The sequence below is a fragment of the Nicotiana sylvestris genome, chromosome 2, assembly GCF_000393655.2.
Source record: "Nicotiana sylvestris chromosome 2, ASM39365v2, whole genome shotgun sequence".
In the NCBI taxonomy this organism is placed as follows: domain Eukaryota; kingdom Viridiplantae; phylum Streptophyta; class Magnoliopsida; order Solanales; family Solanaceae; genus Nicotiana; species Nicotiana sylvestris.
Window position 1 is genome coordinate 150,287,600 of NC_091058.1, and position 72,089 is coordinate 150,359,688.

At 36.4% G+C, this 72,089-nt stretch overlaps 4 protein-coding genes and 1 non-coding gene across 7 annotated transcripts; 3 read left to right on the plus strand and 2 right to left on the minus strand.

Annotated features, from left to right (window-relative positions):
* Nucleotides 1-15,776: 15,776 nt before the first annotated feature.
* LOC104239241 (ATP-dependent DNA helicase DDM1) lies at nt 15,777-26,513 on the plus strand. Of its 2 annotated transcripts, none has more exons than XM_009793824.2 (16): nt 15,777-15,997; nt 16,187-16,284; nt 17,335-17,598; nt 17,694-17,780; nt 18,177-18,523; nt 18,664-18,853; nt 18,997-19,172; nt 19,735-19,804; nt 19,887-20,076; nt 20,552-20,644; nt 20,729-20,823; nt 20,914-21,033; nt 23,931-24,050; nt 25,406-25,504; nt 25,584-25,691; nt 26,053-26,513. In XM_009793824.2, exons 2-16 carry the CDS (start codon nt 16,210-16,212, stop codon nt 26,290-26,292), a joined length of 2,274 nt encoding a protein of 757 aa, XP_009792126.1. In that variant the 5' UTR covers nt 15,777-15,997; nt 16,187-16,209; the 3' UTR covers nt 26,293-26,513. The 2 variants fall into 2 exon arrangements, with proteins under 2 accessions (XP_009792126.1, XP_009792124.1); XM_009793822.2 differs by having other exon boundaries at nt 15,855-15,997; nt 17,691-17,780.
* Nucleotides 26,514-26,964: 451 nt separating this feature from the next.
* Nucleotides 26,965-27,036, minus strand: TRNAE-UUC (transfer RNA glutamic acid (anticodon UUC)). Its single transcript has one exon. It is a non-coding gene; the product is annotated as a tRNA-Glu (tRNA).
* Nucleotides 27,037-27,476: 440 nt separating this feature from the next.
* On the plus strand, nt 27,477-29,075 carry LOC104239242 (uncharacterized). Of its 2 annotated transcripts, none has more exons than XM_009793826.2 (3): nt 27,477-27,834; nt 28,594-28,697; nt 28,795-29,075. In XM_009793826.2, the coding sequence occupies exons 1-3, from the start codon at nt 27,638-27,640 to the stop codon at nt 28,863-28,865; spliced, it is 372 nt and encodes a 123-aa protein (XP_009792128.1). In that variant the 5' UTR covers nt 27,477-27,637; the 3' UTR covers nt 28,866-29,075. The 2 variants fall into 2 exon arrangements, with proteins under 2 accessions (XP_009792128.1, XP_009792127.1); XM_009793825.2 differs by having other exon boundaries at nt 27,480-27,834; nt 28,576-28,697.
* Nucleotides 29,076-30,812: 1,737 nt separating this feature from the next.
* On the plus strand, nt 30,813-31,577 carry LOC104239243 (uncharacterized). Its single transcript, XM_009793827.1, has one exon. The coding sequence runs from the start codon at nt 30,813-30,815 to the stop codon at nt 31,575-31,577; it is 765 nt and encodes a 254-aa protein (XP_009792129.1).
* A 31,807-nt stretch (nt 31,578-63,384) lies between these two features.
* Nucleotides 63,385-66,034, minus strand: LOC104249650 (uncharacterized). Its single transcript, XM_070166761.1, has 5 exons — nt 65,436-66,034; nt 64,752-65,302; nt 64,644-64,646; nt 63,919-64,529; nt 63,385-63,816 (listed from the first exon to the last, which is right to left on the minus strand). Exons 1-5 carry the CDS (start codon nt 66,032-66,034, stop codon nt 63,385-63,387), a joined length of 2,196 nt encoding a protein of 731 aa, XP_070022862.1.
* Between the last annotated feature and the right edge of the window lie 6,055 nt (nt 66,035-72,089).

The window sequence follows — 72,089 nt, forward strand, 5'->3', positions numbered from 1 at the left end:
ATCAAGCTCAACAAGATATTCGTTAAAATGCAATGATGATAGGTGTGGGTGGTGTGTGTGTGCTTTCAGATTTAAAGATTCAACAATGTTCAAGATAGTAAAGATTGAGAAAAATCATGACTGCTCAGTTAACACTATAAAAGCTGATCAAAGACATGCAAATTCAAAGTTGATTAGTGGTTACATTATTGACAATCTTCGAGGCCCAAGATTTGAAGTTGCACCAACTTTTGTCATGGTAGAAATGCAAAAATTGCGTGGACTAGACATTGGGTATCACAAGGCGTGGCGTGCTATTCAACGTGCTTCAGCTTTAATAAGAGGAACTCCTGAAGATAATTATGAATTATTATCTTCATACTTGTATATGATGAAAAGTAAAAACCCGGGAACATATACTAACATAAAGATAGACAACAACAACTAGTAAACAATCAAAAAAGAGATTATTAATCTATTTTATAAATTTTAGGACATGTTGTCCTTAACCAGTGAAAAAGTTAAGGACGTGTTGTCCTTAACTTTGATGTGCAGTCAAAAAGTTAAGGACACTTGGTCCTTAACTTAGAGTTGCAAGTTAAAAATTAAGGATTGTCTGTCCTTAACTTTTGAGCTTGTAAGTCTAAGTTCAGTACTCCATGTCCTTAACTTTTGAGCTTGTAACTCTAAGTTAAGGACTGCATGTCCTTAACTTTTAAACTTGTAATTCTAAGTTAAGGACCAAGTGTCCTTAACTTTTGAGCTTGTTAGTCTAACTTTAGGACTACATGCCCTAAACTTTTGGGCTTGTAACCTGAAGTTCAGGACTACTTGTCCTTAAGTTTTGACCTTGTTAGTCGAAGTTAAGGACTACATGTCCTTAACTTCTGTTAACCTTGTATTATACTGTATTTTCAGGTTTCTTTATATGTTTTATGCATATGGATCATCAATAACTGGTTGGAATCATTGTAGACTAGTGATTTCTGTTGATGCAACTTTTTTGAAGTCAAAATTTTGTGGTGTTTTAATGATTTCAGATTCAAAGGATACAAATAACCAAATTTTCCTACTAGCCTTTGAAATGGCAGAATCTGAAAATAACAATTCCTGTGAGTGGTACTTTAGTGAGCTTCGCAATGTAGTTGGGAGCCGTGAAAATTTAATTTTTTTTATCATACAAGCATCAAACTATTGTATATGGCATTACAAAGGTATATCTTGAAAGCCACCATGGGATTTGTATCTATCATTTGGAGCAGAACCTAAAGCGAAGGAAAGTGAAAAGTGAGGTCATGAAACTTTTTCAAAGTATTGTAAGAGTATACATGCGCAAAGAATTTTATCTATACATGTCAGATATAGCAAAAATAGATAAGAAGCCTTATGACTACTTGATGGAAGAACCACCGAAAAGGTGGGCACGTTCTTGTAGTCCACGACGAAGATATGACATGCTCACAACAAACATAGTTGAGTCAATGAATTTTGTTCTATTAGAAGCAAGGGAGCTGCCTATATTAAGAATGATGGGTTTCATCCAAGTGAAGCTACAACGTTGGTTTTATGAAAGAAGAAATGAAGCAGAAGGGCCTTTTATGACGTTTCTTGTTGGGTAGAAGAGAAATTGAAGAAAAAGATAGATTTAGCATTTACTTTGAATGTAAGTATTATGTTCTTTGTTTAGCTTATTATTTTAATGGTAATTTAACATAATATACTAATTTATAATTTTTCAACATTGAAGGTCTCCCTATTGATTCATGGCGTTCTAGAGTTGAGGAAGAAGGAATTACTTTCTTGGTGGACTTAAACAAAAGAACATGTGATTGTTTTCAGTTTCAATTTGATGAATTACCATACATACATGCAATTGCAGCTATCGAGAAGAGAAACATCAAGAAGTCCAACTTTTGCTCACACTGGTACTTAAAAGAATCTTAGCTGAAAATATATGAAAGACAAATACATCCTGTAGGACATACTGATTCTTGGATTGTACCAGAGAGTGTTAAGTCACAAATTATTAAACCTCCAGATTTCAAAGTGCCACCAGGTAGAAGGCAGAAGAAAAGGCATATTCCAGCTACCGAGTCATCAAAAATAACATTCAAATGTGGTCGTTGCAGAAGAATTGGTCATAATAGAACAACTTGTATATATTCTCCGGTAGTCCATCCATTTTCAAGGAATCATAGAGAATAGTATATATATACACCTATGTTTATCTACTCTTTTAAGTTTTTGCTATAAATTAGATTCATTTAGATTGTTTTTATTTGGGCAGATGTCCTGAATTTTCAAAGTTTCTTTGCGTTGACGTGATTTTTGTTTCTTTTGAGTTCCAAGTTCAAAAGTTAAGGACACTTTGTCCTGAAGTCTGAATTCCAAGTTAAAAATTTAAGGACACTTGGTCCTGAAGTTTGAGTTCCAAGTTCAAAAGTTAAGGACACTTGGTCCTTAATTTTGAGTTCCAAGTTCAAAAGATAAAGACACTTGGTCCTGAACTTAGATTTCCGAGTTAAAAAGTTAAGGACATTTGGTCCTTAACTTTGAATTCCAAGTTTAAAAGTTAAGGACACTTGGTCCTTAACTTTGAGTTCCAAGTTCAAAAGTTAAGGACAATTGGTCCTGAACTTCAAGTTTCAAGTTCAAAAGTTAAGGACACTTGGTCCTGAACTTCAAGTTTCAAGTTCAAAAGTTAAGGACATTTGGTCCTGAACTTCGATTTCCAAGTTCAAAAGTTAAGGACACTTAGTGTCACGACCCAAAAATCCCTCTGAAGGAGTCGTGATGGCACCTAGTCTCTAAACTAGGTAAGCCTAACATTAACTGAGATAATATTTATATTTGCTAACTTTAATTTAAATAACTCTTAACAATTTACAATTCCCAAAACCGGTGGTACACGTCACAAGCGTTTCTAAGAGTAGTTACACAAAATAAATACATCACTACTCTGAAACAAAAGGAACAAATGGAAATAAGTACAAATGAAGGTGACTCTGAGGCGTGCGAACGTTGTAGCGGGTTTACCTTGAGTCTCCACCGCAATGACCCGCACAACTACTACCAATCAAATACCTAGATTTGTACACAAAAATATACAAAAGTGTAGTATGAACACACCACGGCGGTGCCTAGTAAGTATCAAGACTAACCTCGGTGGGGTAGTGACGAGGAGCAGTCCAGACACCTACTGGTCAAATAAATTGAATAGGATTTGATAATAAACTATCAACCTAAAAATGACATAGTAATATTAACAACAGGGAAAGAACAAACTACAATCAGTAGAAATAATAAAGAGAAACACGGGTGGAAACGAAAGATATCCAACTAAATTAACACCAACATAGCTATAACACAGACTAGTAAAAATGTACTCAAACAAGGAAGGCGATGTCAGCTCAATAAATCATATCATTCTCGATGCACAATTTCTCGCCATTTCAAACTCGATGTCTCATATCATAACTTTAATTACCAAACTTTTAGCACAACCCGGCACCTTGTGCCCACATATTTATATCTCACTTTACACAACAATGTTCTCATGTTACTCAGTTCATAGAGTTCATAACTAATGCAATTAAGATGTTCAAGGAGTCTGATTTACATAACATAAAGTAGAGTACAACTTCTAAACCAATTAGGAACTCAGCAAGAAAAGATGAAGATATTTTTAGAAATCATTTGAATAGAGAAAGTACCATTTTCAATTAAATTACAACATCGAATGAATTATTACCTTTAATAAGGAATTTAACAAATTAACTTAGTAGAAATTCTATTTTTAAGCAAAATACAACCTCGGACGATTTAAGGAAATTTAATTGAGCAACTAAATGAATTGAAGATAAAACAATTACTGAAATTTTAAAGTATTGAAAAATATGTATATAAATACGGCGAAGTATTGAAAACACGATGGGGTTCCTTCATAAAGGATCACAATGGTAAAGGAATCTGAACAGTTAAAACACTTGAATTGGTAACAACAAATTAGCATAGCAAACAGAAAGTGCACGACATCACCCTTCCGTGCTTTTACTCTCGTTCTCACCATAAGAATCAATATTCCCTTTTATTCTTTCTTGTTGCAGGCGTGCAACCCGATCGCATTTCAAATATTACCGTGGCGGCGTGCCACCCGATCCTATTTCATATATCTTGTTGCAAGTGTGCCACCCGATCCCATTTCATATATCTTGTTGCAGGCGTGCAACCCGCTCCCATTTCATATATCTTGTTGCAGGTGTGCAACCCACTCCCATTTCAAATATAACTGTGGCGGCGTGCCACCTGATCCCATTTACAAATCAACATCAATCAATAAAGAATCCCGGCAAGGGAACAAGAGTATAACAACAATATCCCGGCAAGGGAGACAAGATCATAAACAACAACATCCCGGTAAGGGAACAATAGTATAACAACAATATCCCGGCAAGGGAAACAATATCATAAGCAATAACATCCGGCAAGGGAATCAGCAAGTACATAATAAAGGTCACGGAAAAATCAAGAAGCACGATAACCTCAACAAAACAACAAATCATAATAAGCACGTGATAACTACACCAGTAACCACAATAATTGGACATGTAACATATTTGCACGAAGTCATAGAGGAACTCACAATCAAAAAGTATTAAAATAATAAGGAAGGCAATCACTTCAATTATGGCAATTAAGGGTCAACGTAACACGTAAGAATTAAAGGAAAGCTAGCAACGTCATATGGAGCATATAGAGGCAATTTAAGCAATTAGGAAACCTAATCATAACGGGATGCTTTCCACATAAGGACCTAAGAACCCTAGAGGCAAATTTCCCACAAATAAGTCTGAGCACACACTCGTCACCTCGCATGCATGGACTACAATTAGCATAGAAGAATCAATTCCTAAGGGGAAGTCCCCCACACAAGGTTAGGCAAGACACTTACCTCGAAGACGACAAATCGATACTCTAAAATGCACTTCTCGGGTGAAAAGACCAATGGATGGCTCATATCTAACCAAAAACGACTTGAATACATCTAATAATGCAAGAGAAAACAATTCCAATTAACAAAACTATGATTCTTGTACAATTTGCAAAAAGTCAACTCCCCGGGCCCGCACCTCGGATCCTGATAAAATTTACAAAAACCGAATACGTATTCCGATACGAGTCACCCATACAAAAATTATCTAATTCCGATACCATTTGGTCATTCAAATCATCACATTACATTTTTGAAAGATTTCACAATTTTCCCCAAGTTTTCCTTTAGATTCTCATGAATTTGATGTTAAATCTAAGATATAATCACAAAATATAGTTGGAAATTGATTAAAGACACTTACCCAATGATTTGGAGAAGTTTGGGTCTTTGAAAAATCGCCTATGGAGGTTTAGGGTTTGAGAAAATTAAAAAATGAGTGAAAATCCCATCAAAAACCTCACTTAACAGGCCTCAGATGTCGCATTTACGATCCAGGGTTCGCAATTGCGAACCCTTGCAAATTGCAAACAAAGCAGGGTTGACAGAAGTCGCAATTGCGACCAAAAGTTCGCATTTACGAACACACTAGAAACCAGCAATTTTCCCGACACAAAAATGAGCATAATTTCCTCATATGATGTCCAAATTCGATGATTCTTTTTCCTATGGATCTGTAATTTCGATACGGATCTAATGGTTTAAACAAAACTGAATTTGGATCTCATTTTCTCAATGTGGTATCATTTTAGATTGAAGAAACGACGATGAAGCATCCAAAAACAAGCGCAACATAGCCTAAACCTATCTGAAACTCACCCAAGCCCTCGGGGCTCCAAACCAAACATGCACACAAGTCTAAAAACATCGTAAGGACTTACTCATGCGATCAAATCATCAAAATAATATAAAAAACTATGAATCTAACCTCAAAACTCATGATTTTCTAACTTTCCAATCGGACGTCCAAATCACGTCAAATCAATTCCAATTCTTACCAAATTACACAGATAGGACTTAAATATCATAAACTTGTACCAGGCTCCGTAACCAAAATACGGACCCGATACCAACGAGTTCAAGCACTAATTCATTTATTTATTTCCTTTAAAAACCAGCACAACAATTTTCTTCAAAAATTATTTTCTAAGGCTAGGGACCTCGGAATTCAATTTCAGGCATACGTCCAAGTCCCATATTTTACTGTGGACCTCCTAGGATCGTAAAATATAGATCCGGGTATGTTTACCAAAAATATTGACCAAAGTCAACAAAAAACCAAATTTTAACACTAGAAATTACTATATTTTTCATATTTTCATATAAAAGCTTTCCGATTTTACGCCCGGACTGTGCCCGCAAGTCGATACACATAATATGAAGCTGCTCGTGACCTCAAACTGCCGAACCGGATGCAATTGCTCAAAACGATCCGTTGGGTCGTTACACTTAGTCCTTAACTAATACTTACAAGCTCAATACACTTAATTTAGGGATTGCAGATGGACAAATCAATACTTGACAGAAACAAAGAAATTAATAACATGATGCCTATTACTTCTGAAACTGTAATTTGGCATAGTTGTGACCAAAATTTATTCTATGCAAACAAAATAAAAGTGCCTTGTGAACAATTTACAAGACATTTCAGAATTTATATGGATTCTTTATAACAATTTTATATAAAAAGATCAACTACAACTAACTTTCTTTACAACTAAACTGCAACTCCTTTGGGCAAGAAGTTTCATTTTCACTATCATAGTCGTCGCCGACATTTTCTGGTGGTGTATCATAACCAGAATTTCTTTTCTACTCTCCATGTGCCCAAAGATTTGCTGCAAATTCTTTTCTAAAGTTTGTTATGTCTTCAGGTTAGAATTTCTCCACATCCTTTCCCATCATCAACAACTCCACATACTTGATTAGGAATGCACCACAATCAGTCCTAAGAAAAATGTAAGATATGGAGTCAATTAAACAATATCTTTAATAAAATAAATCTAAAGTACATATAAATTATATAGTAAATGACAACAGGTACGATATAGTTTGGTGTGGTGATCTTTGCCACTGATAATCAAATTTGTTGAATGCATTTCCAAAAGACTTGTGATTTTTCTCAAACTGTGAGAACTTTAGCAAATGGGGGATCATGCGTCCATACATTTCAATGTGATTCATTCCTGCCTTATACGGCTCACTATATATGGAATCGTACACATCAATCTTTTTCTCATTCAAGTCCAATACCCCCAAAAGAAAATGTGTCACAGCATCATCATCTTCTGAAGGAAGCCAACATGGAAAAAAGATTTTGTCAACCTCTGTCCAAGCAATTCCACATCTATGACTAACACCCCACACATATGATGTCAGAAACAATTGATTATCACCACACCAAAATTTATCTGTAGCATCTTCATTGAAATCCTTATATACAAGTAGCATATAATTATCAAAAAGTAAATCTGTAGTTGTGCAACGAAAAGGATGGGCGCGAGGGTAGTAGCATTCCTTCTTTCTCAAATAATACATGGCAATGTCAATATGCTTCATAAAAAACAAAAAAATAAAATAAAACAAATCCATCAGTCATAAATAATTAAAAAATAATAAATTAAGAATAAAAAAATAAATGTCTTGCGAATTATCAAACCTTATCATCAAGTACAAAGCTACTATCTGAAAGCTCAAGGAGGAACATTTTGCTACTGATTTTTTGATGGTACAATTTATATGGACACACTATTATCATCAGCATATATGTCAGTTTCTCTGCTGAAAATTTTGAAAATATCAAAGTTAGAAGTTAATCATCATTTCCTAATTAAGGACATCTAGTGTCACGACCCGGATTTTTCCACCCTCGGGAGTCGTGATGGTGCCTACTCGTGGAAGCTAGGCAAACCAAATATTGCAAATTCATCTCCCTTTTTATTAAGCATATTAAACAATGTAAAATACTAAGTGATTAAACAAAGGAATAAGATTAAACAATCGGAAATTCGGAAGTCGAAACTTAATATTCCAACCAAACACTACTACATAATTTGAAGTACAAAACTATCCAGAATTTGGTGTCACAAGTCACAGATTGTCTAAGAATACTACAAACAAGGTCTGAATGAAATACATAAGTCTGTCTCTGAATAAGTAAAAACAGAAATAGAAAAGATAGGAGGAGACGCCAAGGCCCGCAGACGTCTGCGGGACTACGTCGGGTTGTCTGTGTGGACTAAAGACAGCACCCTCACTGCGGTCCAAATGCTCCGGTATCAGTATCTGCACATAATGCAGAGTGTAGTATCAGCACAACCGACCCCATGTGCTGGTAAGTGCCTAGCTTAACCTCGGCGAAGTAGTGACGAGGCTAGGACCAGACTACCAAATAAACTTGTGCAGTTAAATCATATACAGCGGAAATAAAAACAGATAATTACAACTAAAGTTGGGCAGGGGAAACATGCTGCGAGGAGTAATAGATAACAACAGTACAACAGTAGGGAAATACAAGGAATGCCATAAATCAACTACCAACAAAGATAAGGAAATAAAAAAACAGGTACACATGTAATACCGTTACAGGCATGCAACCCGATCCCATTTTATATGATACCGTTGCAGGCATGCAACCCGATCCCATTTCATATGATACCGTTGCAGGCGTGCAACCCAATCCCATTTCATATGATACCGTTGCAGGCGTGCAACCCGCTCCCATTTCACATATCACCGTTGCAGGCGTGCAACCCGCTCCCATTTCACATATTACCGTTACAGGCGTGCAACCCGCTCCCATTTCACATATTACCGTTACAGGCATGCAACCCACTCCCATTTCATATATTACCGTTGCAGACGTGCAACCCGCTCCCATTTCACATATTACCGTTGCAGGCGTGCAACCCGCTCCAATTTCATATATTACTGTTGCAGGCATGCAACCCCGCTCCTATTTTATTTATCAACACCAATCATAAAAGAATCTCGACAAGGGAACAATAGCAATATAACAACATCCCGGCAAGGGAACAATAATATTACAACAACATCCCGGCAAGGGAACAATAATATCACAACACACATCCTAGCTAGGCAACAAAATATGACAATAACATCCCGGTAAGGGAACAATGATGATAATCCTCATATGAAGCACAATAAACCACAATGGAGTCATAATAATTACTATACAAAACTCATAGGCATGCTTGACACCGACGTATAGATACTCGTCACCATGCCTATACGCCGTACTCCACCATTAACACGTAGCAAATAAGACACGACTCATAATCCCCCAAGCTAAGGTTAGACCAAACACTTACCTCGATGACACGAACACAATTCAAGTCTCAGTTATCGCTTTACCTCTTAATTCCATCACCAATTCGCTCGTATCTAGCCACAAGTTACTTAATTACGTCAATAAATGCTAAATAAATCAATTTTAATGCATGAAAATAAGTTTTCCAAAGTTTTAAACAAAAAGTCAAAAATCGCCCCCAGACCCACATGGTCAAAACCCGAGGTTCAAACCAAAACCTGACTACCCATTCCCCCACGAACCCAAGTATATAATTTGTTTTGAAATCGGACCTCAAATCGAGGTCCAAATCCCCAATTTTGAAAAATCTAGGTTCTACCCAAAACACCCAATTTCCTCCATAAAAATCATTGATTTTGAGTTCAAATCATGTGAAAAGATGTTGAAGATTGAAGAAAACTAGTTAGAAACGACTTACGATTGATTTGGAGAATAAGTTTTCTTTGGAAAATCGCCCAAGAGAGTTTATGCTTTGAGAAGATGTGAAAAATGGTTGAAAATGCGTCTAAGTGTAAATTTACAGGTTGCAGGTATTGCAATTGCGACCAGGGTTCGCAATTGTGAACCTAGACTCTGTTGTTATCGCATTTGCGAAGTCGCTTTTGGGAATATTCTGTCGCATTTGCGACGACTGGCCAAAATGGGGAACATCGCATTTACGATGGAAAACTCACATTTGCGAGGAAGGTTGGCCTGGGCTAGTTCGCATTGCGACTCAGCCCTCGCATTCGCGAACTCGCATTTGTGAGCCAGGCTTCGCAAATGCAAAGCCTGCAGGTCTGCAATAGAACAATTGAAACTTGCAATTTTCCCAAGTCCAATTCTACTCCGTGGCATATCCAAAACTCATCCGATCCCTTGAGGCTCCAAACCAAACATGCACACCAACCTAAACACATCATACGGACTTGCTCGTGCATTCAAATCTCTCAAATAACATCAACAACTATGAATTTAGCATCAAAATCATGAAATTCTTAAGAACAACAAATTTTTCAATTTTCTCAAATAAGGTCTGATTCATATCATTTCATGTCCGTTTCTTACCAAATTTCATAGATTTGACTCAAATCATATATAAAACTTGTACCAGACTCTGAAACTAAAATACGGGCCCGATACCAATGGTTTCATACATAACTTCTCTTCTTTACTTCATAATTAATTCAACAAAATTATTTCTTTTAAAAAATTCATTTCTCAGGCTTGGGACCTCAGAATTCGATTTCGGGCATACGCCCAAGTCCCATATTTTCCTACGGACCCTCCGGGACCGTCAAATCATGGGTCCGGATCCGTTTACCTAAAATGTTGACCGAAGTCAACTTAAATTTATTTTAAAGTCAAAATTCATCATTTTTCACAGATTTTCACATATTGGCTTTCCGGCTACGTGCCCGGACTACGCACGTAAATTGAGGTGATGTAGAAAGAGGTATTTAAGGCCTTAGAACGTATAATTTTCTTTCAAAACAAGTGATGACACATCTAGTCCTGAACTTAGTCTAAGAAGTATAAAAGTTAAGGACAGTAGGTCCTGAACTTTGAGTTCCAAGTTCAAAAGTTAAGGACACTTGGTCCTGAACTTTGAGTTGCAAGTTCAAAAGTTAAGGACACTTGGTCTTGAACTTAGACTTATAAGTTCAAAAGTTAAGGACACTTGGTCTTGAACTTAAAGTTTCAAGTTCAAAACTTACGGACACATGGTCGTGAACTTAGACTTACAAGTTCAAAAGTTAAGGACACTTGGTCCTGAACTTAGACTTACAAGTTCAAAAGTTAAGGACACTTGATCCTGAACTTACATTTACAAGTTCAAAAGTTAAGGACACTTGGTCTTGAACTTAGACTTGCAATCTCAAAAGTTAAGGACACTTAACTTTAGGAATTTAAAATTACAAGTTCATGACATGAATTTAAGCAATTAACAAATAATGAAATACATTTAGGGACTTGCGTTTTTTTTTGCGACCTTTCCTTTTCTCCTTGCCCAACCATCCAATGAATTTCTTCAATAAGTTTGCATTATCTTTGGCATAATGAAAAATACATGTACGAGTATATTTTGATTTTACCCAGACCGCATTCTTAGGAGTATTTTCATTGTGCGCCATCGATGTTCCTCTTTTTCTTTCCTTTTCAAAAGGAGATTTCAATTGTCAACTAAGCTTCTTATTCATTTTCCCTCGATCAAGATCTTCTTCAACATTTCCTTCAACCTCCATAGACAAACCCGCATCAATGCTCATTTGTGTAGTTGAAGGAGTAGGAGTAAGAATAGAAAATGATGGACCATCAAAACCAATACTATCTCTCTTCCTTTTCCTAGTATATTGGTTAAAGGCTTCATTTTTGTTTTGCTCTACAGACAACACTACATATACATTAGTTTGCTGCAAGTCATCAGTTCTACAACGAATTGTCAAATGAAGAGACAAAAACTAAGGACATAATTTTTGAGATATACTAGCAATTTCAATTATGAATATAATATTTAGGACACAATCAATACATGTATTGTCCACGCTGCCTTATTGTACTTCTTCAATAGACAATCGAGCTGACATATTGGTTGCATTTTCTTTATCTTGCAACTGTTCTCCATGATCTTCGATTGCAAGTTCACAAGATTCTGCAAAATATTTATAAGAGCTAACACAATTAGTACTTGTTACTAATCTTTGATTAAAACAAACATGTATAAAATTAAAAAAAAACTCCGTCTAACCTTTTGCAACTGTCAAGATCATGCCAGTTAAATCATTATCTTCACTGACATTTTCTTGGCTTCCAATATTGTCAGTAAGAGAGCGAGGTGTAGAGAGATCATATGTTCCTTCTATACATTTGCAAATAATCTCACTTATGCTTGTTCCTTGGGTATTTTCTAGTCTTGAGATTGTCCTCCAACTTCTCTCTTGATAGTCCACTCCATCTACTTCCCTTGCAACGTCAAAAGATTATGTAATATTTACAATTAATACCCTTTACTAATAGCTTACTAAAACTAACATTCAACATATCATGAAAATTCCATCTAACCTTTATTGGCATCATTTTGATATCCAAATTTCTCTTTAAGTGAGAGAGGTGTAGAGAGATCATATATTCCTTCAACTCATTTGCATACAATCTCACTTACACTTGTTCCCAATGGATTTTCTAAATCCTGAGATTGCACTCCACATTTACAAATTATTTCTAATACTCCTGTCTCTTTTGGATTTTCTTGGTCTTGACATTCTACTACATCTTGAACTTCCACTCCATCAATAGATTCTACATATATTTGTATTCACAAAAAAGTTTATATATATTATGCTATTGAATATAAATTTCAATGACAACAAATTCAAAATCTATATCTAACCTTTCCCAATTTCAGTGTCAATATCAGTTTCATCTTCTAGATGTGCATCTCTGTAATCGCTTTCATAATGATCTTCTGCATGTACATTTGTATCATCACATTGATCATCACCTGCATCTTTGTTAATTGGAATAGTAGGTTCTATACCATCACAATGATCATCAACTGCATCTTTACTACTTGGAACAGTAGATTCTCTCTCTATGTTCCTTTGATCAGGTTTGACAAGAATCTTCAACAAAGTATCAATCTTTGATCCTAGGTCTTTCTTTAAATTCTGTGAAAGAAGCTAAGTTAAAAAGTTAAGGACAAGTGGTCATAAACTTCAAGTTACAAGTTAAAAAGTTAAGGTAGGCAGTCCTTAACTTTGAGTTCCAAGTTCAAAAGTTAAGGACACTTGGTCCTTAACTTTGAGTTGCAAGTTCAAAAGTTAGGGACACTTGGTCCTTAACTTTGAGTTCCAAGTTCAAAAGTTAAGGACACTTGGTCCTGATGTTTGAGTTACAAGTTCATAAGTTAAGGACACTTGGTCCTAAACTTAGACTAACAAGCTCAAAAGTTAACGACATGGTGTCCTTAACTTAAAGTTACAAGCACTGAAATAAATGATATTACCTTTATGTCATTTTGAATTTTTGTTTCTGATATAGCTATTTTATTTATTTATTCTAGTAACTTTTGTGTGCCTATCCTTTGTAAAGTTCTCCGATAATCTCTTAATCAAAAATCATAAAAACAAAAAAGTCTCTTAAGCAAAAATAATCAAATAAAAAACTAATGCTATTCAAAGACAGAAAACTTATTTTAACAATTTCCTTAAGCAAGGCTTCATCAAATTGCATGGAGGAAGGCATTGAACTTTGATCTTGAGACAATGGCTCATGCACACTAATAGGCTTCGCATCTTCTTCAACAAAAATAAATGGTACCACCTCGATCAACTTATACACCTATTATATAAGAAAATAATGTAAGTTTTCAGAACTAAAATACATAAAGAAAAACAATAACTAGTAATCAGATCAACTTACATTTTTATTATGGTAGTATTTTTTACACAGAGAATCATATTGTTGAGATTTCACATCTGAATAACATAACATCCGAGGATACCCACATTCTCTGAAGTTCACAAATTATTTTTCCTGGAAAATTGGGAATACTTCCATAGTCCAAACACAAAAAGCGAAAGAGAAGCCAAGTATAGTATACTTGTCCTTGTCTTTGTCTTTCTCTTTCTCTTTCTCTTTCTCTTTCTCATTCTCATTGGGCTTCAAACAACTCTTCAATAATTTTACTAACGTTTTATAACAAAGAGAGCCCCATTTGAAAGAAGAGCAGAGTTCATTGTCATCTACAATTTTCATTAGCTGCTCGGACATATTCCGATTCTTCTGTTTCCCCATCAAAACAGATTCAACAAAATAAATTGTTGCCAACTTCACCGCATCATCATCGCTACCTACAAATGATGCAGCTGTACTATCTGGGTGACTAGTAATAAAATTAAACAAATCGCCTAACTCAATTCTATCTTTTCCAAGGAAGTAGACTTTCGAAAGCCTATTCTCTTTTTCACGCAAAACTGTGAAGTCCACTGAAGAAGAATATTTTAAATCAGTAATTATATGAAACACTTCACGTGTAAACTTTACTTCATGGTCAAAAACTTTGAATGTCATTGAATTAGGGTCATGGCTTACAATTTCTGAAAGCAACACACAATGAATAAGTTTAAAATAAAACTTCACACTTTGTAATCGAAAAAAGTTTCCGAAAATACCATCCCTTAACTTCTTCCATTGCCTGTTCGACAAGAAACTTTTTATTGTTTCCTTATACTGTAAATCTCCTTTCCAATAGCTATTCGAATTACGCCAAACATCAAACTCGAAAACACAATCTCCTTCCATTAGCACACTATAAAGAAGGAAAAAGAACATAAAAATTAGGACTAAAATCCAGGATCTAAGTAAAATGCATCTTAAAGTTAAGGACTTACAAGTTCAAAAGTTAAGTACATTTGGTCCTGAATTTCAAGTTTCAAGTTCAAAAGTTAAGGACACTTGGTCCTGAACTTTGAGTTCCAAGTTCAAAAGTTAAGGACACTTGGTCCTGAAGTTTGAGTTTCAAGTTCAAAAGTTAAGGATACTTGGTCCTGAACTTCAAGTTTCAAGTTCAAAAGTTAAGGACGCTTGGTCATGAAGTATGAGTTCCAAATTCAAAAGTTAAGGACACTTGGTCCTTAAGTTTGAGTTCTAAATTCAAAAGTTAAGGGCACTTGGTCCTGAACTTTGACTTACAAGTTCAAAAGTTAAGGACACTTGGTCCTGAAGTTTGAGTTCCAAGTTCAAAATTTAAGGACACATGGTCATGAGCTTCAACTTCCAAGATCAAAAGTTAAGGACACTTGGTCCTTAACTTTTATAGAAGCAAAATTAACTAAAAATTCAAACACAGTTAGCTTATGAATTCGTACGACTATTTTATGAAATATCCTTACATAATCAAATATATTGATTGAACCACAAACGTATTTCAATACAAAAAAGTTCTTAATAACTTCCTAACAAAAATCCACTCCTTATTCCACACTGAATCAAGTTATAATCATTATTTTTGAAATTTCATACATACTTGATGCCAAACACAACATTGATCACCATTATAGTTATACAAAAAGAAAAATGCATAAAAGCAAAATAAAAAACATACCGGTTCGCTGGTTAGATGCAGAGAAGATGACAAAGGAGAAGAGATTAAGTACAACAAACTACACACAGAGAATCGCTGAGCAGGAACAAAATCGAACAATGATTTGCATGCACGGAACGATACTGATACTGATACTGAGGGAGCGAAATTTGCCTCTGAAATTTTGGCTCTCAAATTTTGCCTTTGAACGTATAAAATAAGGGTTTGAGAATATAAGAATAGAAGAAAGGGTAAAACTGTCTTTTCAAAATAATTTTAATAAAACAGTGACTATTTTTGCTCAGCATTAGAACATTTTTACCCTTAATTCAAAGTTCAAACGCAACGCTCAGCAACGGACGCCCTCTAATCCTAATTTCGATATTAAATCAAACTTCGCAGGGCAATTTCATAGCATTGATTTCCCGCCCATTTGGTCTCTCCTGTGACGGCATGGAAAGAATACATAAATATTAAACTCCACACCCACGCGCACACTCCCCAAATAAGAGTAGTATTCTGCTGCAAAATTCCCTACTCTACTCCATTTTCATTGCCGCCCATTCTCTTTGAATCTCTTCGTCTCTTCCATTCATTCCGATTTTCCTCTACGTTCATACTTGAAGTTGAATAGGTATATTCCTTCTTTTTTTTTCCATTTTTTTTCGTCGTTATGCGCTATTTTCTAATCTTTTTGTTAGATTTCAGTCTTCGTATTTTGATTCCTTTTATCCGAGAGATAGAAAAAGGGGTGTTTGCTCGAGTTGCTAAAGTATTTGTTTAATGAAACTTTTCGCTGATTTGGTAAAGAATTGTTTTTTAGGAGCTTAGGGTTTGGACAGTGAGATGGTTGCTGACGCAGATAACGGAGTGAAGGACGTAACTAAAACGGATTCTCCTGTTTCCGTCCTCGCAGATGAGGTATATTGCTTTTGTTCCAATTATAGAGGATTCATATAATTGGAACCCGATTAATTTGGGATTGAGGCTTAGTTTTAATTGTTGTTTCTTGCTGATGGTTTTCACCTTTAGGTAGTGCGACTAGTAGTTAAGTTTTTTAGGCTTTTGAAACTTATTACTCTTTGTTGTGTCTTCATCGTGTAATGTAGTCCCATTTGAGGGGGAAGTAGAAGTAAGATACTTGAATGAGGAAAAAAAACTATGTATGGTATTTAAGTGGAGAAGGGTAGATGGGCAGACCCATTATCCCTAAGTTTCAAAGGATGCAGTTGGTCCTAAAGGTTAGCCTGGGACAGGTTTCTCGGTCATAAAAAAAGATACTGAAATGAGAAAAAATAGCATTGTGTTGTTACTGTCGGTAAAAGCTGATAAAGTTTCTTTTGATTTTTGGGTGGGGGTGGTGAACAACCCGTTAAGCTAATTTTGAAGGAATCTAGTTTTATTTTCAGGGTGGGGGTTGGTGGGGTGGATAGGTGGGTCATAGAGTCATATGGCTGCAGTAGGGTACTAGAATGTGCAAATGTAAAGAAACAAGTTGTATGGTGTGATATTTTACTCTACTTGTTATTAGTACCAATGTCATGTGGTTTTGTTAACATGCTTTTATAAAAACTAGGTAATTGGATAAGATGAGAGTGACAACATATTGCTTCTTGAAAACTAATCAAAGCAAGACTTTGAGTTTATGTGTTTGAGTCACGTGCCGACTGCTTCGCGATTTACCAATTATTTCTTATTGGCGTACTTGATCCGTAATACACCTTGTTGATTAGGTTTTAAAGTTTGTACACGTTACAGTTTGTGGGTAAATGTGATTTGTTTGGTTGGAAATGGAATTGTATTTGGCCTTTAATTTTGCTGATTTCCAAGTTAGATGTCTTTTCTTAAATTTCTAACCAATAATTTCTTTGCTTCCTTGTCCGAATGCCAGTTGCTGGCTCGGAGGGATGTTTAGAAAAATTTCATTCAGATTTTACTTGTGCATTACATCTGTGTTTTCTCAACTTGAAGGATACATGCAAAGAGGAGGTATCTGTCAAATTAGAGGATGAAGTATTTCTTGATGCAAAAAATGGGGATGTCTCTCTTTTATCTGAATCCATGGCAAAGGAAGAGGAAAACTTGATGGAAGCACGTGTAAAGGAGGAAGAAGTAAATGAGCTAAAAGAGGCCCCCAAATTGAATGACCTTCAATTTAGTAAGTTGGACGAGCTTCTTACACAGACCCAGCTTTATTCAGAGTTCCTGCTGGAGAAGATGGATAACATCACAGTGGTATATCCTTGTTTCCATGAAGAATCTTGACTGTTGAGTGCGAAAAGTCGTCACTACTTTGCTAACCCAGTTCATTTCTACATTTTCACTAGCAGAATGGAGTGGAAGATGAAGAAGAAAGTGGTAACGACAAGAAGAGGGGTCGTGGCACAAAAAGAAAGGCATCCACAAGTTATAATAATGTATTCCTTCTCTTGTCCTCCTTAGGAAATGGGTGTATATTAAAGTTTTTTCCCATCTTTTATATCATTATGCAAAGAACCTCAGTTAATTAGTTGAGTATTCTTAGATATTGGGAACATGGCATTTTGATTGGGCGAGTTCTATTATTACCTTTCAATCGCTATTTAACTTTTCCTTTCTCTCTTGCAAGGGAACTTATTGTTTTGTATTGCTTTTTAATATGACTTGCCTGATTCCGGAAGTCTTTAGTTTTTGATGTTTCGAGGCTCAAAGTTAATTTGAGAGCTTTACTGGAGCTAGTGTTTCTTTTTTTGTTGGATGGGCTAGTGAGTTTCTATGCTTCTTGTCTGTTTCCCGTCTTCCATTCTGTGAAACACTTCCACATGTCTATGCAGAAGAAGGCCAAGAGAGCTGTTGCTGCCATGCTTTCAAGATCTAAAGAAGGTGGTTGTATTGAGGATTCAACCCTCACAGAGGAGGAGAGAGTTGAGAAGGAGCAGGCTGAACTTGTGCCCTTGCTGACTGGTGGAAAGTTGAAGTCTTATCAACTGAAGGGTGTCAAGTGGTTGATTTCATTATGGCAAAATGGGTTGAATGGGATTCTAGCTGATCAGATGGGACTTGGAAAGACCATTCAAACTATTGCTTTTCTTGCACATTTAAAGGGAAATGGGTTAGATGGGCCTTATTTGGTCATCGCTCCCCTTTCAACTCTTTCAAATTGGGTGAATGAGATAGAAAGGTACATTAATATCCTCATTTTGTGCAATTAGTGGAAGTGCTATTTGTGTCTAGTTGATGCAGGTGCTTCATTTTGTATTCAGTCTTCCGTTACTAGTCTGCAACAAGGGCCAAAAACCATTATTTTCTTGTGCTTGATAGGTTTGTCCCATCAATTAATACAATCATCTACCATGGAGACAAGAAACAAAGAGATGAGTTAAGGAGGAAGCACATGCCGAGGACCATAGGTCCCAAATTTCCCATTGTAGTTACTTCTTATGAGATTGCGATGAGTGATGCGAAGAAATACCTGAGGCATTATCATTGGAAGTATCTTGTGGTTGATGAGGTACATCTGATTTAGAGTTTACTCTTTATCCTTGAACTTATACTACTGTGTTTTAATTTTCAATCTGTAGCTTTATGCCTTAACTTAGAAGGCAATTCGTTCTGCATTTCATGCTGATATTTTGTTTATTGGTTCTTTCCAAGGGGCACAGGTTAAAGAACTCGAAGTGCAAACTGTTCAGGGAACTCAAGCTGCTGCCGATTGAAAACAAGCTTCTATTAACTGGAACACCTCTGCAGAACAACTTAGCTGAGTTGTGGTCATTGTTAAATTTCATCTTACCAGATATATTTTCATCCTTAGAAGAATTTGAGTCATGGTAAGCAGCTGATTAGGCCATTCTCACCATTTTTCTTGAAGTGCTTGTTTTGACGGCTAACTGTTTCTTAATTTTAATTTATGCTGGTCATGTTATTTTCTTCGTAATGTGCCTAACTTGCTAGCAAAGTTTTTATCTTCATCCAGCAAATGATTTGGCTATCTTGTCTGGGTTATTACTGCCCTGAATTCTGAAGTTCCACACATTGATTTTGATGGTTAATGTATTGACCATAGTTTTCAGAAGAAATGCAGTACATATGTGGTGAAACCAAATTGAAAATATGGCAGATCAAGTGAAGCAGACGGTTCTATATTGGTTTCCATTCTATGCATAACACATAGGGTAGACTAGTCACAAATATCTGGGTAATTGTACTGGTTCTTATCAGAATTCGTAGCGGATAATGTGATGCACTTATCTTATCCATGTACAGTGTATCATTTGGAACACTTAAATCACTCTTCTCCTCAAATGGTGGTGTAAAGAATTTAGCATGTGCTAAATGACATCATGAAAAGTTAAGTGTTAAACGATAACCTGGTTTCTATTTGTAAATCAGGTTTGACCTAGCTGGGAAGTGCGGCAATGAAGCCCAAAAGGAAGAAATGGAAGAGAAAAGGAGGGCACAAGTATGATTATTGTTCAATAGTATTGCCATTTCTTTTCCATTTTATAGTAGCTGATATTTGATTACGACTGTCGTAATTGCAGGTTGTTACAAAACTCCATGCAATTTTACGTCCTTTTCTCCTTCGGAGATTGAAAGTAGATGTTGAGCAAATGCTTCCCCGAAAGAAAGAGATAATTTTATATGCCACCATGACTGAGCACCAGAAAAAGTTCCAGGACCATCTAATTAACAGGACATTGGAGGGTTATTTGCTTGAGAATGTGTCCCGCGGTAATTAGCATACTTGTATAAATATCTTAAGTATCTACATCTGACAGAAATAAGTGTTCTTTTTCTTATATGATTTAAGATTTCAGTTCCATATCCTCTATCCGACAGTTGCACTTTCTTAACCAATTTTTGCTCTCTTAATTGCTACTGAAGCATTGATGGATCCAAGGTTCTATTCTCCGACAAATACGTTCTTTTTAAAAGGGAAATTAGATTGTCAATGGCAAATTTAATATATTTGTTTGTATAGAACTTCAAATGTTTTCTCAACTGGCAAGCAGATATTGATTGTACTCGAATTTAGTTATGATTATGCATAAATAAAATCTATCCTGTCTAGCTTGATGATGGCGTCTGTTGTTTAGCTTGAATGCATTCATCTTGTGGGTTATACTGTGAAGCAATTTCTTTTTATTACCATTTTCTACATGGGTTCAGGGTTTGCAGTATTGATGTTCTTTTTCTGAATGTGCAGGGCATGGTTTTAAAAAGCTCACTAATTTGATGATTCAACTTCGCAAAAATTGCAATCATCCTGACCTCTTGGAGTCGGCATTTGACGGTTCTTGTATGTGTCTTATGGTTTTTTTAACTGATTATTTGTGATGAAGTTGTGTTGACAATGGCTTTACATTTGTCATCTCGTTGGCAGTTTGTTATCCACCTGTAGAACAAATAGTTGGGCAATGTGGCAAGTTCCGCTTACTGGACAGGCTTTTGTCAGAACTGTTTGCTCGCAAGCATAAAGTATGTGCTGTCCAGTGCTTCATTTTGCTTTTCTGTGTGCCCCCACCTTGCTGAAACTTTTTCTGTTATTTTTACTTTTTGTCCCTACAGGTGCTGATATTCTCTCAGTGGACTAAAGTACTTGACATAATGGATTACTATTTTAGTGAAAAGGGCTTTGATGTTTGTAGAATTGATGGCAGCGTGAAATTGGATGAAAGAAAAAGACAGGTGATTGGTACTTCGATTGTGATGGAGATTGAATATGTTGTTTATTAGCTTCCTTTTGCGCCTGGTATCATTTTCGCTGCTCAGTGATGATGTCAATTGTTTTATGAATCTTGGGCTCTTTAACTGCTAGTTGCAATAAAATGAGAACATTGGCTACACAAATATTCCTGAACGTCTGTCTATTATCTTCTGGTTTTCCGGAACGCTACTTGTGTATAGAACTTCATTGCGGCTGAGGAAGAAACCTGATGATATAGTACTATTACTGGTCAGACTTATCATATAGGTTTCTGCATATGTCCTGACTTCAGATCTTGTTATTGGATGTTGAATTCAAGTAGGGAAAGTTCCATGGTACACCCATTTGTAAGACCAACTTGCATAATATACCTAAGTTTTAAAATTACATCAAATATCTCAAAAGTATTACTCCCTCTGTTCCAATTTATGTGAATCTATTTCCTTTTTGGTCCGTTCCAACAAGAATGACCTCTTTCTAAATTTGGAAACAATTTAGCTTAAACTTACAATTCTACCCTTAATGAGAAGCTTTTATAACCACACAAATACTCTGAGCCCCTTTTTAACTTATTTAGGACCACAAAAGTCTTCATTTTTTCTTAAACTTTGTGCCCAGTCAAATAAGTTCACATAAATTGGAACAAAGGAAGTACAATATACCTCTAAATCTTCCTACATCTTCCGAAACATGCTATAATATTCTAATTTGGAATACATTATTTAAGGCTGAATACATATGTGACCCCTTAAACTTGTCCATTTTTTTCATTAGGCACCTGAACAAAGCTTTGTTCCTATTAAACACTTGAACTCAAGCCGTATGTTTCTATCATACACAACTTGTTCTGTCTTTGTACATATTAGTGTGTGTTATCAAACGCTTCCTACATGGCAAGGAAAACAAATCAAATTCTGACATGTGGAAAAGAAAAGAAACAAAACTTTAATTTTTTTTATGGAACCTCTTTCCCCTCCCCTCCATTCCTTTCTCCCCCCTCCCCCTTCCCCCTCCCCCTCAACTCTTGCCCAAACCAACTCCAAAGGCCCTTGCCCCCAGATCGTCTTCCTTCCCAACTCCACAGAGACCATGCTCTTGATTTTCCTCCTTTTCATTCTTGATTCTCTTGTTGGACACTTTTTTGGTCTGGTTTCTAGGTTTGGGCAAGCTTAATTGTTTGATTAATTAGAGTTTATGACAGAATTTAATTTGACTCTTGTTCTTTATCCAACCAATTTCAGGTTTTAGCTTTGCTAATCTTAGTATTTGCCATCCTTTCAAGGTTTCTAATTCATCATTTTTTTTACAATCTGGATTTTTTTTTGTATTTTCTTGTGATCTCAAATTTGAAATATCAAAATCAGATAGTTGCGGCAAAATGATGATGAAAATTTCATACCTTCAAACTTTAAAAGCTTATTCAGAAGCACTGTCTTGATATTTAAAAAAAGTCTTGCTTTGTAATTAATTGTTTGGTACCAAGCTTTGAATTGTGTTTTTTCTAATGATAAATCTTGGAAATGGGTGTTGGAGATTCTGGTAATAATAATGGTGACGAGGATGGTGGTGGCACCGGTGCTGTGGAGAGAGAAGGGATACCATAAGGAAAGGTTGTGGTGCCAGTGGTGGGCGGATGGTGGTGAATGTGTGGAAAGGGGAAGGGGAGTTGGCTATGGCAGTAGTGGGAATCTGGGGAGATTGGTAGTAGGAGAGAGAAGGGGAAGAAGTGTGAAAAAATATATTTTAAAAGAAAAATGTCTTTCACGTGCCTAGAGTAAGTCTATTACAAACACTATGCCATGTCAGCGAATTGTGTCTAATAGACACATTTAGGTTTGAGTACAAGTGTTTAATAAGAACAAAGCTTTGATCAGGTGTTTAAATGAAAAAACAGACAAGTTTAACGGTCTGTATATGTATTCAGCCTTATTTAAACCAAATATTTACCACAACATTCTAATTTGGTATACAATATTCAAATTAAACATACCACAACACTCTAATTTGGAATACAATATCCAAATTAAAATACCATAAGTTTTTAATTTAGAATACAATATTCAAACCAAACATACTATAGTATCCACAATTTTCAATTTTGAATACAATATCAAATCAAACATTCCAAATTTTTTTAATTTGGAATACAATATTCAAACCAAACATGCTATAGATTTCAATTTGGAATACAGTATCCAAACCAAACATACCGAAATTTTCTAATTTAGAATAGAATGTTCACACCAAATATATCACAATTTTTAAATTTGGAATACAAGATTCAAACCAATCATACTATAGTATTCTAATTTGGAATACAATATCTAAACCAAACGTATTACCATATTCTACTTTAAATACATAGTATTTTATTTTGGAATACAGTAGGTATACAGAGCAAAATAAATTTATAAAGTAGGTATACAAAGTAAAATAAATATTTTAATTATATATGGTGTTAACTAGTGTTTCCAGTAGGCATACCGCGTAGATCTCCCATTCAAGTATTCGCGTTTGGCAGAATCAGTGAGGTTCATGGATGTGTTGGTTATGTATTCTTTTTGGACTGAAAGTTAGTTCTTTCTTCTTTATTGTATGTAAACCGCTCCCCGCCTTGCAATTTACTTGGTCTCGCTTTTAAATCCTTTGTCCTGACTGGCATGGTTTTTCATCTACATGAGTCAAATTGATAATACTTATCTAAAAAAAAGGATTTCGTTACGATAACAAATAATAATATTTGAACAGGTTAAGTGAATTGGCTGGGAGGGAGCATTAAAAAACTGGGTTATCTGGAAGCTTTTGATTAAGTTGACCTGATTATACTCCTTTTTATAAAGTAAAAAATCTGATTATAATCACTTGTTGCTCTGAACAGATCAAGGAGTTCAATGATGTTAACAGTGACTGCAGGATATTTCTTCTGAGCACTAGAGCTGGTGGCCTTGGCATTAATCTTACTGCTGCAGACACCTGCATTTTATATGACAGTGACTGGGTACCTTCTTGTGCCTCCTCCGATTTCCTTTGTTTCCATCCTTTTATGTGGCTAGATGAGGTTCTCACAGTTTATCAATACTAACAATTAAGGATGATGTAACATGCAATTTTACAGGCACTGCCGAATCGTTTTGTTTAGGATAAAGAATAACGTTATTACCAATGATACTCTAGAGAGTAAGGTCTTAGGATAAGTATGAGTAAGAACATATGTGCTGTAAGATCTGCTAGCATAAGAAGAATTAAATTGAGTTGAGGTTAGATGAGATTGCGATGCCTAATGCAGACAATCCAGGTTTTTAGGCTGAACTTTTCAGGAGAAAAGCATGATAGACTTAGATGTAACATGTCGAATTAAATAGGATAGCTGAAATAGATGAGTACTACATGAATATTCTTATGTGGTAGCTGACAGAGATATACCTAATTAAGTGAAAGATAACTTCGATAGGATGGTTGTAAGACTAATAATGCTGAGTGAGTCATAGAAATACTCTCATTGTTAAGGGGAAAAATGAGAGTAGTTCACCTAGATGGTTTGGTCATATTCTATGTTGATTTTCAAGTGCACTGGCCACTGGGTGACACCATATTTTCTGAAGATGTCAAAAATGAATGAGCTAGACATAAAATCTCATTGAGAGGGAACCTCTTGATATTCATGTGGACTTGGTGAAAATCAGAACACAATGGAAGTTCCAATGTAGCAGTAACAATTAATTAGGATTAATATTTAGTCATTTTTGGTACCTTACATTAGGTCTCGTGCTTGGCAGGAATTTTTTTAGTTTGTTAGAAATTGTATGTCAGTGAAGAGGTAAGTGTGAGATCTAGACAATCCTTAATCATCGAGTGTTAGGATCATGGAATGGAATGTATATTTGAGGATTTATAGAGCCGAACCCTACTAGTTTGGGATTGAAGTGTAATTGTTATATGATATCGTGCTATTAATAAACTGAAAACACATGCATAATGAGGCCACTTCCAGAAAATGGTATGATTTCAGCATGAGGAAGCAAGTTAAGTATCAAGCTTCTATAATCGCCCGCCTTATGTTTGGGGGTGGGGTGGTTATGAAACTACTGGATTTACGATCCACTCGATCATCTTATTTGATACGATACAGTGTGGTGATATGCCACTTAAGTGGAGTCTGTTTGAAACAAAGTTATCAGAAGCTCTTACTGCATGTTGCCTTGCCTCTTCATGTAGGATCACTTCATTGATATGCTAATCCTTCTCCCTTCAGAAGCAACGTTTCCACTTATTTCTTTCATTCATATTCTGTTCTTTTACTTACTATTTGGATGGGCAGTTAGATCAATCAGTAATTTGCACTTCTGTTTTCAGAATCCCCAAATGGATCTCCAGGCTATGGATCGGTGTCATAGAATAGGTCAGACAAAACCTGTTCATGTTTATAGGCTTGCAACTGCTCTCTCGGTGGAGGTACTATTCAGGCTGTTTCTAAAACTACATCTTAGCAGCTCTTTATACTCTTTTCTAATGAGCTAAATGTGTGCTTTAGGGTCGAATTCTCAAAAGAGCTTTCAGCAAGTTGAAGCTTGAGCATGTAGTGATTGGAAAAGGACAATTTAAGCAAGAAAGAAATAAGCCTACTACAGATATCGTGGAGGTTTGTGTTTCTTACCCCTGCAAGATGCTCCTTATCTTTTATGTGTAGCACTGAGTTGTTTTCTCTGGTTGTAGTTGAATTTGACATCCTTTAAATAGTACATCGTGTTGAAACCTACACCAGTTTTTATAACATTGCCTACATTGGTGTGAATGGTTTTTCTTTTTTTGATTCAGCGGGAAAAAACAGTCGTAGCTTGCTGTGCCGTAGTTCCAGTGCAACGCATTTTGTTGTCAATGTAACCGTCATTTTTCTTACACGTTATTAATCCTGTGATAATGAAATGGATTGGATAATCTTTGATAGTGAAGTAGAAGAAAGTAGCTGGTGATTTTTGCTAATAGTGATTCTTGTGTATCAGGAAGAGGACTTGTTGGCGCTTTTGAGAGATGAAGATAGCGAAGAGGACAAGTTGGTGCAGACAGATCTTAGTGATGAGGATCTACAGAGGGTTTTAGACCGAATTGATTTACTTGTTGGTCCTCCAAGCGAAGATGTTAACCCTGAATCAAGTCTAAATGTCCTTCCTCTTAAAGGACCTGGCTGGGAAGTTGTTATTCCAACTGCAACTGGAGGCATGCTTTCTACGCTCAACAGCTGATAAAATGACTCATCAGCCTGGTTTATTTGCAGAAATTAGATGTTTTTGGGAGCCGCACAATGTTGATTAAGTTAATCTGATTTTGCAAATTTACGGTTTTGGAGCACATAGTTGTGCATTGAAGTACCCATTGGTAACATTGGCAGCATTCTGTAAATCTTTATCATATTTGCAGACTTCATCTTAAATTAAAGAGGGCTATGTTCCATGAATTTTTCCTAGCACCATTTTCTTATATTTCATTTTATTAGAATTACTTTCTGGGTCAGCATAATGTTACCATTCCATGCACTACAAACCCACAGCTCTTAACCCCTTTCTGTAGTTAGCATCTTCAGAAGGAACCTGTGCAGGCTGGCTGGGTTGGATTTGCCACTGTGATCAGAGAACTTCTCTAATGGAGGGGACAAATTTATGGTAGGAAATAATTTACTTTCCTTAGTGAGCTGACATAGCTGCTACGCTCTTCTAAGGTGTATTTAGAGAAATAGCAGGGAACTTGATTATCAAACTACAAAGAAGGTCAAACTTGTCCCTTTTTACGTCTGGCCTCTGGGAGATCAAATAGAATAAGGTGGTTCAAGCGAAAAAGGGGAAAAAAACCAAAAAGGCAAACGAGAGAAGAAAGCGCCACCGGGGATATGTTTCTCATTTTTGTGACCAAAAAAAAAATTCCGTTACCGGGAATCGAATCCGGGTCTCCTGGGTGAAAGCCAGATATCCTAACCGCTGGACGATAACGGATTGTTGGAAGTCACTGATGTACAATTATAAAAGACCACAAACTGCTATAGATATGTGGATATTAACAGCAACTCAAGGTAGACTACATCCCATTTAAAGGTCGATTTTCAATGTTTTCTCAAGGATAGGGATGTAGAAATTTTTATATTATGATTATTTTTAATACAAAGAATTTTCATTATCAAATCTCTTAATGATCTTTAAATGAGCACGACATTTAACTATTTATCGAAATTACGTAAGTACTATTAATTGGAATTTTAAAAATAAATTATTTTATCTATTCCAGTATCTTTAAAAAGAACTAGGATGAAGTAAACTGTAAAATCATAACGATGAGTCTATACGTGTCATGCAATAGAAAGAAATAAACTTAGGTGGCGACTTGTAAATAATTCGAGCGGACACACTTGTCAAAAACAAACCATACGTGGGAAGCTACGAGAAACCTAAGAGTACATGTCCAGAGCAAGACCAGGACAAAATTCACTCTCAAACAGATCAGATCACCATTTCATCATCAGTTTCGTCCCCTTTAATAAATAACACTTGTAAACTGCTACTATAATATAAATCGAATTATCAAGAATCGAACTTGAAGATGATCAACGCAATAAGATTAACCACAATTAGAGCACAATCACCCTCTGTATTCTCAAATCCTTTGCCTTATCATATTGGTCGAAAGTCCTCTGAAATCAGATTCAGACAAGTCGTAACATCGGCTGGCCAACCGGACAATACCAACAAGATGGATCAAACTAAGAAACCTGCAGACGAAGCAGAACACAAAGCTGCGTAAGTTTCCTTACCTTGCGTTTTTCTTTTTTCAGTAAAATTACTTCTCTAAGAAAGTGTATAGGAACACATTGACAGCCCCTTAAACTGGGTAGCATATTTCATTTAAATACTCCTACTCACCTCTTCTAATTGAGCAACTGGACACACGATGAAGTTCCTATTGACACGTGATTTTCTTTTTTTTGGAAGGATTTGAAAATGGCTCTTGATTAATTTTCTTTTTTAATGGAGGTCTTTTGTTTAATGGAGCTGGTCTTTTTTTAATTAATTGGGGTTTTTATGGTCTTGTTTTTGGTTGTTATAACAAAGGTATATATGATATGTATCATTGATGTATGCAGGTGGCATATTTTAAGTGATTAACTTATTTAGGCTTTGAGAATTAGCCTTTGAGCCTGGAAAGAAGTGTTTAATAGGGATACTTTATCATGTTTATGTGCTCAATTAGAATAATCTTTAGTTCGAGCGTTGAAAAATAAGCTGGTAATATGAAAATAGTGACAGAAGAAAAATTAATTTCTGCAACTACCAATGATAATAATAGTGCCACATAAATTTAAACTGGTGTTTGTACTTGGTCATCGTTAGGGAAACAGTAGAGGTGTAGTGAAATTTTTGATCCATGTTTTATGCCTGCGGTCAAGTCATGCCCCTGTGTTCTTTCCATTTTTTTTGGGGTCTCTATTTTGAGTGTTTGGATCATTACCAAGAGTGTAGTTCGTATTTATTGGATTGAAGGGACACAATGTCGAGCAGCTTTGGAGATGGATATGCGACGAGATCGGATGAAGAAGGTTTTGGAGGCGTTTATGGAGGAAACAAAGAGGATGAGGAAAAGATAATCCATGGAAAAGCCCCTGGTAAATTACTAATTAAATGGTTATTTATATATTAATCTTCTTGCTCTTAATATGTTTTCTAATGTCAATTCATCTATTTTTTTATTAATAAAAATAGAGTATGATACTAATCAAGGAAGTGAAGTCAAAGAGAAGGAGAAGGCACGTAATCAGCGTCAAGCAGCATAAAAAAACTGCCATTCCTGTTTAGTTGGTGACAGAGAAAATTGCCGTGCCTAGTTTACTTTTATATGTGATATGTATTCTCCTTCGCTTTTACGTAGTATGAAGCCTGAGTATGTAAATTGCATCCCTGTTTGGGAGTGTGTGGATGCTAGAGGTTTTTACCCAACTCGTTCCTATAAATTCTTTCACTAATTAATTTGCGGTGTTTAATTTTGAATGTTGTACAATTTGGATGGGACTCATGTTGCCGAGCAGCACGTTAATTCGCCTACAAATTAATCATTTTATTTCTGCAATACACAAAATAAACTTACAAATTAAGTAGCAGCAAGAGCAAAATGGACGAAACTTGCGTTCCAACCAAAAATGTGAGTGAATAGCGTCAAAGTCCAGCCAGAGCCAGCTATATGATTGTTGTCTTAAAACAATTCTTAAAATTCTCTAAGGGGCACAAAGAGTTGAATAGTTTGAGGATTTATCACTAGCTTATGGGGTACATCATCTAAGTCAATATATGCAGGACCCTAGAGAACCTCATCTTCAGGCAGCATACCATATGCTCAGATACCTATTCAAGGATCCCACCTTGGGTCTTTTCATGTTCAGTGATAATGATTTCTCAGTAAAATCCTACTGTGATTCTGATTGGGCTGCTACTGTGATTCTGATTGGGCTGCATGCCCTGACTCTAGGAAGTCAGTGTCAGGATACCTTGTTCTTTTGGGCAACAGTCCTATTAGTTGGAAATCTAAGAAGCAAGAAATTATCTCCCTTTCTTCAGCAGAAGCAGAGTATAGATCCATTAGAAAGGTCATTGGTGAACTTGTTTGGCTGCATCGTGTGCTCACAGAATTGACTGTACCTCATGTTCTACCTATTCCTATATTTTGTATTTTGTGACAGTCAATCTGCTCTCCGCATTTCCAGGAATCCAGTCTTTCATGAACGTACTAAAAACATTGAAGTTAATTGCCACTTCGTTAGGACAAAGCTCACAGAAGGCCTCATCTTGCTTCAACATATTAGAACTGGTGATCAACTCGCTGACATTCTCACCAAATCCCTCACTGGGATCAAGCATTCCACTGTCTTGGGCAAGTTGGCAGTGTATTCTCCACCTCCAACTTGAGGAGGGGGGGATATTAAGATTATAAGAAATCTGTATTTTATATTCCTTTCCGATACTTAATTAATAGTTAGTTAGAGGCTGTACTGTTCATTCCGTTAGTTAGTCAATGACTTCCGATAATTAGTTATAGCTGTTAGTTAGAGGTCGGTTAGTTAATTGGTTAGAGATTGATTAGTTGTTGCTTAGCTGTCATTAGCTAATTTGATTGTATATATTCCAGCTTATGCATAATTGAAATGTGATTCTCTTTTCACTCATTTGAGAATTCCATTTCTGCCTTAGCTTCGATCCTTTGGAAGCTTCTAACTGCTTCCGCCATCGTAGGCTGTGAAGCTCTCTGAGCTCTTGCTTCTTCAAGCTTAACATGGTATCAGAGTCTTGCTCTTTTGACAAGACGATCCACTGAAACATAGATCGCAGTCTATTGATCTCTTCACATTCAAAGTTAGGGCTCACATTTTAACTCATTCGATCGAGGATCTCTGTGTCCTCATTTTCTCAGTCAATCAACTTTTCTTATTATTCAATCCCGATCTTGAGCTAAAGCAAACATGGCGATAAGTGATGCAGACACTATGAACATGACAACAACATAAATTCAATCGACGATCGATGTGAGTAGTCCACTTTACATTCATTCTTCTGATAGCTCTAGGCTAGTTTTGGTTCCAGTGCCTTTCGATGGACTAGAAAATCGTTTATAGAGGAGAGGTGTATTGAGATCTCTCTCTGTTAAAAACAAATTAGGCTTCATCACTGGAGAATGTGTGGAACCTAATTCGAATTCGTCGAGTTTTAGGCAATGGGAGAGGTGTGATGACATGGTAACCTCGCGAATTTTGAATTCACTTGCAAAAGAAATTACAGATAGTGTGGAGTATGTGAACACTTCAGTTGAGCTATGGAGAGAACTTGAAGATCGTTATGATCAAACAAATAGAGAAAAGTTATACCAGATCCAAAAGGAGATTAATGACTTGAGCCAAGGAGTGCTTGACATCACTGGATACTATACTAAAATGAAGAAGTTGTGGGAAGAATTGACCAATATGAGTGCTAAATCAGTAGGTAACTGTCAGTGCACTTGTGGTGCAAAAGAGAACATGCACAAAGTTGAGCAAGACATGAGACTAATACAATTCCTAATGGGTTTGAATGAGGTCTACACTGTAGTTCGAGGGAGAATTCTGATGATGAATCCATTGCCTTCAATGGCACATGTTTTTGCCCTTCTAGTACAAGAGGAAAAGAAAAGAGAGTTTCGACCAAAAAATCAGTTGAATTTTGAGTCTAGTGCAATGAACACCAGCATTACAGCTCTAAGATCATTCAGAACAAATTTCTCAGTGAACAATAGACCTAGGCCCTATTGTGACTTCTGCAAGAAACAAGGTCACACCAAGGAAAAGTGCTTCAAACTTCATGGATATTTACAACAATTTAATCGACAAGGAACTCAAAGTTACAACTCAAACAACTATAATCAGTATCCCAGGAACAATAGAGTAAGAAACATTATAACAAATGATGTGGCTGGTGCACAAGCTATGCCATCTGATACAATGTCAACAAAGGAGAAGATCTAGAGAATCAAGGAGGCAACAACAACCAGAATGTAAACCTCTCAAAGGAGCAATATGATCAAGTGGTGAGACTCCTCCAACACTTTCATAGTGATGGAACATGGGACAGTTCAAACACAAATCCAGCTAATGCAACAATGAATTTTGCAGGAAATTTTGCAGGTATTGTGACTTGTACTTCTTCTACAGATTTTGACAAGCTGTCATGCAATTTTTTTCAAGCAAAGGCTGACTTATGGATTCTGGACTTAGGAGCCTCACACCACATGACCTTTAACAAAACACACTTACAGAACATAGTTACTTTACCCTATCCTTTACTTGTGAAACTGCCAAATGGCTACAAAGTCAAGGTCACTGAAATAGAAACTGTGACTCTTACACCCAAAATAATCTTATACAAAGTTCTATTTGTCCCAACCTTCAAATACAATCTCATTTCTATTAGCTCCTTGACAACACATCTCAAATGTCTAGCCTTCTTTTCTAACACATGTTGTTTTCTACAGGCCCCTTCTCTGAAGAGGCCTTTGGAGATTGGTAAGGTCCATGATGGATTGTACCTTCTCTGCTCAGACTGTCTGAATAAAGGAAATCCTATAGCAGTAAAGAAGGATGCAGACCATGCTACTATAACACCTTGTTTTTCTCATTCCTGTCAAACTAGTCCATCTGTAAATACTCAATGTGTTTCTTTTCATCCCAGTTCTACTGTGAATACTGTGTCTCCACTTCCTATTGTAAATAATTCTCATTGCAATAAAACATACTGGGATTGTAATTCTGAATTCTTTTCAAATGATGTGAATGATATGAACATGTTATGGCACTATAGACTTGGTCATGTACCTTTTGCAAAGATGAAAATGATATCCAATATACCAGCAGACTTTGCACCAAGACAACCCTTCCTTTGTTCTATATGCTCTATGACCAGGTAAGTTAGACTTCCTTTTCCTCCAAAGATTACAAACACCCCTGCCATATTCGACCTCCTACACATAGATTTGTGGGGACCTTATCATGTGCCCACTCATGATAATTTCAAGTACTTTCTCACCATGGTAGATGACTTTAGTAAATCCACTTGGACTCATCTACTCAGTTGCAAAAGTAATGCACTACACACCTTCAGGAATTTTATATCCATGGTTGAGACACAATTTACCACCAAAAAAGTGTATCAGATCAGACAATGGCTTGGAATTCACTAGCAATGAAGCCACTTCATTCTTTCAGGCAAAAGGTATTGAACACCAAAGAACCTGCCCCTATACACCCCAACAAAATGGCATAGTAGAGAGAAAACACAAATACTTATTGGAGACTGCCAGAACCTTATTGTTCCAAGCCAAACTTCCATTGAGATACTGGGGAGAGTGTGTACTTACAACAACCTTTCTCATCAATTGATTACCTACTATACCTTTGAAAAACAAGTGCCCTTTTGAGCTGCTGTATGGAAAGAAACCAAACTACTCACACTTATGGAGTTTTGGTTGCCTATGTTATCCAACCGTAGCTAAGCCTCATAGAGATAAATTTGAACCAAGAATTTCTCCACATGTTTTTATAGGATATCCTTTTAGTGTAAAGGGGTACAAGGTACTGAACTTAACTACTAAGAAAATTTGTGTGTCCAGAGATGTGATTTTTCATGAATCAATCTTCCCTTTTCACTCCCACCTATACCAAATTCTTTTTTTCTCTTGCCTAATTCTGTCACACATCAAGATCATTCTACTGACTGCAGTTCTTATCCAGTCCACAACCCTTTAACTTCTCAGACATATAACTCTACTCACCATCACCTAGTAGAACCACACACAACTATCCCAATGTCACCTAATCATACTATACATTCACCTCCTACACTTAATACCACATCACCAGACTTAATCCCTTCAATCACCTCCAGGGTAGACCAACCCTCATCTTCTGTTATGAGACCAATTCAAAGGGTGTCCAATAGAATATCTAAGACTCCATCTTCTTTGTCTGAATATGTTTGTAATATGCCTAACCTAAAATAATCTCAGAATGCTGAAGCCACTCAGATCAACCCTTCCTTTTCTCTCAATGCTCTTTTTGCCCAAAACAACCATATTACTCCTGATGTCTATAATGCTGATAGTCAGCAGGTTGTAAAAAGCATCTATAATGACAGGGAGCCCTTGTCTTATGAAGAAGCAACAGTCAATCCTTCCTGGCAGCATGCCATGATTCAGGAATTTGAAGCACTTCATGCAAACAACACTTGGATTTTAGTCCCTTTACCTGCTGGGAAACAAGCCATAGGCTGCAAGTGGGTCTTCAAGGTAAAGCATAAAGCATATGGGAGTGTGGAAAGGTACAAAGCCAGATTAGTTGTAAAAGGCTATACACAAAAAGCTGGCATATATTACACAGTAACTTTTTCTCCAGTAGTAAAGATGACCACTGTTAGAACTTTAGTTGCTACTGCAGCTAAGAAGAACTAAGAGCTATTTCAATTAGATGTGAACAATGCTTTTCTCCATGGATATTTGCATTAATAGGTATACATGAAGCTACCCCAAGGGCTTGCAGTTTCTTCTCCAGAATTGGTTTGCAAATTGAACAAATCCCTCTATGGTCTAAAGCAAGCTAGTAGACAATGGTATTCTAAATTCACTGAAGCTTTGTATTTCAGGGGCTACATTCATTCTATGCATGATTATACTCTATTTTATAAGAGAACATCTGATTATGTGGTATTTGTGGGAGTTTATGTAGATGATGTTCTACTAACTGGAAACGATCTCACTGAAATTCAAATGCTGAAAACCTTCCTACATAACCAATTCAAGATAAAGACTTGGGAAAATTACACTACTTCTTGGGACTTGAGGTGCTCTACAGAAAAGGTGGAATCTTGATCTCACAAAGAAAGTTTACTCTTGATCTCCTCAAAGAATATGACTGTCTCCATGCTACCAGTTTGTCTTCTTCACTTGATCCCACAACAAAGTTGAAAGCTAAGGAAGGAGTACCTCTATCTGATCCTACTTTCTACAGGCAACTAGTTGGGAAGTTAAACTTCCTCACCAACACTAGACTGGACATAGCTTATGGGGTACATCATCTAAGTCAATATATGCAGGACCCTAGAGAACCTCATCTTCAGGCAGCATACCATATGCTCAGATACCTACTCAAGGATCCCACATTGGGTCTCTTCATGTCCAGTGATAATGATTTCTCAGTAAAATCCTACTGTGATTCTGATTGGGCTGCATGCCCTGACTCTAGGAAGTCAGTGTCAGGATACCTTGTTCTTTTGGGCAACAATACTATCAGTTGGAAATCTAAGAAGCAAGAAACTATCTCCCTTTCTTCAGTTGAAGCAAAGTACAGATCCATTAGAAAGGTTATTGGTGAACTTGTTTGGCTGCATCGTGTGCTCACAGAATTGACTGTACCTCCTGTTCTACCTATCCCTATATTTTGTGACAGTCAATCTGCTCTCCGCATTTCCAGGAATCCAGTCTTTTATGAACGTACTAAACACATTGAAGTTGATTGACACTTCGTCAGGACAAAGCTCACAGAAGGCCTCATCTTGCTTCAACATATTAGAACTGGTGATCAACTCGCTGACATTCTCACCAAATCCCTCACTGGGATCAAGCATTCCACTGTCTTGGGCAAGTTGGCAGTGTATTCTCCACCTCCAACTTGAGGGGGGGGGGTATTAAGATTATAAGAAATCTGTATTTTATATTCCTTTCCGATAGTTAATTAATAGTTAGTTAGAGGCTGTACTGTTCATTCCTTTAGTTAGTCAATGACTTCCGATAGTTAGTTATAACTGTTAGTTAGAGGTCGGTTAGTTAATTGGTTAGAGATTGATTAGTTGTTGCTTAGCTATCATTAGCTAATCTGATTGTATATATTCCAGCTTATGCATAATTGAAATGTGATTCTCTTTTCACTCATTTGAGAATTCCATTTCTGCCTTAGCTTCGATCCTTTGGAAGCTTCTAACTGCTTCCACCATTGTAGGCTATGAAGCTCTCTGAGCTCGTGCTTCTTCAAGCTTAACATTTTATATACACACACATGAAAGAAGAAAGGAGGATCATAAGGACATTAGAGAAAACCTAGCAGCAGACGCTTTCTCTTTTTTCCTTTTTCGCTTGAAACCAAAACAACTTTCTTCCATTTTAGCTACCAAAATATTCACCATCGTACCTTTAAATTATGTATAGCAACAGTAAATTTCAACATAAAATATTTAAATTTGTATGGGTGAACCCAACCTCAAGTGAGCATGTAGTGTACTGGTAGATGAGTGCATTCCTTTAGCAGACACAGTTCTTTTTTTCTTTTCCTCTTTTTATTACCTATTAGTAGACAACTCCTTCTTTAGTCACTTTTCAAAAATTTGACGGTGCACCCATTCTCTTGAAATCTTGAATACGCCTTTGCTCCAAGCTAACCATTTTGACCTTCAAAATACCTTGAAATCAATCCAAAAATAACTCTGAAACGCAGCTGAAACTAGCTGCAAAATAGTCTCAAAACGACCTGCCGAATTCCAGTAAAAAATACCACAAAACAGCTCGAAATTAACCCCTACAACACCTCTAAATATCAGGAAGATCACCCAAAAAACCAGCTCCAAAAGCCTCGAACTCAGCTGAGAAATAGCTCCAAATACCAGCCCGAAGAGGTCGAAGTCGACTTCGGCTTGGCGATTTCGGTTCGTCGCTTTTAGTCGTGGTTCGTTTGCACATGAATCTGAAGTTTTTTTTTTGCCGCATATGTATCGAGAAACATTTTCATCTATAAAGGTCTGATCTTTTAGCTTTCTCGCCCATTTCCTTATTCACTACTTTGATAGTAATTACTGCTTTTTTTTTTGTAAATGTTTAGTTATTGTTTTACGTGTCCATATGGATAGTTCCCTTCATGCGTTGTTATCTTTGATATACTTGCTTTCTTGAAATGGATCCATTGAATCACTGTAATGTTGGTTTGTTTACTAATTTTGTTTATGAGATTGTGACGTTATTAGTTTTGTTTTAAAAAGTGTACAGAACATGAGATATTGGGTTGGATAAATTATTTGTGCCACGATTTGATTTCTAAGAAAATTGGTCTTTGGGGCTATTAGAGAAGAAAAGATTTTGGGCCAAAAGATTTAGTTTTGTCAGACCCACAGTAATAAATAACATAGTCAGACCATTTTTCTTTTTAATAAAGCTAGCCCATCTCTTATAAATTAATAGATATTGAAATAGTTTCGGGATATAGAATGTTAGTAGTTTGTTAAGTTGTAAACATATCTAGTAATTTAGTAATACAATGAATTTTGTTTTTAATTCAAAAAATCTGAACCTTTCATCTCTTCCACAATTTTATGTCCATAATTCATAGACCTCAAAATAATCTCAAATGTAGAGAAGAAACAAATCATGAACACATTAGAATATTTTAAGCACACTCTTAATTAATCAAATCATTGTAACTATGTATACATTCGCATGGCACGATTACGATTTTCATAATTAAAGGCAAGTTATGCGTTCTCGCAATTTTGGCAAAACAATGTTAACATTAATAAAGAGTTATCAATTGTATAAATGTACTCTTGACACGATTCTTGACGCACCAAATAACATGAGTACACGCACGCGTGACTTATTTCAAGATAATTTTCATAAATCTAATTATCAAGCAATAAAAGTCGATAGGAGGCAAAGCACAATCTCAACAACATAGGAATATTTAAAATTAATTTAAAGCCAAATGTAGTAAATAAAGCGAACGTACTAGAACCTCGGGATTCGGGAGTGCCTCAAACCTTCTTTCCAGTCAACAGAATTCCTTATCTAGTCTCCTGTTTTCGTAGACCAATAATAAATAGTCAATTTCCTTTGATTGGGGATTCAATAAGGCGACTTGCAATATCAAAAATCAATTTCAAGTGGCGACTATGCAAATAAATAATCTCTATCCAAAATCGTCACTTCATTTGGATAAATTCTTTAATCGACAACATATATTTTGCTGGGTAAAAAAGGGGTGTGACAGCTCTGGCGACTCTGCTGGGGACTATAAGAATTCAAGCTTGTATATTGATTAATATTTGGCTTCTATAATTTTTGGATATTACTGTGTTTATGAGCCTAATGTACTAAATATCGCTTATTTACTGCTTTGATATTGTTTGAATTGTACATGTAAATTGTCTTCTCTCATACCCCATGCGAGTCTCCTGATAAGTAATAGTGTCGTGTGTGCTGACCAGCACCACATAATTTTCTGTCTGAGATAAAGCCAGTGTATAGAGCTTCTCATGGTGAAGGATTTAATCACATAATTTTAGGTGGGGAGAACCACCAGTAAAGCCAAAACTGTTCTACTACGGGTATGCGGACCTCCCTCTGCTCGAGTTGTCCGTTCGAGTTAGACAGTCTACATACCTTATCCACCATGATTTAAACCTAGCAGAACAAAATATCACGATGGATATCCCTATAGGTACGCTTTATTTGTATCACGTGCATTTGACTTAATGGGGTTCGACACATGGACCGAGTTTTGTATGTGACAGGTACCTTGTTGAGACCAGTATGTTCATGTTATGTGCTGCCTATTGCATTATTTGGGAGGCGTGCATGTTGACTATCACGACCCAAAATATATAAGTCGTGATGACACCTAAACCAACCCGCCATGTAAGCCAATAGTCACATGATTAACAATGAAAATGAAATAACATGGTCTAATAACTCAACAACGGAAGAATATCTAAAAATATCCGAGAATAAAGTCAAATACCACTACAACCAGCCCCAAAATATAGAGTCAACAAGTACACGAGCATTATTGAGTAACAAGAAACGAAATAAATTCTCTAGTACAACTATCTGAATATGAGAAAAACTGAAATGATAAAGATAGCAGGAACAGAACTTCAAGGACTGTGGACGGTATGACAGCTCTCCCAAATAGATGTCACAACTCAAGCCTGAAAATCACCTCGGCCGTATGTACCTGAATCTGCACACGAAGTGCAAAGTATAGTATGAGTACAACTGACCCAATATACTCAATAAGTAACAACATAACCTTGGGTTGAAAGCACTGATGAGCTCAGAACAATAGTCAAGTTCCAATATCAATAACTGATAACAATTTAGAAAATAAAGGATAACCATAGAAACATAAGATCAATGATATAAAGTACATCTCGTTCTCATTTCATAAATTAGGCATGCTTTCAAGTATAATAGTTTAAAACAGCACAGATAAAACAGGTCAATTAACAATTAGCATGAGGAAAGTACATCTGTATGCTTACATGTTAAGTATGCACGTAAATCAACAGTATCACTGTGCATCCATCAATAGTTTTTACACTTAGCACTATACGGGTTCCTGGCACAACTGCCCATCATTAAGTACATATATAAAATATTATGCCTACACCCACTGCTGGCAATGTCATACTCTAGAGGGGCATATCATGCCCAGGCACTAATTATAATCACTTAGCCCAATAATGAGGCCTAGTGCATGCGTCGCCTCAAAATAATAATGCGCAGCCCAATATAGGCCTAGCGTACGCGTCACCTCAAAATCAATACTAAAATGGCTCTAAGGCCCAAACTCAATCATTTACCGTTCAAGTCTCAGATGAATGCATATCAAATACTCAAGTAAACAATTCTTACTCTTAAGCGATATCAACACCATGCGAGGAATCAAGTAAGAAATACTGAGATAGAAATATCATACACTGATATATTATCATGATTGGGAACATGTGTACAACTAAGGTATATAAGTTAGAAACAACAAAAGTGATCTTTTCAAGTCAAACAGCTAGCACATAGCCTAGACATGATGTCTAACATAACTCATAACTCAAATAATCAATCAAGTAGAAGGAACACTGTGTATAACAATGATATGATAGCAAAACATCCCGGTATTAGCCTAAAGACCTCCCCAAACCATGAATAAATCGGTGCACGCACACACGCCCATCACCAAGTGCGTGCGTCACCCTAAACTCTTTTATGTAACGTAATCCTTAGGGTTAATAACCTTCCAATCTAAGTTTAGAAGTGTTACTTACTTCAAAGTGCACAACTCAATGCTCCAACCAACTCTTGCCTCGCGAATCGTCCTCCGAAGGACTCAAATCTAGTTACAAACAACTTAATTTAATCAATACAAGCTATATGAATCAATTCCATACCATAAAGATAAGATCTTACACCAAATTCAAAAAGTCAACCCCGAGCCACGCCTCAAAATCCAGCAAAATTAACAAATTCCGAATAACCATTCAATAACGCGTCCAACCATACTAAAATCATCCAATTTCGATCACAAATCGAACCTTAAATTCTCAAATCTTACTGTCCAATACATAACCCACAAATCTCCCAAATTTTACCTCAAACACTCATAATCTAGGTGTAAAAGATCAATGGGTATTCAATATTAATGGACAAAAGTGATCAAAAATTACTTACCTCTTGAATTATAGCGAAATCCCTCACAAAATCGCCCCTAGTCGAGCTCCACAAGTCCAAAAATGAAAAAAAATGCTCAAACCCTCGACTATATTAGTCTGCCCAGTGATTCTCGATTCTGTGACACTGACATCGCATCTGCGATTCCGCTTCTGCAAAAATTCATTAAACTCCCAACCCGCCGCTTCTGCGGACAAATTCTTCTTGTGCGAGTCCGCCTTTGAGGTCCAAGGTCCGCTCATGCGGGACCGCACATGCGGAGTTTTCTCTGCTTCTGCCACGACAACCTCCAAGTCCAAAAATCCGCCTTTGCGGGAACAAATATGAATCTGTGGGCTCGCAAACAACAACATCAACAACAACAACAATAATAACATACCTAGTATATTCCCAACATGTGGGGTCTGGGGAGGGTAGTCTGTACGCAGACCTTACCCCTACACGATCCCATAATATAGTTCATAATATCTGACTTCATATAGTAGACCCCTTCAGGGGAGAATAACAACTCAATACCTTTAACCCGACAAGGGTACAACTAACAGTCCAAAATATCCCGACATGGGAGAATATATATATCAGTCTACATATCCCGGCAATGGAGTTTTCACAACACATTCTCCTTTTAAATCATTCTTCCTCATCTGTTCACATTATATGAAACTTTCAAATAAACAAGGAGCTTGTGTCACATTATTCGAATTAAAAGCAATCAAGACTCACGGTCATGCTAGACTCCGGTGCATAGATAACCGTCACCATGCCTATACACCGTACTCCACATTAGCAAGTAGCAAATATCATCCTAATCCTATTCCCTCAAGCCAAAGTTAGAACAAACACTTACCTCGAATGCTCCAAACTCAACTCACGCTTCTAGTATAGCTTTACCTCTTGATTCCACCACCAATCCGCTCGAATCTAGTCATAAGTTACTTAATCACATTAATAATTACTAAATGAATCATCCCCAATGCATGAAAATAGATTTTTCAAGGTTTTTCCCAAAAAGGTCAAAAATACCCCCGGACCCACGTGGTCGAAACTCGAGGTTCGGACCAAAACCCGGTTACTTATTCCCCCATGAATCCAAATATATGATTTGTTTTTAAATCGGACCCCAAATTGAGGTCCAACTTCTCAATTTGTAGAAAACCTAGGTTCTACCCAAAACACCCAATTTTCCCCATGAAAATCTTTGATTTGAAGTTGAAATTATGTTAAAAGATGTTAAGGAATAAAGAAATTAAGTTAGAAATCACTTACCAATCGTTTTGGAGAAGAAAAGTTGTTTGGAAAATCGCCTCTTAGGTTTTGGGTTTTTGAAAAGTGAAAAATGACTGAGATTTTCCGAACTTGTATACCTTTCTGAGGACCTGGCGCGGACCGCACAAAAATGTGTTGCGGCCGCGCCGAGTGGGAGAAAAATTGGGGCTTCTCTGAGCCCTTCCAGCGCGGACCGCACTGTTTTGGTGAGCGGCCGCGCTGGTTGACCTGAAACCCTAGCCCTCAGACTTAGCCACGCGGACCGCACCAAAATGCATCGCGGCCGCGCGGCTCCAGCGCGGACCGCGCGGAAATGACCGCGGCCGCGCTGGTGTCTGCAACACCTGAACCTGCATTTTCTTAAGTCCAAGACCTCCCGGGCCCCATTCAAAACTCACCCGAGCCCTCGGGGCTCCAAACCAAACATGCACACAACCTTAAAAACATCTTACGGACTTACTCGTGCGATCAAATCGCCAAAATAACATCATATACATAGGATCAAGCCTCAAACACATGATTTTCTTTCTTCAACTTTCATAACTCAAATTCTCCATTTTTAGTCCGAAACACGTCATATGACGTCCGTTTTTAGCCAAACTTTACAGATAGTGCTTAACACATATTTAAGACTCGTACCGGGCGTCGGAACCAAAATACGAGCCCGATACCATAGTTTTCTGATCAATTTTCTTCTTCATTTTCCTTAATAAATTTCAGAAAAACAATTTCTTTCAAAAATTCATTTCTCGGGCTTGGGACCTCAGAATTTGATTCCGGGCACACGCCCAAGTCCCATATTTTTCTACGGACCCTCCGGGACCGTCGAATCACAGGTCCGGGTCCGTTTACCCAAAATGTTGACCGAAGTCAATGTTATGCATATTAATACCAAAATTCATCAAATCTTTCACAAAATCCACCTATTCAAACATAAAAACTTTCCGGCTACGCGCCCGAACTGCGCATGCAAATCGAGGCGACTAAAAGCGAGGTTTTCAAGGCCTCGGGAGCACGGAACAAGGAAGAATTACGGTGATGACCCCTTGGGTTGTCACACCCGAGGCCCCCAGGACCTCATCCAAACATACCAACACGTCCTAAAATAATATACGAACTTAGTCAAAGTTTCAAATCACTTCATATAACATCGAAATTACGAATCACACCCCAATTCAAGCCTATTGAAACTAATGGATTTTCAACTTCAAAAACCGATGCTAAAATCTATCAAACCAACTCCGATTGACCTCAATTTTTTGCACGCAAGTCATAAATGACACAACGGACCTATTTCGACTTCCAAAACTAAATTTCGAACCCGATATCAACAAAGTCAACTCTCAGTTTTACTTCTCAACCTTTCAAACCTTCAACTTTCCAACTTTTGCCAATTCAAGCCAAAATGACGTGCGGACCTTCAAATAAACATCTGGACATACTTTCAAGTTTAAAATCACCATACAAAGCTATCACGACCATCAACTCTATTCCGGAGTCATTTACACATAAATCAATATACGATCAACTCTTTCAACTTAAGTTTCCAATCTTGGGACTAAGTGTCCCAATTCATTCCATCATCTCCGGAACCAAGCCAACCACCTCGGCAAGTCACATAACCACAAATGAACATATAATAAGCAATAAATAGGGGAACATGGATACAATACTCAAAACGATCGACCGGGTGGTTACATTGACTATCACGACCTAAAATCCCGCCTTAGGCATCGTGATGACACCTAGTCTCTAATACTAGATAAGCCGATTACTTACAATAATTAAGCTAGTTTAATAACAATATTTTAAAACAAAGTTTAATATAAATACCATAATAAAGGTGAAACAAGTTTACGCAACAATAATCACAATAAACCCCCAAGACTAGGTAATACTAAGTCACAAACACTAGCTGAATTCATAGAAATATCTTCAAATAAAATACAACATTGTTCGGATATCGAATTAGCAGTACAATCAAAAGGAAAAGGACTCCAAGGAATGATTGAGCAACTCTATATTGACTCCTTGCGATCAAGAATCTAATTCTGCCCAAGTCCGTTATCTTCAATACCTGGATATGCACAACATTGTGTAGCATTGTAGCATGAGTACACCACGGTCGGTACTCAGTAAGTATCAAAACTAACCTCAATGAAGTAGTGACGAGGTACAAGTCAAGACACCTACTAGTCATAATAACTTGTGCAATAAATAGTATAAACTAATAATGGAAGCAATAAGCAATAAATAACAAGGAATAAACATGTGATATAACCGTAAAGTAATCCAAACTCCGTTAAGTACCAGTGAAACCAATTAAGGAAAAACAATGACAATTGAATACTCAAACTATTCTAACACAAGTTTCACAATAGAATTACTCCGAGATACCTCATCTCATAAACACAAGTCACGAGTCTCTAACCACAAATCATATGCTCATGCACATTATTAATCACAACCACATGGACAACTCACGTTCCAATATCTCAATCCACCCAGCATGATCACAGGCTCACAATCACAATACGTCCGGCATGGTCACAAGCCCACTATCACAATCCACCTGACATGATCACATGCTCAACATCACAATAGAAGAAGATAATACAAGAATATATAGGCATGATCAATGAATGTCAAGTTTCATACTCTTGAACTGGTATAAGTGGCATGCTACGGTGTATGCTTGTGCGAGTGTACTATCACAGTTCAAGTCAACAAGTAATATCAATGACATCGATTAGCACATTGAAAGAAACACAACAAGTCATGTAAGGTGCATGACATACACAAGAAAAATCACACCATCACACGAATATCATCAACATAATACCCCTAGGACATCACATATCATCTCTGACATAGCCACCCTTATCTCTCCGTATGATAACATTATAATATCCACCCTTATCGCTCCGCCCAAACATTTAACATAATAGCCAACCTTATCAATCCTATAGCCACCTGTATCACTCCGATAGCCATCCATATCACTTTGCACAATCATTAACTGTGAGATGCCACCTTTATGCTCCGCAGAACGACAATTAATCCACACATCAAATCCATATATTCTAACATCACAACAACATGACATATCAACTCGTACCACAAGTGCCACATGCTACAACTTCTTAACAACAACAATACCAATATAATCACAACACATAAACCACAGCTCAAACACGATGTATACAAAATCTCAATAGCAACAAAATGAACGGGGAAGGTAACTTAATAATGAATAATACCCCATTATACAACAAGGTCAACTAAAACAGATTAATGAATTTCAATAACTTCAACTTCAATTAATTGCTTAAGAATAAACTCAATAAAGAAGGTATTTCCAAGAAATGGCAAACTTAGAATTATAGCATATGACATAAGCTAACAATGAAAGAGATGGAATAAACTAGGAACTACGTCTAAATATATGAGAATAACCCGAAAGCAAAAGAATATCATGTAACAATAATTTCAATTAAGAATAACTTAACAATAAAAGAGCCCACATTATAATAAAAGAGGTAGCAACTTCAAATAAAGAATATAAGAGTAAATTTGACATATAAAAGATATGACATGTGCTAACAACTTCAAATAAATACATGAAAGAAGCCTAAGAGTCTAAACCAGTCAATTTTTACATATAAGTCCAAGTACGTACTCGTCACCTCGCGTACACGTGTTTCACATAATTTAAATAATACAATTGACCCGAATCCTAAAGGGTAGGTCGCCCCCACAAATTTAGGCAAGATACTTACCTCAAAGAAGCTAAATCAATACTCTAAATAACATTCTCGTATGAAACAACCTCCGGATGGCTCGAATCTAGCCAAAATAACTTAATTTCATAAATAAAAGCCATAGAAAATAATTTCGAATAATAAAGCTTCGATCTTTAGTGAAAACTAAAAAGTCAACCCAGTCCCGCACCTCGGAACCCAACAAAAATAAGAAAATTCGAATACTCATTCCGATACGAGTCCAACCATACCAAAATTATCCAATTCCAACCTCAAATCGACCTTCAAACCATCATTTTTGTGTTTTAGAATGCTTTTCAAAACCCCCCAATTTACCTAATTCAAATCACTAATTTATTAATAAAAACAAAGATGGAATCATAAAATACAACCAAATCTGGGTCAGGAACATTTACCCCAATCCAAAGCATAAAACTCCCCTCCAAATCGCCCAATTCCGAGCTCTCTAACTAAAAAAGTGATAAAATAACAAAAGCGCTCGAAATAGAGTAAATATGTCTGCCTAGGCATTTATACATTGTGATCGCAGAACAACACTCGCGATCGCGAAGAAGAAACAACATTGCCCCACAAAAGCACTACGCAAACGCGACATCAGGGATGCGAACACGAATCACCACCGACTCATCTATCGTGATCGCAAACGACTTTATGCTAATGTGAAGAACAAAATTCCAGCCTCCCCATCATGGTCGCCCACTATGCGATCGCGGATGAATGCGGTGGGCCAACACTTCAAAACACCGCGATCGCGAGACACACATTGCGAATGCGAAGAAGGAAAATCTGCTAGTCCACCAAACACCTTATGTGATCGCGATTAAGTACATCAAACACCAGCAATCAATAGTCCAAAATATGGAGAAATGGCTCGTAGCCTATTCGAAACACACTCAAGGCCTTCGGGACCCCGTCCGAACATACCAACAAGTTTCAAAAACATAATGCGGACCTTCTCGAGGCCTCAAATCATAATAAAAAATATCAGAACTACGAATCACACCTCAATTAAAGCTTAGTGAACTAATGAACTTTGAACTTCTGCAACTCGTGCCGAATCATATTAAATCAACCTTGGATTGACCTTAAATTTTGCATGCAAGTCCCAAATGATATAACGGAGCTATGTCAACTCCCGAAATCATAATTCGAACCGATATCAATAAAGTCAACTCCCGGTTAAACCTCTCAATCTTCTAAACCTTCATCTTTCCAACTTTCGCCAAAATGCATCAAATCAACCTACGGACCTCTAAATCCAAATTTGGTCATACGCCTAAGTACAAAACCACCATACACGTAAGTAATAATATAGGATACAAAACTACTCGAGACCTTAAGCCACCAAATGGGACGCTAATTCTCAAAGCGACCGGTCGGATCATTACATTGACCGATTCAGATAAGTTGAACGAAAAGAGAGAAATAAAGAATATTCTCCCAATTTTTGTATAAATGTCTATTTTTTTTAAAATAACCCGAAGTGGTTTGATGCATAAGGTATTCAAGATTAATTTTCATAAAAATAAAAAATGGTTGCAAAATTGCCGAACTATGCGGATCTGATTATCACTATCCGATGGAATACGTAGGCATCCCTCATCGGGTCTGGCCCCCCAATTGTCAAAAAATCCCCAAACAAATCTTTTATTTCTTTTTTAAAAGTCTTTCTTTGAGATGTCAAATCCAAAAATTCAAAATATTTTCTTTCTTCTTTAGAAATATTTCTTTCGAAAATTTCAAAGAAAAATAAAAAATTTAAAATTCAAATTCTTTGTAAGAACTGTTTCCTTCGAAAACTAAAAAAAAATTAAAATCCAATTTTTTTCTTTCTTATTTAGAAGTCTTTTCTTTAAATAATTAAAAAACATCTTTCCTCTTTGGAAGTGTTTCTATAAAAATACGAAAATATTTTCCTTTTTACGAGCTTTCTTGGTCTAGTTTTTATAAGAGCAAAAATAAGAGTTAATTTGTTTACTTTATTTTAGATCTTTTCGAATTATGCAAAGATCTGATTCATTTGCTCAGATAATACATAGGCAACCCACATAAGGCTGTATTCTAGGCCGGGCCCGGGCCTAAATGGGCTAAACGGGCCGGGTCTAACGGTCCCAGGCTTTGGCGGGCCGGTCTTTGGTGGTCCCGGGCCAAACGGTCCTGATGGGTGGAACCGGCCCACTGTGGGCCTAAGCCCGCATGGTCCAGGGCTAAATGGGCCGGCCCACGTGCTTAAATGTTCCGGGCTATTTTTTTTATCTAAGGCAATTTCTTGTAAACTATATATATATATATATATATATATATATATATATACTTCTTATAAATTGCTTATATATATATATATATATATATATATATATATATATATATATAATATAGTATGTATATATATAGTATATATAGTATGTATAATATGTATATATATTGCCTTATAAAATATATAGCTTATATATATTTTATATACTATATCTATATCTATAATATATATATCTAAAAATATATATTGCATATATATATATAGTTTATATGTATTAGATATATATATATATATATATATATATATATATATATATATATATGCCTTATTGTATATATATAACTTATATATATTATATATACTATATGTATATCTATATCTATAATATATATTACTATATCAAATTTAAACACAAATAAATTGCAAAGAAATATTCAAGGGAATGTCTTATAATTTTTATTATTATGATATTAACAAAAAATGGCAATATCTTTCTTAGTCTTCCTCCCCCCCAATGGAATGAGCACAACAAGGTTCTAATACCACCATTAAAAGGAAAAAAAAACTAAAGAAGATGTGCCAAAATACATGTTACATATTAGTCTATGTATTATCTCTAACAAATTTCATAAATCCTTTAAGGTCCGGAGGAATTTTCGTTGGTGGTGGCGGAAAAGAAGCTTGTTCATCACCGCTTCCAGGCGAAGCATCATCCTACGCAAGTTCCGCTAGCATTTCTTCATAAGCTTCGTCTATCTCCGGTTGTGATTCTGCAAGTCTAAAATTTCTTCTTTCCGAACGGATCCAATCTTTGAAGAGGACTGATTTTTCCAAGCTCTCCCTCATAGACGCTCTATGATCACCGATTTGAAGTCTCGCTTGATTGAAAGCGCTCTCCGATGCCACCGTTGAAGCTTGAACACTTAAAATATCTCGATCCATCCTTGAAAGAACAGGATAGTATTTTTGTTTGTCCTTCCACCATTTCAAAACATCAAAGGAGCCATCGAGATTCTCTGATTCAAGTCCCTGTGACAAATAAACTTGAAGCTCATTTAGTTATGAACTATCACCAATATTATCACCTTGAGAACCCCTGAACTCCGTCCAAGAACTAAGTGCTTTTAGGCCCGCAGTTCTTTTAGATGATTGCGAACTAGACGAAGTAGGAGTTGGAACATTTGGTCTAGCATGATCTGAGGCAAGTTGATAAACATTATAAATTGTTTGAGAATTTATTTTAATTGAGGCTTTTGCATCTCCAAGTGTAGAAAATTCCTCATCTGAAAGTGATAAAGCCTTATAAATTTTGTGTACCAAAAGTGAGGACCTCCTAATTTTATGGTAGGATTTAACATGACAGCAACACCAAAAATAGGGGGGATAGGGAAAAAATATTTTTTAAACTTCTCTCTCATAGAATTAATAGCAAGTTGATAAATTACCTCACCCTCTAAAAATTGAGTAAATAAATCTGCAAATGTTGCAATATAAACTAAACAGTTAGAAATAGTAGGATAATATTGCCCAGATAATTCATTTGTAGCAACATAAAATTGTTCTAAAAAGTCTACAAGCATTTTAACATTAGTCCAGTCTTGATTTATAAGGTGCTCATCATCATCATCATCACCACCACCAACACGAGCATTAACCGTTGTGTTTATTGGGTTTCTATATTCGTATGCAACAACTAAACTTTCATACATGTAATTCCATCTAGTCGGACAAGGTTTAGGAACCTTTCTTTCTCTAAGGCCAAATTCATCACATTTTTTAAAATATTCTCTAAGTCTACTTCTATGGTTTGAATAAAAAAACCAATTAAGTGCCATTTTAACCTTTTAATTTCCACATTTAAAATTTCATACCATCACCAACGATTAAATGGTAAATATAATAAATACATCTAACATGGAAAATATTATTAAATGCAGGATTTAGTGTAGTAGTAAGCAAGCATATAGCATTAGTGTTACTAGAAACATTATCCATTGAAGCTGACATTATTTTATCTCTAATGCAAAAATATCTACAAATATCTGAAACTGTGTTAGCAATAAACTTACCTGTGTGGCGTGAATTAATTATTCTATAAGCAATAATGCGCTTTTGCATTATCCAGTCCTCATCAATCCAATAACTTGTAACAGTTAGATAATCACAGTCATTACCACTTCTAACAATATCAGTAGTAATAGCAATGCGACGATCTATATGAGTAAATAAATAGCGCAAATATTGTTCATATTCATGTATGTATTTATAAATATTGCTCTTTACGATTGCGCGAGACCATCCTTTATAAGTAGGATTAAAAACTCTTCTAATATAATGCACAAAGTGAGAGTTAAAAGGAAAACTATAGGGTAAGCACATAACAGTAACCATTTTTGCCAATTCTTCATGATCTTTATTTGGATCATAATATAAAATGCCACCGGTAAAAGTGTTAATTCCCGATTGAACTAGATTTGACCTTGTACTACGGTTAACCTCAGTATCTACACTTCTCCCCTCTTGCGCAACTTTCATTTGTAAATATCTAACTTTGTCTCTAGGGTGTTTCTTTATGTGTCTAGTCAAAGTATCTGTACCGCTACGGTCTCCAGTATATTTATGAGATATCAAAGACCCACAAGTTTTACACTTAGCATTATTTTTTTCTCTTAGTTGAGTAAAAAAGTGCCAAAAAGAGATGTTTCGGTCCGTTTAGAAGGTTGTCTATTAAAAGTAGGGGTTACTACAGGAGGGTCAGGCGGGACATCATTTGGATTATTATCAGTTGGGTTATTAATAGGACTAGTAGGTGTATCATCTAAATCTGGTTGCGTTTCATCTAAATCATCATTTTCCTCATCATTTTCAAAGATAGTTTGATTAGGATAAAGAACATTCATAACTTTATCATTTAATTGTTGACCTGGTGCAACATCCTGGAAAAATTGACAATCAAAAAATTGAAAATAAAGGTTATCACTATCAAGAATAACAGGTGGAGGAGGAAGGGTAACAGGTCTGGGTCGAGGAGCTGGGGGAGGAGTAGTAGCTTGGCGACTAGATTCACCAATTTTAGATTTTCCCTTACCCTTACCACCAAATATTTTTTTCAAAGAAAAGTCCATATTAATTATAATTATACAAACTAAAATTAACAAAACTATAATATTAAAACTTAAGAGTTGGAAAGAGTTTACCGAATTGACGAACAACTTATTGAAAGTTGAATATCGTTGAAGACTTGATTACTTCTATTCACCAACTTCACAATTTTTCACAAAATTGCAATAATAAAGTAAGCAATTATAGTAGAAAATTAGATAGAGATTGATGAATTTGTGAGTAAAAATGAAAGAATGAGGGAGTATTTATAGTTGAGAATAAGGAAAAAGTATAATGATAAAAAGTTTGGGGGCCAAATGACTATTTTTTAAAAAGCCAAACGGCTAAAATGGCAGGCCAATGGCTAGTTTTTAAACTTCTAACCGTTGGCCTTTTTAATTTTTTTTTTTTGAAAAATAGCCGTTGGGCCTGTTTGGCCCGGTTGAACCGGCCCAGACCAGCCTGTCGGTCCCGGGCTAAACGATTCCGGGCTCGCGATTTATTTTGGGACGACCGACCCACTGTGGGCTTTTAGGACCGTTAGGGACCGACCCATTTAGCCCATTTGGACCGGTCCAGGGCTGGGCCCGACCCACAATATAGCCTTAAACCCACATTAGGTTCGATCGAGCTATTTTTGAAAAGAAAAAAATGAATAATAATAAGGATTGACTGAGTCCATTCTAACGTGTCATTTCTTTTGAATTATGAAAAAAATTTGAAGTGGTCGATTTGTGGTAACCTGAAAATACTAGATCGAAGGGAAAATGCCAAGGAGCATTAAAGCCGCGACAAGTGCTCATGAGACTCAGGTTCAGACTGTTCAACAAGAGTCTGTTTTGATTGAGGAAAATAGGATGCTGAAAGAGCGAATGGCTGAAATGTGTCCAGCATAGGCCGATGACTAAGAACTGCCCACGTTTATTCCTAGTTTCCAAGAGGTTACACCCATCTTGACAACCGCCACTCAAGTTTCATAATCTGATCCATCCCGCCCATATGGAGTCAGTTCTAATCCCAACTACATGAATATGGCTGGGACTTCTGATGTGCACTCACAAAGTGTGTCATTAAGAACAAATCAAAATAACCGCTAGCAGTGATACAAAGGAAGAATCATGAGTCACATTTTGCTAAGAAAGAGCAATACCACTTGCTTGAGTACCACTCATACCTATTTGATCTTCCTGCAGAGATTGAGAAGCCTGCCCAAAAGATGGCACAAGAAGAGATAGCCCCAAAAAATAAAAATCTTAGAATAACAAATGAAAAACATGTAAGGGTTGACAGGTCTAAAAATATAGCCTTCAAGGATCTATATATGTTTTTCGATGTCCGTTTGCCACTTGGTTTCAAGACCCCCAAGTTTGAAAAGTGTGACGGACATAGCAACCCCATAGCTCACTTGAAGAAATATTGCAATCAACTAAGATGCGAGAGAGGAAAGGAAGAATTACTGGTGATTTATTTTGGGGAAAGCCTTGTGGGAGCAACCTTCGAATGATTTACTGATAAAGATACCTCTCATTGGCATGATTTGGATGACATGGCCCAGGCCTTTGTCTGACAGTTCTAGTAAAATATAGACATTGCCCCGATTGCAATTCCCTTCAAATATGAAGAACAAATCGATAAAAAGTTTCAGCGAGTATGCCATTAAATATAGAGAGCAAACGACTATTGTTAAGCCACCCATGGATGACCATGAGTTGATCACTGGCTTCCTATAAGCCCAATGTTGATAACCAATTTTGCCCTCAAATTTTTTCAAATAGTATATATAGTTTCAGAATATCTTTTTGCATCATATGAGCATTTTCTATAATTTTTCATAATTTTTAGAGCTTTAAAATTAATTTTCTTGCATTTAAGTTACTTGAATATTTACTAATTATCCCTTAAGTTATTTGTGATGACTTACTCATCCAAATTTATTATTTATACCCATATACATATTTTGAAATATTCTTTTCATATAATTACATTTGTATCTTTTTGCTATTCATATAATTTTTGCAATAATAGTCTATATTCTACAAATAATTACATTTATTATATTATTTATACCAATGTGGCATTTTATATTTATATAATACTGATTATTATTGTCAAATATTTTTTACAGTATAAATATTGTTGTTATCATTTATTAAACGTTTTAATAATTTTTTAAAATTAATTCTAGAAGGTTTCAGGAGCTAATTTTTGGACCAAAATTACAGGCCCAAACACTTAGCCCGTTCACTCTCCTCTCCAACAGCCCAATCAGACGACCTCTTTTAAAGGCCTTTGTTTGCAAAGATGACTTTCCCGCTTTCCTTTGTGAGAAACCCGATCGCGACCCGTTTATACAACCCCCCACTGTTCTTTTTAATCCTGGACGTTGATCTCAGACATCAACGACCCATAAACTATCTACCTCTTTTAGTTATCCAACCCCAAACCCTAATCCCCATTTCCCTTCCGCATCTGCCTCTAAACATTCTCCCCTTTTCCTTAAGAAACCCTAGTTGCCTTCCTTAATCCTCTCCAAATCTGATCAAACCATGGATTCCTTCTGTGATTTTCTTATCTTTTACGCGTTACCTTATTGTTACTTACACGATTATGGTATCACTTAGTACTTGCCTGTTTTTGGCAAGTACCAGACCTGTAATCATGTGAAAACCGTCTTCAATCTTCAAGATCTAGACGTATTCTGTCTGTATACATTCATTGCAAGGTTATATGAGGCCGATTCGCCAAGATCTTTGGTGGATTCTCCAATTTCTGTCGAACTAGGGTTTGAAATTTTATACTTTTTCCTTTTACCCATTCCATTACTAATTGCATGTGGCATTTTCTTCCCTTATTTATGTTTGATTGATTATTTTACTTGTTTGCTTGTTCAATTCCTACCACTATATAAACCCCTCCCCAATATCCCTCTAGACATATCTAAGTTTTTACTGCTATTGCACTCAATATAATTTCCTCACTCGTTCATCTTCTTTGAAACCCTTGGCTCTTTGGTCGGATAAAAGCCAAGGCCATAATATTATCAACCTCCTCCGGTGTAAGCACTGCTCGGGGCCCCTACGAGGCTCTTGTGAACTCTGAAGCATCAGATATTTGGGGTTTTTGCCACCAGTATTCAAAAATCCTTATTATTTTGCTCGTCTAATTTTGCTACTGGTTAGTGCCTTTAACTCTTGAAATGTTCAATATATTTCCTTCTGTATATCTCTATGTGTTCTTGATATTAAAAACGTTTAAAATTCTGTGAGCATGGTTTAGTTCCTTTGTTAGTTGTGAATCCCTGATATTACATTGCTATGATATTGTTCAATACTCCCCTATCATTCTATATTCCTTGATAGTTGAATGCATTTTAGTACATGTGATAGCTTCCAGCTTGTTCTTAGTTTGTGTTAGGATAATATGTGTTCTTCACTGTATCCTGCACTTCTATGTTAGTTTTCCTTGTTTTCCTCTGGAATCAGTTCTGTACCTCCGTGTTTTTCTTAGCATCTGAACATGTTTTAGCTTTTAGTTTCAATGCATGCCTATTATATGTGTTTTTAATGAATCTGACTATCATGACTACCGGTTGTTAGTTATAGAATCCTCTTCATGCCTTGCTTTGGGTACTACTAAAACTCTTATGAAACCATTCCTATGCTTTGAATGAATTACTTTGTGTTGAGTCTTGTGTTTAATCGAGTGTTCTCTGCAAACTGGTCACAACTATATGGATCTCATACTGCCCTAAGATCTAGCCTAAACATGTTTCCTTGCTATTTGTGATCCTGATCTTTAGCATCATTTAAGACTTTAGGGTAAATGTCATTTCCTCTCTTATATATGGTCAACTAACATGTTAATGTGTAGCTAATCTGCCTTTCACATGCCTTAAGTTTCAGTAAATCCTTTGTACTATGATCTATTTCCCATCATGTTAAGTTCCATGATATTGGCCAAGCTGTACCACTAGTATGTTGATATGCTTTTTGTGACCTTATTATAACTGTTATGCTAGAACTTTCATTGTACTAGTTTGACATTTGAAATCCTTTAGGTTAGTGCCCTATTTTGAACTTGTTTGTGCACTCTGATATATTTATCTTATAACCTCAGAAAACCTGATTCCCCTAACTCTCTCTCAATATGTTCTTCTGCTCAATATGCTATCTCCTGCTAATTGATCGAGTATGAATGTCAATATTGTTATATCAACTTGCCATGAAGAATCTAATCCTTATTGATTCTCTTAATTTGCATGTTCTTTGATTAATCAACCCTGCTATGTCTGATTCTAAAAATACAAATGCATTTCTTCAAATTCTATCACTTAGTCACTGTTAGTAGGTCCAGAATTCTTTAAGTAATTGCTACGTGTATTCACCAAATTGTTAACTCTAAATTGCTTGGTAAGTGAGACTCTATATGGGTTGTAACATGGTTCCAAAACCTGGACTTAGGCTGCACAATTGATACACTCCAGTACTTGAGTTGAGTTCGTATCTGGGCCTGCTATTCGTAGTAAAGTGAGCTTGTTGAGATTCCAGGCAATACAGGTTTATTTTTATTTTTATTTTTTGGGCCCGCTTTTTGGGCCGGCAGTTTTCCGTGTGTAATATTTATATTTATGTTTATTGGGCCCCTAACAATTATAATAATGAATAATTGGGGATGTTAGTGAAATTAGAGAAATGGGTATATTCTAATGTTTATATAAAAGGGTAGAAAAACATGCCTATAGGGTTTATGTGACCTACTTGTTATTCTACCCAACCTGCCATATATGCTATTTGTTTTTTCATGCACACTAGTAGAAACCATGCCTATAGGGAATCACACAATCACTTAACCTATTTTACTATGCCTACTACTATGCGTTATTAGACAACATGCCTATAGTAAACAAGTGTAAATTACTGTTCATTAAATTGTGCCACTACAACGTATTCACTAGATACCATGCCTATAGGATCACATTAATATTCATCTAGATATCATGTCTATAAGATCTTAATTGATTAGTGTGCTCATAGAATTGACTGTACCTCCTGTTCTACCTATCCCTATATTTTGTGACAGTCAATCTGGTCTCCGCATTTTCAGGAATCCAGTCTTTCATGAACGTACTAAACACATTGAAGTTGATTGCCACTTCGTCAGGACAAAGCTCACAGAAGGCCTCATCTTGATTCAACATATTAGAACTGGTGATCAACTCGCTGACATTCTCACCAAATCCCTCACTGGGATCAAGCATTTCACTGTCTTGGGCAAGTTGGCAGTGTATTCTCCACCTCCAACTTGAGGGGGGGGGGGTATTAAGATTATAAGAAATCTGTATTTTATATTCCTTTCCGATAGTTAATTAATAGTTAGTTAGAGGCTGTACTGTTCATTCCATTAGTTAGTCAATGACTTCCGATAGTTAGTTATAGCTGTTAGTTAGAGGTCGGTTAGTTAATTGGTTAGAGATTGATTAGTTGTTGCTTAGCTGTCATTAGCTAATCTGATTGTATATATTCCAGCTTATGCATAATTGAAATGTGATTCTCTTTTCACTCATTTGAGAATTCCATTTCTGCCTTGGCTTCGATCCTTTGGAAGCTTCTAACTGCTTCCGCCATTGTAGGCTATGAAGCTCTCTGAGCTCGTGCTTCTTCAAGCTTAACATTATATATACACACACATGAAAGAAGAAAGGAAGATCATAAAAGCAAAGGACATTAGAGAAAACCTAGCAGCAGACGCTTTCTCTTTTTTCCTTTTTCGCTTGAAACCAAAACAACTTTCTTCCATTTTAGCTACCAAAATATTCACCATCGTACCTCCAATTTCGGCCATGAGTGCTCGTTAAAACATCACTAAAACAAGCTTACAAGATCATCCAAAGCTAGCTTTGAAGCTCCAATAAATCAGCCATTAAAGCACCAAAAATGACCTCAAGAAAACTACAAAAACAGTTGAAAAATAGACCGTAAAACATTTTCTTCTTCCTCCAAGGCAGGGGCGGATTGGGGTGGGTTCATGTGAACCCATCCTCCTCTCTCTAAATTATGTATAGCAACAGTAAATTTCAACATAAAATATTTAAATTTGTATAGGTGAACCCAACCTCAAGTGAGCATGTAGTGTACTGGTAGATGAGTGCACTCCTTTAGCAGACACAGTTCTTTTTTTCTTTTCCTCTTTTTATTACCTATTACCTATTAGTAGACAACTCCTTCTTTAGTCACTTTTCAAAAATTTGACGGTGCACCCATTCTCTTGAAATCTTGGATACGCCTTTGCTCCAAGCTAACCATTTTGACCTTCAAAAACACCTTGAAATCAATCCAAAAACAACTCCGAAACGCATCTGAAACTAGCTGCAAAATAGTCTCAAAACGATCTGCCGAACTCCAGTAAAAAATACCACAAAACAGCCTAAAATTACCCCCTACAACACCTCTAAATAGCAGGAAAATCACCCAAAAAACCAGCTCCAAAAGCCTCGAACTCAGCTGAGAAATAGCTCCAAATACCAGCCCGAAGAGGTCGAAGTCGACTTCGGCTTGGCGATTTTGGTTCGTCGCTTTTAGTCGTGGTTTGTTTGCACATGAATCTGAAGTTTTTTTTTGCTGCATATGTATCGAGAAACATTTTCATCTATAAAGGTCTGATCTTTTAGCTTTCTCGCCCATTTCTTTATGCACTACTTTGATAGTAATTACTGCTTTGGTTTTTTTTTATAAATGTTTAGTTATTGTTTTACGTGTCCATATGGATAGTTCCCTTCATGCGTTGTTATCTTTGATATACTTGCTTTCTTGAAATGGATCCATTGAATCACTGTAATGTTAGTTTGTTTACTAATTTTGTTTCTGAGATTGTGACGTCATTAATTTTGTTTTAAAAAGTTTACAGAACATGAGATATTGGGTTGGATAAATTATTTGTGCCACGATTTAATTTCTAAGAAAATTGGTCTTTGGGGCTATTAGAGAAGAAAAGATTTTGGGCCAAAATATTTAGTTTTGTCAGACCCAAAGTAATAAAGAAGAAATTACACTCTATGTCACTTGGGCCATACAACCCACCCAAAAATAGCCCATATTTGAGGCCTTTACCCGGCATAGCCCATGTTGGCTAAGTTATGAAATTTTATTTTCACCCGGTAGCCCACACTTTAACATAACGTTTTAATATTTTAAATTTAATTTCTCTGTTGCTCTCTTCCTCACGCTTTTTTCACTCTCTCTTCCTCTCGATTTTCTCAGACCATAACCGACTCCATTGTTGTGTGCAAGTTGCTTTTCGAGGTTTCTATCTTAGTTTGAGGTAATTTTTGTTTCCTTTTATGCTTTTCCTACAGTGTTGGTTTTGAATTTTTTTTTTTGATTTTTCTTTGCTTTTTCTGATCACGCCAATTTTTTTCAATGTTGCTGTGTTTTTTCGGATGATTTTGTGTTCCTTGTTTCTGCGTTCGAGACTTAAACTTGATGAAATGAAATGCATGGTTTGTTATTTCGACTTTTAGGGTAGAATTTTTTGTTTTTTGAGTTTTGTTAAAATTTGGGAAAGTTGACCTCTGCTTTGAGTTTATGGCTTTTATTTTTGTTTAGATTTTGAGTTTTGTTGAAGTTTCATTTGTTTATTGTGCTTCAGTTGTGTTCACGTTTGTTAAAGCTTTGTTTTGGCCTTGGGTTTGTGTTTATGGCATTTTGGGTTAACTTTTGAGTTTTTTTACGGTGTGAGTTTTGTGTTTGCTTTAACTTTTGTGTTTGTTTTGTTAAAGCTTTGTTTGTGTGGTTTATTGTAGAAAATGCGTTAAAAAATGTCTGCTTCTAAAGGCAAACGGAAGATTGCCGGAAAAGGCGTTAGGTTAGATTATGTGAAACGATTGAGGGAGTTCCCCTCAAGCCCTGATTCAGAATCTAATGTAAATGCTCCGGCGCCAGAAGTTGATGATTTTGATTCTGCTGATCCTCCTAAAAACTTGCAACCAGAGAGCAGTCGGATGACTCGTTCTCAAATGAGAAATACTGGCACTCCAGTTAAATTATCGAGTGACTTGCCCTCACCCTCTTCTTCTGAAGCGAATAAGCATGTGCAGGCTCCCGATGATGATGATTTCGAGTCTCCTCCTCCTCCTCCAAAAATGTTGCAACAAGGGAGCAGTCGAATGACTCGTTCCCAAACAAGTAATACTCCTACTCCGGTTAACATTGTTAGACCAAGGAGTAAGAAATGCGACAGACCTGCAAAATCAACAGATAAGCTGAAAGATGATTTGTTTAATGAAGATGATGAAGTCTGCAATGTTAAACAGAAAAGGAGAAAGATGAAGGATGATGGTGAGTCTTGCCTTGATTTACGTTCGAGAGAACAAAGGGTTGTTATTTGGAAGAAATTGAATCAGAGAAAAGCTAAGTTGAAGGTATTCCCTGTTTTGCTATTTATTTATACATGGTTATACAGTTTTATACAAAATTATACATCTGTTTATACATCTTTATACAAGTACTGATATACTTATATATACAGTTTTATAAAATTTATTAGTATATTTTTTGTTGTTGATCTATTTCTTGTTATTTTCCTATATGCAAGGTTGGAGACTTCTATATACAACCAGTTGATTATTTCAACAACATGATTAGTTCCCATACCGAGCCTGATATTGTGAACATTTTGAAGCAATGTTTGACTGACACGCAGCTTCAGATGTTCCGTTCTAGTTGTTTTGGGTACTTCTTCGACCTCCCTCAATTTAAAATTCAAAATTAACTTATTCATTGTATATTATTGAGGGAAGTCGTCCCGGGACGTGAAAGGGAGTTGTGGGTGAAGATTAATGGTTGTTTGCTGCGTTTTGGCATTGAAGAGTTTACTCTTATCACTGGTTTGAAGTGCGTAGACGACGACGCCTCCTTCTATGACAAACCAGATGTTAATAGGTTGTTGAAAGAGTATTTTCCAGGAGATGGAAAAAAGTCCATAACAAGGGGGGAGCTTCTTGATCGCTTCAAGCAAAAGGAGTGGAAGTCGGATGAAGATGCGTTCAAGATGGCCTTGATGGTTTTTGTCCATCATTTCATCTTCTCTGATGCCAATAATCATGGTATCACCAAAGATGATTTTGATATCATCGAAAGTGGCCAATATAAGATGTTTCCTTGGGGAAAAAAGTCATTTGAAGATGTTTTAAGGACAATGAGGGACAGGCAATGCGATTATTTGACAATGTATAGACTTGGAGGTTTGCCGCTTGCTTTACAGGTTTGGTTTTTTGAGTGTTGCTCAATGGTTGATAAGAATCTAGTTGTTCGTGTTGGCACAAATGTGCCACGCATTCTTAATTGGAAAGTGACTAACACTCCATCATATGCGGATTTGACAGGCGGCGTGATCATGTGTAGTGTCGACAAGGTAAACATTTTGTACCATAATACTTCTTCATATATGATTTCAGTTTTTCTGTATTATTCTACTATTGTAATTCTGTTTTTTTCTTCTTGTAGTTGAACTATAGTAACATTTCCCCTACTTCTGAAGAGATGTCAAGTCTGAACATCGACACACTTTTTGAAGTCAATGCGGATGATGTTGTATCAGGGGAGGTGCCTGTTGTTCCTGCCTCTCACACTGATGATTTTGTTGCTGCACCTTCACCTTGTCCTCAGCATATGGAGCAACAGTCTACAAGACCTTATCCTCAAAATGCAAAGCAACAGTCTAAACGACCTTGTCCTCAGACTATGAATCCACAGCCTAATCCAAGTTATGATCCTTTTGTGCGCCTTGATCTTTTGAATGATGAAGTTGAGAAGCTGAGGAGTGATGTTGGAAAGGTACTGGACCTTTAGCTTTTCTGTAGTTTATAATTACTTTTTGGTTATAAACATGGTTGTTTATTTGCTTTTGTTGTAGTTGACTGATACAGTGACGACGCTCAACAACTATGTCGTTTCTTCCTTTGAAAAAGTGTTCAGTTTTTCGAATAATAAGGAACCCAAGCAAACGAGGGAGGATTTTAGTGATTCTAAGGTAATTGTTTACTGATAAAACCAAATCAGTCAACAGTTATGCCTTCTCTGAACTCAACATGCCTTCTCTTTCTATTGTTTTTTATTAGATTTGTCAGCCCGTGTTTGATGACAATACATCTGGTCTTGGCGAATTTGATGGATATCAATATGATGTTGTTCCTAACTTTGTCAATCAAATGAATCAAGATAATGTGGTTGCTAACGAGAGAGTTACTGATGGTGTTGATAATGGTATTTGTTCTGGTTTCTTTTTTTTTTTGGTCTGATTTTTCTTTTCTTCTTTTTGAAGTTTTGTATTATTTGTGTTTCTATTTCTAAGGGGCAGCAGGTGATGTCAGGGGTAACACATTTTGGGATGAGATTGGTGATGAAGATTTAGCTCAAATGTCCCAACTTGTGGTTCACAAACAATCGATCATAGAAGTAGAAGATGATTACATTTCTCCTGACCATTCAGTTCGACAGAGAATACTAGGAAAATATGCCAAATCTCCATATTTGCCAGTTTTTGATTCTGGAGCATCAAAATCGGCGCCGAAGCTCATTTTTGATATGAAGCATCCTTTCACGATTGAAATTGATGATTTTGATACATTGTCGCCATTGGCTAAAGAGTTTTGCGTGTTTGTTGATAATGGGATGGATACGAGGCGAAGGTATCTTCACTTTCTTCAATCTTTGATTTTCTGATTTTATACTTGTCAATGAATGTAGTTCTGATTACTTTTTATTTTTTGTGATTTGAAGTGCCAAACATATATATCCCGATGAAGTAAATAATCTTGTGGAAGGTTTTACTTTTGGCTAGTGTTATGTGACCAAGAAGGATTGGTTCCACTCACTTGCATATTGTGGCCGCCCTTTGATTGACACGGTATTTTAATAAATTTCTGTTCTAATTCCCTTTTTATTTTTGTTGCATATCTTTGTTGTTTTGAGACTTGCATAGTGTATACATAGCTTTGTATAATCACAATATAAGATTGTATAACCTTGTATAACCTTGTATAAATATGTATACCTATGTATAATAGTGTATAAAGTTCTATATTTTAAAAATCTGGTAGTAATGGTTGTTCTGTTTTATTTCTTGTGTTTTATTTCTTGTCTCAGCACCTGGATGTCCTCTTTTATTATTTGAGGAAGAGGGGAAAATATGGGCCAAGTGTTGCCATGCGGTTTACTACAACCAACTTTGCCTTTGGTAACAAAATCAACTCCCTATACAAAGATTTCAAAGTGAATCAAGATCCTTCAGTGATTCCTGACGGGCATGAGATAGAAGAGTACATCAAAGGTTATTATTGTGATGCAAATGTCCCGTGGCACACTATTGACCACGCCTTATTCCCTATCTTTGTGAAGCGCGGAAGAGCAAAATTGGGACATTGGGTTTTGGGGGTGTTTACGTTCGTAGATAGATGCATCCACATCTATGACTCTAACCGTGGGGCTCTTAATGATAGACATGTTTTGGATGCTGCATTACCTTATGCAATTCTGATACCTTACTTCTTGAAGAGTTCTGATTTTTATGTCGAGAAAAAGGGTATTGATTGGAACAATGGTGCATATACCGATAAATCCCATTCTGATGCTTTGCAGATTAATCTGATTAATAATGTTCCCCAACAGATCAAATGGTAGGTTAATCTCAATTGTTTTACTATTTTACTATTAGTGTACGTATTTGAATCTGATTTGTTTCTTTTTAATTACAGTGATTGTGGTGCTTTTGTTGCTGGCTTTGCTGAGTATTTCATCCTTGGTAAAGAAATTCGAAAGGATAATTTTGACATTGGGACACTTCGCACCAGGTGAGGATCTCTGTTATGGGATTATGGAAGGAAAAAACAACAGTCTGGTGCAATTAGTGATTGAAATCACAGGGAGACTTTTGAAGAAGAGGAAGAGGTGGCGACCAAGAAAGTAGTTCTGTTATTTTCATTTTACTGTAGTTGTTCTATGTATAAGGAGTTGTTGCCTAGTTTTGTAACTATTCTGCTACTTGTGAGATAACCTTAAAGGATATTATAGATGTGAATGTAATTTGAGGCAGTCATTACACATTGTTGCTGTGAATGAATTACATCTTAATGAATATTTTCAGTTGCTTTTGTCCTTTACAAGCTATTCGACTTTGCTTCTTTCACCATTGTGTTATTCCAAATGGAATGCAGCCTATTTTTCATCCTTTTCTGGCTACTGTTGGTGAAAGTCAAGTCTCGGTTTCAGCCGCTTCTTTGCCTGTTACCATAATTTCAAATCTTGAATCCGTCTCTGTTCAAGAGAATATTCCGTATGTTATGAATCCTCCTATGTTACCTATATTTCCATTATTTCCTAAGGATGAAATGGGTCCAGTCCCAGTTCCTCTTCCTTTATTTCCTGAGACACCTTCTTCAGGTACTTTTGGAATTCTGAAAGGGAAACAAGACATGGATATAGACTGAGAATCCAATCTTTATGGAATGAATATTTTCAGTTGTTTTTGTCCTTTAACAAAGTATGTATTTTCATTATGGTTGCAGTTTTGTTAATGTAGCAGGTTTTATACATATGTATACAATTATATACATAGTTATACAAATTTATACAAACTTATACTCTTATTTATACATCTTTATACATGTAATACCAGTGATTGTTTGCAGTCCTGTTTTGTATTTCTACAATCTATCAATATATTTCGTACCATTAAAAACAGGAAGACACTATTATTGGATAAGCAAAACATGTATAATGAAACATGTCAATTGATTGTGAAACTTAACTAATCAACATTTGTAACTATATTGTTTCTGAAACTTAATTACTCAACATGACAACAAATGTAATAGGAGGCGTTTTGTTTCCAACTATTTATTTTGGTCGATTCCTACATGTTTTCCTATTGTGACCACCTTGTCCACACACAGAACATGAAAATGCTCTCTTAGACTCTTTCTCTGAAGCAGGCTTGAGTCTTTCCTTTCTTGGCCTTCCTGCATTCCTTCTCCCTTTAGGTGGTAGGACTACATCTTCCATCACCTCTGTTGGGATTACCCATAAACTCTCATCTGGCATCGGATTCACTGAAAATTCATAAGTGCTAAGGAGTTTATCCTTCTTGTAGTAAAAAGAGCAATATTGGCCAGGTTTCAGCTGCTGGTTCTTCAAAACCGCCCAAGCATGCGGACATGAAAGTTCATCCATTTGAAATTTTCCGCAACTGCATGTTCCCTCTTCAAGGCACACTATGTTTCTCCTTACCCCTTCAAGCACAGTATATAACTGATCCGTAGCAGGTCTCACCTACAAAAGTTTTTTTTTTAAAAAAATAAAATAAAATAAAATTAAAGAACAGTAAAATGCAAGTAAGAAGTTCCAAGATTCATTATATTTGATTCATTTTACCGTCATTTGCTCCGATGCAATCAGATTTTCCCGAGGGAGTTTGTCGTACTTTTCGCCAAGCTCTGTAGATGTCTCCATTGCACTTTTTCTGTTTTTGTTGTTCCACTGTTGTAGCAAATTTGTCATGTACTCCAGCAATCGCATTACTGGTAACTCTCTAGAATCCTTGTTAGCTGCATTAATTGACTCTGCAATATTGGAAGTCATTACCATCGACCTTTTCACCTTGGAATATGCTCTAGACCACCTTTCGTACCCAATTTCGAACAAGTAAGGCTGCACCCTCGGATCAATGTTGCACAACTCTATCATATGGTACTCAAACTTCTCTATCGTGTAAACTCTTGCAAAAGCAAAGAAGATATCCTTCAATTGTTTGTGATGTTTCTTGAATGTGCGCTTTACATTCTGCCACAAGTGAAACATGCAAATACAATGTGGTACTTCTGGGTACACAGCTTTTGTGGCATTGAAGATGCTTTCATTTCTATCTGAAACTATACACATCCCTTCCCTAACTCCAAAAGTACCCTTTATCTGGATAAAGAACCACTCCCAAGATTTATTATTCTCTGAATCCACAATTGCATACGCAAGTGGAAGGATTTTTCCTGTTTATACAAAAATAGATATTAGGATTCAGACTGTAATTTAGTCTGGAGATACCAACTGCAAAATTTATAAAAATCTTATACACAGTTATACACAATTATAATGATTAATACCAACTGCAAATTTTATAAAAACAGCAGCTGTGAAATCCTATATACTTTTATACATGAAACTTAAACATTATACAAACTGCAGAAACAACATAGATGCAGTCAACTCACCAGCTCCATCTTGTGTGCAAGCAGTCAATATGGTACCCTTATATGTTGCTTTAAGGAAGCTTCCGTCAACAACCATTATCGGTATGCAATGCTCCCAGCCCTTGATAGATGCATATAGCGAAACATATGCATAAAGAAAGCACCCATCCTCTGATTTATGCAACTTTGTAACCGATCCTGGATTTGTTTGCTCCAACATATAAAAATACTTTGGCAGCTCCTTATATGAATCACTCGGACTCCCTCTTATCATTGCCATTGCTATTTCTTTAGCTCTCCATGCTTTCATGTAGCTCACTTCAATCCCGTGTTGCTTTTTTATGTCTTCTATTATATCATTTGCGGTGTAAACCTTTTTTGGATTAACATACTTGTCCTTGACTATACTAGCAATTATACCCGAAGTAGCTTGACGTTGTGTTAAGTATCTTTCACCATAGCCGCATGTGTAATTATTATTGTAACTTCTCACTTTGAATATGTTTGCCTTGAAAATGATAGAAGATTTGAAATTCCAAGCACAATTGTCATCCAGACATGTAAGGTGATACCTAGTATTATACATCATTCAACTTCTAAATACACTTGTATACAAACTGCATATATACTAATTTTAATACCTATATACAAATATATACTACTTTATACATATTTATACAACAGAATATACAATTAATGACATACCTTGTTGCGCTTGATCTCTTCACCTTGAATTGGAACCTCTCGCGTACAGCCAAGTTCTTCATCACATTCATAAGTGTCTCTTTATCCTGATAAACTTGATCCTCCTCAACAAATTCGTTCAACATATTATCTATTATACCCGTGTTTTCACTAAAATTCGTGTTTTCAATCAATTGAATATCAATAATCTCAGTGCTATCAGTTGTTGATACATCTCTAGAATTTGAATTTGTAGCAACCAAACAACTGGAACTTGAAGCAACCACAGAACTTGTAACAACCAAATGATTTTCATAAATCTCTTTCACTATCACAAACAGGGGATATTCAGTGAAATTCAAGTTTTTTTTCTTTAATTCTATATACACCTTAACTCCTGTATCGTTGTAAATCGTGATCGGCGGCAAACCAACATTTGGCACAAAGTTAATCTCTATTGTGTTTAAATCACTATCGATCCTAATCTGTTCCGAAATAGCTGCAACTAAATTGTTGTAGTTGAATGTGGACTCAATTATTACACAATCACTGATGAAATTCACAAACTTGTTTTCTTCCCATTCACCACTATGAAGAAGGTAAATAGGAAAAATCTCCATCTAACAAAAAATTAAAATCAAAATTGCAGCAAAAAGGAGAATTGCGCTGCTTCGTAGGAAAAAAAATGAATAAATTCTAGATGAAGAAGAAATGCTAGGGTTTTCGTACCTGGATTTATCGCAGGATTTTGTTTTTGAAGTATTTTTGGAAGAAGATTGGAAAGAATCTGAGAAAATCCAACTGAATGAGATAAAATCGCGCTTGGTAGTCTCAAAATACAGGAAATAACGCCCCCTTTTCAGATTTGGGCCCCTAATTTGTGGGCTACTGAATTGTAAAGTTAAATATGGGCTATAAAGTTGAAAAGGATGCAACCCACTTGTTTCAATTTGAAATTTTCCCAGTAATAAATAACATAGTCGGACCATTTTTCTTTTTAATAAAGCTAGCCCATCTCTTATAAATTAATAGATATTGAAATAATTTCGAGATATAGAATGTTAGTAGTTTGTTAAGTTGTAAACATATCTAGTAATTTAGTAATACAATGAATTTTGTTTTTAATTCAAAAAATCTGAACCTTTCATTTCTTCCACAATTTTGTGTCCATAATTCATAGACCTCAAAATAATCTCAAATGTAGAGAAGAAACAAATCATGAACACATTAGAATATTTTAAGCACGCTCTTAATTAATCAAATCATTGTAACTATGTATACATTCGCATGGCACAATTACAATTTTCATAATTAAAGGCAAGTTATGCGTTTTCGCAATTTTGGCAAAACAATTTTAACATTAATAAAGAGTTATCAATTGTATAAATGTACGCGTGACACGATTCTTGACGCACCAAATAACATGAGTACACACACGCATGACTTATTTCAAGATAATTTCCATAAATCTAATTATCAAGCAATAAAAGTCGATAGGAGGCAAATCACAACCCCAACAACCATAGGAATATTTAAAATTGATTTAAAGCCAAATGTAGTTAATAAAGCGAACGCACTAGAACCTCGGGATTTGGGAGTGCCTCATACCTTCTTTCCAGTTAACTGAATTCCTTATCTAGTCTCCTGTTTTCGTAGACCAATAATAAATAGTCAATTTCCTTTGATTGGGGATTCAATAAGGCGACTTGCAATATCAAAAATCAATTTTAAGTGGCGACTATGTAAATAAATAGTCTTTATCCAAAATCGTCACTTCATTTGGATAAATTCTTTAATCGACAACATATATTTTGCTGGGTAAAAAAGGGGTGTGACAGCTCTGGCGACTCTGCTGGGGACTATAAGAATTCAAGCTTGTATATTGATTAATATTTGGCTTCTATAATTTTTGGATATTACTTTGTTTATGAGCCTAATGTACTAAATATCGCTTATTTACTGCTTTGATATTGTTTGAATTGTACATGTAAATTGTCTTCTCTCGTACCCCATGCGAGTCTCCTACTAAGTAATAGTGTTGTGTGTGCTGACCAACACCACATAATTTTCTGTCTGAGATAAAGCCAGTGTATAGAGATTCTCATGATGAAGGATTTAATCACATAATTTTAGGTGGGGAGAACCACCAGTAAAGCCAAAACTGTTCTACTACCGGTATGCTGACCTCCCTCTGCTCGAGTTGTCCGTTCGAGTTAGCCAGTCTAGATACCTTATCCACCACGATTTAAACCTAGCAGAACAAAATATCAAGATGGATATCCCTATAGGTACGCTTTATTTGTATCACGTACATTTGACTTAATGGGGTTCGACACACGGACCGAGTTTTGTATGTGACAGGTACCTTATTGAGACCATTATGTTCATGTTATGTGCTACCTATTGCATTATTTGGGAGGCGTGCATGTTGACTGTCACGACCCAAAATATATAAGTCGTGATGACACCTAAACCAACCCGCCATGTAAGCCAATAGTTACATGATTAACAATGAAAATGAAATAACATGGTCTAATAACTCAACAACGGAAGAATACCTAAAAATATCCGAGAATAAAGTCAAATACCACTACAACCAGCCCCAAAATATAGTGTCAACAAGTATACGAGCATTACTGAGTAACAAGAAACGAAATAAATTCTCTAGTACAACTATCTGAACATGAGAAAAACTGAAAAGATAAAGATAGCATGAAGAGAACTTCAAGGACTGTGGACGGTATGACAACTACCTCATAGTCTCCCAAATAGATGTCACAACTCAAGCCTGAAAATCACCTCGGCCGGATGTACCTGAATCTGCACACGAAGTGCAAAGTATAGTATGAGTACAACTGACCCAATATACTCAATAAGTAATAATACTAACCTTGGGTTGAAAGCACTGATGAGCTCAGAACAATAGTCAAGTTCCAGTATCAATAACTGATGACAATTCAGAAAATAAAGGATAACCATAGAAACATAAGATCAATGATATAAAGTGCATCTCGTTCTCATTTCATAAATTAGGCATGCTTTCAAGTATAATAGTTTAAAACAACACAGATAAAACAGGTCAATTACCAGTTAGCATGAGGAAAGTACATCTCTATGCTTACATGTTAAGTATGCACGTAAATCAACAGTATCACCATGAATCCATCAATAGTTTTTACACTTAGCACTATACGGGTTCCTGGCACAACTGCCCATCATCAAGTACATATATAAAATATTGTGCCTACACCCACTGCTGGCAATGTCATACTCCAGAGGGGCATATCATGCCCAAGCACTAATTATAATCACTTAGCCCAATAATGAGGCCTAGTGCATGCGTCGCCTCAAAATAATAATGCATAGCCCAATATAGGCCTGGCGTACGCGTCACCTCAAAATCAGTACTAAAACGGTTCTAAGGCCCAAACTCAATCATTTACCGTTCAGGTCTCAGATGAATGCATATCAAATACTCAAGTAAACAATTCTTACTCTTAAGCGATATCAGCACCATGTGAGGAATCAAATAAGAAATACTGAGACAGAAATATCATACACTGATATATTATCATGATTGGGAACATGTGTACAACTAAGGTATATAAGTCAGAAACAACAAAAGTGATCCTTTCAAGTCAAACAACTAGCACATAGCCTAGACATGATGTGTAACATAACTCATAACTTAAATAATCAATCAAGTAGAAGGAACACTGGGTATAACAATGATATGATAGCAAAACATCCCGGTATTAGCCTAAAGACCTCCCCAAACCATGAATAAATCGGTGCACGCACACACGCCCGTCATCAAGTGCGTGCGTCACCCCAAACTCTTTTATGTAACGTAGTCCTTAGGGTTAATAACCTTCCAATCTAAGTTTAGAAGTGTTACTTACTTCAAAGTGCACAACTCAATGCTCCAACCAACTCTTGCCTCGCGAATCGTCCTCCGAAGGACTCAAATCTAGTCACAAACAACTTAATTTAATCAATACAAGCTATATGAATCAATTCCATACCATAAAGCTAAGATCTTACACCAAATTCAAAAATTCAACCCCGGGCCCACGCCTCAAAATCCAGCAAAATTAACAAATTCCGAATAACCATTCAATAACGAGTCCAACCATACTAAAATCATCCAATTCCGATCACAAATCGAACCTCAAATTCTCAAATCTTACTGTCCAATACATAGACCACAAATCTCCCAAATTTTACCTCAAACACTCATAATCTAGGTGTAAAAATTCAATGGGTATTCAATATTAAAGGACAAAAGTGATCAAAAGTTACTTACCTTTTGAATTATAGCGAAATCCCTGACAAAATCGCCCCTAGTCGAGCTCCACAAGTCCATAAATGAAGAAAAACACTCAAACCCTCGACTATATTAGTCTGTCCAGTGATTCTCGATTCTGCAACACCGACACCGCACATGCGATTCCACTTCTGCAAAAATTCATTAAACTCCCAACCTGCCGCTTCTGCGGACAAATTCTTCTTGTGCGAGTCCGCCTTTGAGGTCCAAGGTCCGCTCATGCGGGACCGCACCTGCGGAGTTTTCTCTGCTTCTACGATGACAACCTCCAAGTCCAAAAATCCGCCTTTGCGGGAACAAATGTGAATCTGTGGGCTCGCAAACAGCAACAACAACAACAACAACAACAACAACAACAACAATAACATACCTAGTATATTCCTAACATGTGGGGTCTGGGGAGAGTAGTCTGTACGTAGACCTTACCCCTACCTAATGAAGGTAGAGAGATTATTTCCAATCGACCCTCGATCTGCGAGCTCGTAGATGTAGAAATAACCTCGCACCTGCTGCCACTGCCTACCTCACTTAGAACCGCTTTTGCGACCCCTTCACCGTTTCTCCGGCTCCGCACCTGCGGTCAAATCCTCACAGGAGCTATTACACCAGAACTGCTACCATCAGAAATTGCATAAGTCCAATTCTCACTTCGAATCAAACCCGAGGCCCCCAAGACCTCATCCAAACATACCAACACGTCCTAAAACAATATACGAACTTAGTCAAAGCTTCAAATCACTTCATATAACATCGAAATTACGAATCACACCCCAATTCAAGCCTATTGAAACTAATGGATTTTCAACTTCAAAAACCGATGCTAAAATCTATCAAACCAACTCCGATTGACCTCAATTTTTTGCACGCAAGTTATAAATGACACAACGGACCTATTTCGACTTTCAAAACTAAATTTCGAACCCGATATCAACAAAGTCAACTCTCAGTCTTACTTCTCAATCTTTCAAACCTTCAACTTTCCAACTTTTGCCAATTCAAGCTAAAATGACATGCGAACCTTCAAATAAACATCTGGACATACTTTCAAGTCTAAAATCACCATACAAAGCTATGACGACGATCAACTCTATTCCGGAGTCGTTAACACATAAATCAATATACGGTCAACTCTTTCAACTTAAGTTTCCAATCTTGGGACTTAGTGTCCCAATTCATTCCATCATCTCCGGAACCAAGCCAACCACCCCGGCAAGTCACATAACCACAAATAAACATATAATAAGCAATAAATAGGGGAACATGGATACAATACTCAAAACGACCGTCCGGGTGGATACATTGACTATCACGACCTAAAATCTCACCTTAGGCGTCGTGATGACACCTAGTCTCTAATACTAGATAAGCCAATTACTTACAATAATTAAGCTAGTTTAATAACAATATTTTAAAACAGAGTTTAATATAAATACCGTAATAAAGGTGAAACAAGTTTACGCAACAATAATCACAATAACCCCCCAAGACTAGGTAATACTAAGTCACGAACTCTAGCTGAATTCATAGAAATATCTTCAAATAAAATACAATGCTGTTTGGATATCGCATTAGCAGTACAATCAAAAGGAAAAAGGACTCCAAGGGATGATTGAGCAACTCTATATTGACTCCTTGCGATCAAGAATCTAATTCTGCCCAAGTCCGTTATATTCAATACCTGGATATGCACAACATTGTGTAGCATTGTAGTATGAGTACACCACGGTCGGTACCCAGTAAGTATCAAAACTAACCTCGATGAAGTAGTGACGAGGTACAAGTCAAGACACCTACTGGTCATAATAACTTGTGCAATAAATAGTATAAAACTAATAATGGAAGCAATAAGCAATAAATAACAAGGAATAAACATGTGATATAACCGTAAAGTAATCCAAACTCCGTTAAGTACCAGTGAAACCAATTAAGGAAAAACAATGACAACTGAATACTCAAACTATTCTAACACAAGTTTCACAATAGAATTACTCCGAGATACCTCATCTCATAAACACAAGTCACGAGTCTCTAACCACAAATCATATGCTCATGGCACCTTGTGCCCACATTATTAATCACAACCACATGGACAACTCACGTTCCAATATCTCAATCCACCCAGCATGATCACAGGCTCACAATCACAATACGTCCGGCATGGTCACAAGCCCACTATCACAATCCACCTGACATGATCACATGCTCAACATCACAATAGAAGAAGATAATACAAGAATACATAGGCATGATCAATGAATGTCAAGTTTCATACTCTTGAACTGGTATAAGTGGCATGCTACGGTGTATGCTTGTGCGAGTGTACTATCACAGTTCAAGTCAACAAGTAA

Excerpts from the sequence above, each read along its gene's own strand:
- LOC104249650 (XM_070166761.1), bottom strand. The coding sequence starts at position 66,034 with ATGGAGATTTTTCCTATTTACCTTCTTCATAGTGGTGAATGGGAAGAA. Across the intron at positions 65,303-65,435 it reads AAGAGATCAAGCGCAACAAG|GTATCACCTTACATGTCTGG; the intron begins GTATGTCATTAA and ends GTATAATACTAG. Across the intron at positions 63,817-63,918 it reads TTGCATCGGAGCAAATGACG|GTGAGACCTGCTACGGATCA; the intron begins GTAAAATGAATC and ends AAACTTTTGTAG.
- LOC104239241 (XM_009793822.2), top strand. The coding sequence starts at position 16,210 with ATGGTTGCTGACGCAGATAACGGAGTGAAGGACGTAACTAAAACGGAT. Across the intron at positions 18,524-18,663 it reads TGGGTGAATGAGATAGAAAG|GTTTGTCCCATCAATTAATA; the intron begins GTACATTAATAT and ends TGTGCTTGATAG. Across the intron at positions 20,824-20,913 it reads TGTTTGCTCGCAAGCATAAA|GTGCTGATATTCTCTCAGTG; the intron begins GTATGTGCTGTC and ends TTGTCCCTACAG.
- LOC104239242 (XM_009793825.2), top strand. The coding sequence starts at position 27,638 with ATGATCAACGCAATAAGATTAACCACAATTAGAGCACAATCACCCTCT. Across the intron at positions 27,835-28,575 it reads GAAGCAGAACACAAAGCTGC|GGACACAATGTCGAGCAGCT; the intron begins GTAAGTTTCCTT and ends ATTGGATTGAAG. Across the intron at positions 28,698-28,794 it reads AATCCATGGAAAAGCCCCTG|AGTATGATACTAATCAAGGA; the intron begins GTAAATTACTAA and ends TAATAAAAATAG.
- LOC104239243 (XM_009793827.1), top strand. The coding sequence starts at position 30,813 with ATGGTAACCTCGCGAATTTTGAATTCACTTGCAAAAGAAATTACAGAT.